This window comes from Callorhinus ursinus, unplaced genomic scaffold (genome assembly GCF_003265705.2).
Source record: "Callorhinus ursinus isolate GAN/ISIS: 27379988/994484 unplaced genomic scaffold, GSC_fseal_2.0 scaffold7, whole genome shotgun sequence".
Classification (NCBI taxonomy): Eukaryota; Metazoa; Chordata; class Mammalia; order Carnivora; family Otariidae; genus Callorhinus; species Callorhinus ursinus.
In genome coordinates, this window is record NW_027397069.1 from 6,926,384 (window position 1) to 6,997,332 (window position 70,949).

Below are 70,949 nucleotides of genomic sequence, written 5' to 3' on the forward strand. Positions count from 1 at the left end.
GCCTGTAATGCTTTATAATTTTAAATGTGTTGTGTGACTTGTGGCATTACGTACCTTAGCTAGTATTTGTAAAAGTATGAGGGACTGATAGCAGAGATTTAAGATATTATTTTTCAAGTCAAACATCAACTAGAACAAAGGCACCGGATGCCCATTTATGACCATACAGCAACTTCTGGGCTGTGCACAAGCTTTGTACCTTCTATGGTGTGATGAACACAGAAAGGTCTATCCTCAGCTACTTCCCCCAAGTGCTCCATTACCTACACGGCACCCTTTAGACGCACTCCTTTCACTTAAAGCACTGATCGTATGCCATAAAACCCAAACTGCAAATGTTAACTAGCGTTACTAATTAAGACTTTAAATACTGGCATTGCTTAAGATAATCAAATCTGCCAAGAGTTGGGACATAGAGAAGGCGGCGTAACTAGGTAAATTCTGCAGCGATGAGAAAAGGAAAAACGACTCGGACATCTTGTGACTGCCCCCCTGTTCACGGCACAGGGGCAAGCGAGGCGAGCGGGCTGGAGCTGCGGCAGCGGACTCCTCAGGCAGGCAGGCAAAGCCACAGAGGAGAGGCCGCATCCCCCACAGCCCTTCCCACCGGTCTGGCCTTCCTCTTCGCTCTCTCCTTCCTTGTCTTTACTCCCTCCTAACTCTTTTCCTTTCATCTTTTTATTTTTCCAATTGCCTCATTTAAGTGTAAAATGTGCTTACTGCAAAGTATAAAGAAAAATAAAAGTTTTAGATTAAAAAATTCTATCAAAACAGTAAGTTGTCTGTTTTCGTCACTAAGCTAATTGTTCAGGGAAGGAAAAATAAAATTTAAGCTTAATCAACAAAACTAGCCTAGTTCTGAATAGTTGTTTTAATAAAACCTTTTATTTAGTCAACCAGCTTATCTCAACTGTAATTTAACAGTATTATATATAAAAAACTAAATATACTTCAAGAGATGTAGAAAATAAATTTGGAAAGAACTTCTCTATCCTAGGTCTCTATGTGAGAAGTTAAAAATAACTAGAGCTCCTTCACGCTTCAAAACCAACAGGTTAGGGGCGCCTGGGTGGCTCAGTCGTTAAGCGTCTGCCTTTGGCTCGTCATGATCCCAGAGTCCTGGGATGGAGCCCCGCATCGGGCTCCCTGCTCGGCGGGAGGCCTGCTTCTCCCTCTCCCACTCCCCCTGCTTGTGTTCTCTCTCTCGCTGTGTCTCTGTCAAATAAATAAAATCTTAAAAAAAACAAAAAAACAAGTTAGTTTTCTTAAAAATGAAAGCAAAATTATTGAGTAGGAGCCCAGCAACCTTACTATCTGATTTGTTCTCTCATAAGCAGCAAGCACCATCCCCCTAAAATACAAGACGAATATTCTTATAGGTGTAAGCAGATTGTTTCTGAAATCATACCAAACTTCTTTTTCCACATAAATGGATTTCAATTAGATGAATGTGAAAGAGAAATAGTTATTTCTTTTTTAAGATTTTATTTATTTGAGAGAGAGCACGAGTGGGAGGGAGCAGGGAGCAGGGAGCCTGACGCGGGGGCGGGGGGTGGCGGGGGGGGGGGCCTCGATCCCAGGACTGTGGCATCATGACCTGAGCTGAAGGCAGATGCTTGACCGACTGAGCCACCCAGGCACCCCAGAAAGTTATTTCTTAACTTTTAAGAAATAAAACTGTGAAATCCAAGTGAAGACAATGTAATCATAAAGAGGGAGATTTGCTAGTCATTGCTAATATATAAACAAATACTGACTTAAAAAAATTAAAAATGGGGCACCTGGATGACTCAGTCGGTTGGGCGTCTGACTCTTGATTTCAGCTCAGGTCATGATCTCAGGGTGTGCATCATGCTCCCCACTGGGCCTGAAGCCTTCTTAAAACTCTCTCTCTCCCTCTCCTTCTGCCTCTCTCCCCCTCAGTCCTCCCTCCCTGCTCATGCTCTCTAAAAAAAAATTAATAATAAAAATGGTTAAGATTTTTATTAAAAAATAAAAAGTACTGTGTTTTTGAAAAACAGGTCAAAAATATAAAATCCTTAATGGCAATGTAGTGAGGCCCATAGTAACTGTTAGACTTACATCATTTATCTGGCTAGATGTGCACAACTAAAATTTCTATTACTGCCTAATAGTGAAAATCTCAGATTTGTCACAAAGCCCAAGAGACTGGAATTTCATTTAGGTCAACCAAGAAAGTGTTACACGAACAAAAATCAGTAAAATCTGATAAAACAGTATACACCATTTTAAAATACCATTAGTAAACAGATTTCTGTTTATAGACTCTCCTTAATGATGCAATGAAGACGTTTTTACAATATTTATTAAGATAACAAATTTATAAATTGAAAGACTCAGAGGCACATAGTTTAAAAGGCCAATACCATGGGAATAATGAAGTCAACACAGAAAAGAAGATATGAACAGTTACAACCAATACAAGATTTTTTTTAAAAGCCACACCCCCCCCAAAAAACACATCATATGAATCATCCTTCAAAATTACCATGATAAAAAGTTATTTCCTTCAAAGAAAAATAATTCTTTCCACCTACCGAGCCTAGAAAATCCTATTTACAATGAACTGTCCTGCATTTCATCAGTACTGTTTCATATGGCCTCCTCTATTCTGCCATTAAAAGTATTGAAAATTTTATAGCTATTGTATTTACAAATGCACATAATATTTAAATTTGCTCTTCATTGAGAACAACTGAATATATACTTAATCAAATCACGATACAAATGTTTTAGTGTTGAAAACACATTTTGTGGAGACAGGTGTACGGGAAGAGGTGTATTTAGAATTATGCTGTTTCTGAAGGATTACTAGGCCAATAAGTCTGATAAAACTCAAGGTAGTCACAAAAACAGGTCTTTGTTGATGAAGAATTTAATTTATTTCTGTTTTAACTGGACACACTGGCTTCTTCAGTCAACCTTCACCACACTGTATATTTTGGTAACAAACCAAAAGCATGCAAAGAAGCCAATTGTTCCTATAAAAGAAAAAACAAAAATAAACACTTTCCAGAGGAAATTTCATAATTTACCAAAAACACAGGCTTAAAATGATTGGTTCCTTTAAAAAAAAGCCACAAAACTATAAACTATTACTTACCAAGAATATACCATAGATCCATAAGCTTTTTTGAAAAATATACAACTACCTCAAACCAAATTTTTTACAGAAATAGGACTTTTTATACTTTAAGATTACTTAAGCTTTCCATAATACATTCTTTTCCTTATTACATGCAAGAAACCTGAAATTAGAAGATGAATAGGATACCAATTTTCCTTTCCTATTTAAGAATGTTTTATCACAAAATGGAAAACTGCTATTAAAATTAATTCAAGGTATGATATGAATAGCTTAAACAGAATATCAGATTCATAAAAAAATCAAATGGGGATATTTTCTAAGTATAGTTATTGGGAATTATCAGTTTCCAAAGAACTACAATAAAACTAGACTCAGAAAGTTTTTCACAAAGTATTAAAAGTGATAAATTAGGAAAATAACAAAGATGCACCCCCACTGAATATGAGAGGTGGTGTGCTGTCCAAGGACAGTGCAGCTCTGTCAAGACTGTGTGTATTATCCTCGGACTAGTCAGCGGAAATCTCCAAGCCCATTTCTGATTAAAACAGAGATAATTTGGGGGCGCCTGGGTGGCTCAGTTAAGCATCTGTCTTTGGCTCGGGTCATGATCTCAGGGTCCTGGGATCCAGCCCCGCATCGGGCTCCCTGCTCAGCGGGGAGCCTGCTTCTCCCTCTCCCTCTGTCCCTCCCCCTGCTTGTGCTCTCTCTCAAATAAGTAAAATCTTTAAAATAAAATAAAATAAAATAAAATAGGGGCGCCTAGGTGACTCAGTTGGTTAAGCAGCTGCCTTCGGCTCAGGTCATGGTCCCAGGGTCCTGGGATCGAGCCCCGCATCTCCCTCTCCTCCCCGCTTGTGCTCTCTCTCGCTATCTCTGTCACTATCTCTCTCTCAAATAAATAAAATCTTTTAAAAAAATGAATAAAATATAATAAAACAGATAATTTTATCTGCCCTATATAGAGTAAATGAGATGATTCATGAAAAAAGATATGCTTTGGTTTTCAAGCACCTTCATCAGTCTAGATTCCAAAAAATCTGAATCCTAGACAGGTGACAAAAATGATGATCAGTTAAGTAAATGTCTAATGGCTACATGGCTGGCTGGTAAGCAGGATCAGAATGCAAATTCACTTTTTCTGACTTCAAGTATAGTGCTATTTTAAACCTTACCATGCTTAGATTTACTAAACATAAATTCAGAGACTCTGTTTTGCAAAGAATATTTACTAAATTGTGAACTGTTTACCATATTTTTAAAAACTGGAATTTTTCCAGAATTACCCCCTGAGAATATAAGTCTAAGTGCTGAAGAACACAGAAGGGGATATACATATCCTCGTGTAAGCTTTATATTTAAAGTTCCAATGTTTTCACCATTGTTTTAAATATAATACAAAGAAAAAGTTTTAAAGGAGATTTTCTAAGTCAAGAGACTATGGGCTGTTATTATGGGATGTTATCATACATGCCCCTAAAATGTGCCAGTCACTGTGTGTGTTTTAGAGGACATAAAAATACACCTTTTGGATATTCAAAAGTAAGGTTTGTGAAGAGGCTGGGGCTATTTTAGAAAAGTAATGGTGAAAACATAAATGTATTTAAACAACCTTATGCCTAGCAAGAACTTCAAGATAATAAGATATTTTAAGACGAGAAAATACATTTATCACCACATTTGGCAACCCCAGGTTTCGTTCTTAACAAAATACTTTTAGTATTTTATTTCATTCTTAATATGGGGTAAATATAATGTACATAATGAAAGTGGCATCTTTCCTTATGTGACAGAAGCATTGTTTCGTTTTGTAAAACAGACTGACTTCAATACCATGGTGGAGTACTGAAGTAAATACGGATACATTCCACTTTGGAAACATGCCAGATACTCAAAGAGCTCACCACTCCCCTCTAGAGAATCTTTCCCATAAAGTAAAATACACCAGAAGTTATTGGTTAAACTGGTTGATTAATTTGAGGTGGATCCCAAATTTGGATTATGAAGTTTTACTCCGAATAAATAAAATATAACACTAAAAATCAAGAACAATAAAGTTTTAGGTGATGGTTAAACTATCATTCTATCACATGCCTGGAAAAAACAAGAGACATTCACTAAGATCACTACTTTTTGTGCGTAGGCAAGGAATAAATTATTCTATATATGCACTTATGGACACACAGATACAGATGCACCAAAAAAGAATAATTCCTTGTTTCATAGGCTACCTCTGTTTTACAGACTACTAATTAAGATTTATGGCTATGGACCTATTTTATCCAACACGTGGTGCCAAGATAACCGCCCCCCCCCCCATACACCTATCCCACTCTGTCTGACCAAGGACCTGGAATATAGAATCAGAGTAAGAGCCTGAAGTTCATTCTATGCTGATATAGCAGCAGGGAATTTCAAACCCTACCTAATACTCTCAAATGTTAACAGATGACTAAAAAATAGAACAGTTCTAATTTATTTTTAATTCACTTTTCCTTTTCAGATCCTATACTTCCTCACAGAGCATGAAACACAATCTAAGATAAAATTTTAGATGCCCTTTTTTTGTGAAAAAGAAAGGTCCACAATTTTCTTTTTTTTTAGTCTGGTTATTCTATAAATGTTTACCAAGCAACTACTCTAAGGGCTCTAAGATGCAGAAAACTTTTATCTAGTGAAGAGATAAGACACACATATGTAACAAATACCAATACAATTTCCCACCTAGGTACCTGGATTTTAAAGTGGAGATATAAACTTAAAACTTCTGGAATAAGGAGTGTTCTATCAGTGTGTTTTCTTGATGACATTTTTCTCAAGCTCATCTTGACTTCACCCCGTCAATTTCTACTTATCCCTAAAATGAGGTAGCTAAAGCTTTTTACCCTACCTCTGAAATGAGCTTGAGAAAGACTGTACCATTAAGAGGTTACCAGGGGAAAACTTTGGCAGGTGTGGGTCCAGGTACCCCTGGGCTGGTAGCACAACAATGGAGCCTGTCTAGCCTTCTTCCTTTAGGTTCAGTCCCCTCACTTTTGGTTTACTGACATCCACCTCACACCGCAGCAGACCAAACAATCTTAGCTGCAAAGACGGCTAAATACAGGAGTGCTGAGTAGTAGAAACCTTCATGGATTTTATAAAAGGAAAATATTTATAAATAATTTGCCTTTTGCCTATAAACTTATTAACTAAAACCAATCATTTTAATTCTTACCTGTAAAAAGAAAGAAGATCAAAACCATTATCATGGTATAGCCAAAGTACAGAATTGTACTTGCTGTTCCTGTGATCTGCAGTTTTGAAAAGAAGTAGTGTATTGCATATATTAAGAAATAAACTGCAGTAAAGCCACTGGTAAGGAATGAACGCCACTGCCAATGATAATCCTAGGTAGACAAGAAGAAAAGAACAAGAATTACTTTCCAGTTAACAGAGAGCGTGTAGCTGAACAGAGTTACAAAGCAAACACAGCTAAGTGAAATAGCCCCCAAACCTAATTACTGCTATCATTCCCAGTCTCTTTCCCCTACTGAACTTTGCCCATTTCCCTCCTCACTAAAGATGCTAAGAACCATCCCCTATTTTTGGGGGAGCTACTTAAAGACTGGCTAAAAACGTGTCGGAAAATCTTTTTTTTTTTTTTTAAGATTTTATTTACTTATTTGACAGAGAGAGAGAAAGCACGTGAGCACAAGCAGGGGGAGCGGCAGGCAGAGGGAGAGGGAGAAGCAGGCTCCCCGCCAAGCAGGGAGCCCAACGCACGGCTCGATCCCAGGGCCCTGGGATCATGACTGGAGCTGAAGGCAGAGGCTTAACTGACTGAGCCACCCAGGCGCCCCTGAAAAATCTTAAATGGTTTATGTACTTTAAAATGTACTCTTCCCAAAGAAAAGCAATGTACAAGAGCTTACTTATATAGTTCAAAATTAATATTACTTATCTTATAGTCTGGTCAACTCTATATCAGGAAGACAATTATCCTATCAAGGCCTGGATGAGTCTATTTTCAGTTACTATTAACAAAATTTAAACAAGGTCGATTTATTTTAAAACAGCTCTGCTTACTTTTACATAAAGTAGCTTATAGCTTAGCAGGAGATCTTAAAAAAAAAATACTTCACTCTTTCCTACCCCTTGGAATATGTGAAAAATAAATATACTTAAAAAGCATACCAGCACAAATGAGAAAATCTTAGGGAATCCACACACAGAAACTACTATAGCAAATGAAATCAGCAAATTGCAGGGTACAAGACTGAAATGAAAATCAGCTATGTTTTTATATACTAACAAGGAACAATCTGAAAAGGAAATTTAAAAAATAATTCTATTTACAACAGCATCCAAAAAAATAAAATACCTAAGAACAAATTCAACCAAGGACACGAAAGACTTACATATTGAAAACTACAAAACATTGGTAAAAAAAAATTGAAGTCGACTGAAATAAATGGAAAGACTTCCCGTGTTCATGGCCTGGAGGACTTAATACTGTTAAGACGGCAATACTCTCCTAAAAATCTCACAGATTCAGTGCATTTCCTATCAGAATTTAACAACCTTTTTTTGTAAGAAAGGAAAAGCTGACCCCAAATTCATATGAAATTTCAAAGGGTCCTGAGTAGCCAAAATAATCTTCACAAAAGAACAAAACTGGAGGGTCTACCCTTCCCAATTCCAGAATTTACTACAAAGCTATGGTAATCAAAACAGTGTGGTACTGTTTTGGCATAAGGCATAAGGACAGCATATACAGCACTGGAATAGAATTGATTGAGAATCCAGATATAAATCCATACATCTATGGCCAATGCATTTTCCACAAGGTTACAAGACCATTCAATGAAGAAAGAATAGTCTCTTTAACAAATGGTACTGGAAAAACTAAATATCCAACATGCAAAGGAATGAGGTGGATTCCTAACTAATTACCATAACCAAAAATTAACTCAAAATGAATCAATGACCCAAATATATAAGCTAAACACTCAGAAAAAAATACAGAGGTAAATTTTCATTGCCTTGGACTTAGCAATGAGTTCTTGGATATGGCAACCAAAAAAATAGATAAATCAGACTTTATCAAAATAAAAACTTTTGCATAAAGGCCATTATCAAGTAAAAAATACAACCTACAATATAAAAATATTTGCAAATATATTCTCTAATTTATCTGATAAGGGTCTCGTATTCAGTATTCGGAAAATATACAGGACTCTTACAACTCAACAAAAAGATAAACTACCCAGTTCATAAATGGGCAAAAGATCTGAATAGACATTTCTCCAAACAAGATACACAGATGGTCAACAAGCACAAAAAAAGATGCTCAACATCATTAGTCACTGGGAAATGAAAATCAAAACCACAATATGTAGATACCACTTCACACCTACTAGGATGGCTAGAGTTAAAAAAAAAAAAAAAAAAAAGGAAAACAGCAAGTGTAGGAAAGGATGTGGAGAATTAGAACCCTTGTGCATTGCTGGTAGGAATACATAACGGTATAGCCACTGTGAAAAAAACAGTTTAGTGGTGGGCGCCTGGGTGGCTCAGTTGGTTAAGTGACTGCCTTGGGCTCAGGTCATGATCCTGGAGTCCCGGGATCGAGTCCCACATTGGGCTCCCTGCTCAGCGGGGAGTCTGCTTCTCCCTCTGACCCTCTTCCCTCTTATGTGCTCTCTCTCTCTCATTCTTGCTCTCTCAAATGAATAAATAAAATCTTAAAAAAAAAAAAAGTTTAGTGGTTCTGCAAAAAGTTAAAAGAATTATCATATGACTCAGCGATTCCACTCCTATGTATATACCCAAAAGAACTGAAAACTGGTACTCAAACAAGTATTTGTACATGAATGCTCATAGCACCACTATTCTCAATAGCCAAAAGGTAGAAACAAACCTAATTTCCATCAACAGATGAATGGATAAAGAAATTGGGATATATCTGTACAACAGAATATTATTCAGCTATAAAAAGGAACAAAGTACTGAATCTTGAAAACATTCTGCTAAAGTAAAAGCAGCCAGACACAAAAGGCCACATATCGTAGGATTCCAGTTTTATGAAATGTCCAGAATAGGTAAATCTGTAGACAGAAAGCAGACTGGTGATTGCCACAGGGTCTTGTAGGGAGAGGAGAATGGGAAGTAAGTGCTTAATAGGTATGAGATTTTATTTAAGGGTGATGAAAATATTTCAGAACTAGAAAGAGGTAGTAATTACACAACACTGTAAATGAATGTAGTAAGTGCCCTGAACTGTTCACTTTGAAATGGTTAATTTTAAGTTATGTGAATTTAACCTTAATTTAAAAAAAAAAAAGCACCTCAATTAATAGTTAGACTTAACCTCCTGTATAGAAAATAACTATAAAAGAATGATTTAATACAACCTAGACCTCTAAAAATTAATTCTACATAAGAATGCCATCATTTTGCCATGAATATAATTCATTATAATGTAATTGCTGAAATGTTTCAATGAATTTTTCCACTTGAAAATGTTTACTAAATTTTCCATCTAGAAATATCTGTATTTCATAAAGAATGTTAATTTTTAATTTAGACATTTAAAAACTCAAAAATGAAAATTCAGCATAATGTGCTATTCTCAGAAAATTAACATTTATAAATTTAAGCTCTAAATAAATATAAATATACTGAACTGAGATACTATCTTAATCCATTTCTAAAGAGGGCTACATTTGATTTAGGAATACAGGTCAATTTCTATCTTAATAAACACATATTTACAGAAATTATTTCAATTAATAGTATTCAAAGTTGCTTTATGCCAAAATTACAAATACTTTCTACAAATTAAGTGAACACTGCTAATACGTACCTCTGCACATAGGTGGAAATAGCAAAGAAGTATAGTTGCTTCTGAACATGTAATCACCAAAATGATAAACACCAGAAATAAGAAGCCAAACATGTAATACATCTGGTGTGACCTATAACAAATACGTCAAGATTAAACTATAAACATTTTCTCTTTGACACAGTAAATGACACAATCTTTTCACAGTCCCTGAACTGGGAAGTGTTTGCTTTTTGTCCCAATTAATCAAAGACAACAAACGCTCATAGGTGTAGACAGTGATGGAGTAGGGGTGGGACAGGGAGAGGAAAGGATACGGCAGTGTCATTGGATTCTGCCTTCTCACTCAAGTAGAACCTGAAACTCTTATTCAAATATGCTTAGTCTAATTGTCTACCGGTGAGTCAGATAAATTCAATAAAAAATTAACGGACAGGCAGAGCCAAAGTAAAAAAGGGTTCCTTTTGGTATTGTTTCTTATTGCGACAGAAACAGATGAATTGTGAAAATGCTCTAACAATCGGGAAGGAAAGATACGTTCTAATCGCTAAAAAGTTCAAATTCAGTTCTGACTTTATGCTACTGCAAACCTTGGTACCTGCTGTAACATGTCAATGTGATCAAATAATGATGCCATACTGCAGTGTATACACCCTAATAATAGACTGTCTCAAAATTAGCACTATGAGTTTCTCCATGCAAATAAGAAATCAGAGAATGAAGGAATCCTGGGATTAGTAAGAACTCTGAAGGTCACCACCCTTCTCCCAGCGCTTGCTCGAATCCCCTTTATACACGGGCTCAGAGTATCTTCTCTCTGAAGCAGTAGGGATCACTTACTGAAGAACACAGGTTTGGAGAGACAGGTTAATTTCCTGTTACACAGTAGCTGTGTGCTACAAATCAAGGACTGAACATCCAAGGCCTCACACCTCTGTCTCTCTAAAACGGGGGTAATACACACCTCATAGAGGTCTGGGAATTAAGAGAATTAATAAGCACTCAATTAATAATAGCTGTTACCACTATTATTCCTTTCCTCACATGGAAAAGATAAAATAACCTTTTGGCTCTTAAGATTTTTGATTACTGGAGAACAGTTTACCTTTATAAGATACAAAGAGTCATCAAGAGAAACAAAAAGAGAAAGCTAATACTACATAATAAGGGTAAAGGGAATAAGACTTCACACTTAGCTTACCAGATACTATTCAGAATGAAGAAAAGCTGTATAAAGATGCAGCCAAAGGGTAAAATCCCTCCCATGATAATACCAGGCAATGGCTTTGTGTAGAAGGACTGCTCAGGAATCTGACGTGGAATCTGATTGGTTCGAACTGGGTGTTCAATGGCCTTCAGCAAAATAAAGAAAGCATTCATAATTATAATCTATTTTAAAAATTCTTTTCTATTATTAGACTATTTGCCTGCTTTTTCCTCAGCTTCCATGCCGACACTATCGGTAATACAAGTCTACTTAAATCATCAAACCGAAATCTGTATTTAGAAGCAATGACCCAAACACTATGAGTACAATATTCAGTCTGTCTACTGGAGCAAGCCACCACTGTTTCCAGCAGCTATCCGCTAATGGCTTTAGATAAAGTAAGAAATACACAGAAGGAGATAACATCGTACTTAAAAATAATAGTTAAGACAAAAGAAAGGTTTTCCCTTTTAATTATATACTTGTAAGAAATCAGCTGGTTCTGAAATTACTGTCAATGTATTTTTATTTGGAGACGGGCAATGTCATCTTTTTAAAAATAGCTCAATTCTACTAAGACTTAAGAACACAAAGGCAAAAATGAATGGCTATATGAAGCTTTATGATCATAAGCTATTGATAATGTTTTCCCTTTTATAACACATGACATGGTAGTATAAAAATAAGTGAAACCTAAAGTACCTAAAACATAGCTGAGGGGAAAAACGGGTACATATGTAGAAATTCATTTTCTTGCAAAAATTGCAAAAACATATTTCTACAGTTTCTGTGATAATACATCAAAAACTTAAAACCTGGTATTCTCATTGAGATGATACTTCTGTGGACTAAATTATTTTACAGATATACATATATATGTGTACAGGTAGAGAACCATCATGTCCTTCTTCAGTGTCTGTATTTTTAATAGGCATATTTTCAGAATTTCAAGTACTTACTTATCTATGTAATCAAAAAAATTTTAGGGGCACCTGGGTGGCTCAGTCTGTTAAGCGTCTGCCTTCAGCTCAGGTCACGATCCCAGGGTCCTGGGATCGAGCCCCACATCAGGCTCCTTGCTCCGCGGGGAGCCCGCTTCTCCGTCTCCTCCCCGCTTGTGCGCTCTCACCATCTCTCCTTCTCTCTCTCTCTCAAATAAATAAATAAAATCTTAAAAAAGATATATATCCTTTTTTTAAAGACACTTTTCTATCTTGTAAGGTAGCATATGCTAATTTCCTTAGCTGAAATTTATTTGAATAAACACCCATAAACTTACATTCTTCTTAAAACCGAAGTATGCACCAATAAATGTTAGAGGCACAGAGATGCAGAACCAAAGAGCCAATATGGCAACCAATGTTCCAAAAGGAATAGCTGCTGAAGATCCTTCTCCCCAGAGAATCAGATTCATTATGAAGAAGTCAGCAAATACAATCCTGAAAGACACAACAGGCTTTTGGGTAAAACTTGAGTCAGAAGCAAATGATAGAGTACCAATCATATGTAATTAATATTATAATTTCTGTGTTATGTATAAAGGAAATGAAATTGCTGAGTAATGGGGTACACGGATTTAAAACTTCACCAGAAACTGCCAAATTGCTTTCCAGATTTTTCTGCCTGACTTAAACTCCCACCAGCAGTTTATGAAAGTTACCTCTTTACATATTTCATCATGCTTCGGACTGTCAAGTTTGTTGTTTTAATCTGCATTTCCTGTTGACAACTGCCGCTGAGCATCTTGTGCTTGTTGGCTTTATAGGTATTATTTCTGTGACCTGCTGGTTACATCTACCGCTCATTTTTCATTTCGGTTGTACATCTTTTCCAAATCATAGATGTGAGTTATTTATGTATTCCAGCTACTAATAATTCCTTGTTAAATATCTCGTTCTCCCAGTTTATAGCTTTCTGTGAACCCAAACAAGTGAACGTGTATTACTAAATTTCCCTTCAGTCCTTCTTCAATGAGTACGTTTTTAAAAACATGGCTGTAATCATACTGTAATTGTTTCTACATTCCCCACACAGTTTTTAATGTGATCAGCCATTAATTTTTCCCTTTGTCCTTTGTGTATTTTAAGAAAAGAAAGTCTTTCCTAACCTGGGATCATTAGGATACTCTTCTATATTTTCTTCTTCTTCTTTTTCTCTATTTTCTTCTAATCGTGACGCCCGTTACATTTAGAGTGCACCTGGAACTGATTGTGTGTGTGACTGGTAAGAAGAGAGTCTCTCCCTTCATTTAGACAATTTCACCAGCATCACCTAACACTTCCTCTCCCTCTGGTCTGGGATGCCACATCTAGTACGCTTCCGTGAGTATCTGGTCTCCTCCTAGGTTTTCTGTGCCAGCAGCCGTGGCACACTGCCCAACTCCTCGGACGCCTGGTACTCTCATCAAGTAACACGGTGAGTTTGGGTCTTACACTAGCTGATTAGCTTTGTAAACTTGTCACCTGGGTGGTGCGCGTTTTGACAAGTTATTTCAGATATTATGAAGGTTTTCTGTGGCTAATACTCCTGTGAATAGAGTCCTCTTCCCATACAACCACAACTACCACTAACACATTTCATTTGCTATCGGTAGTATTCAGGATCTTAGAATATTAGCGGATACCTAGCCATACTGCCAAACTCTTTTAATTCTCTGTTTTATAGTTGAAATTTGTTGATGTTCTCTGTATACAAATTATATCACAGAGATTTTTATTAATATAAGCAAGAATTTCTCCATTAAATTATTTTTAATATGGAAACGTTTAATAATATCAAATGCCATTTTGTTGTGTCTACTGTAATAATTATATGCAGGTGTTCACATAAATTACATGAATTAATTTCATGTCATTAAGTGGTACTTTTTTTATTAAAGATTTTATTTATTTTTATTTATTTATATTTTATTTATTTGGGGGGGAAGGAGGGAGGGAGAGGGAGAGCAGGAGTGGAAGGGGAGGGGCAGAGGGAGAAGCAGACTCCTGAGCAGGGAGGATGCGGGACTCGATCCCAGGACCCTGAGATCATGACCTGAGCCAAAGGCAGACGCTTAACTGACCGAGCCACCCAGGCACCCCATTAAGTGGTACTTTTTTCCTTAGGTGAACACCAATTCTCCCTGCCCCCTTGGGTTCTTGGTGCACTCTTGTGCGCTTTTCTTCTTTCTCCCTCTCTCATTACCTTACCATCCTTCTGGTGAACACTTACTTCTAAGGGGGATGAAGAAGATAAATCAAAGAAGGGCTGATCAGAGATATAAAAGAACTGGCTTAGGATAATTTCTATAAAGCCAAAAAAGAAAGGCGTTTCAAGGAGAAAGTATCCCGATCTTAGATGATAATGTAGAGAGAGAGAGTGAAGACAGAGAAAATGATTTCTAGATTTAGAAATGGGAATATTGTTGGTAACCTTTGAGAAAAGTTTTCACTAAAGTGATGGGGAAGACAGATGACGTGGATTTACACTGTAAATGTATGCTGAGAAAAAAGGAATGTAGAATGTTTTTTCAAGGCAGTTTGCTGGGAACGTAAAAGAAATAAGATAGAGGGAAAAATGCTTATGAAAAGAAGCGCTTTTTAGGGTTTGGGAGGCCTAAGTATATTTGAAGGAAAGGAGATGAAACACATGAACAGAACATACAGAAAGGGAGAAAGAGAAGATGCCAGAGACTGGGAGGAATGTCTGAAAGGCAAGATTCTGAAGGAAATCACAGCTGACTTGTCCTGGGAAGAAGAGACACTTCTTTAGTTGACAAAGGATACAGTTTGAGAGAAGCATCTAAAAATCTGAATACAACACGAATGGCTGAGAAGCATGCCGTTCTTCACTGGAGGTAATTATCTGAGAGAATCTTTATCCCAAACATGTATAAACAATGCAACTATTGTCACTCTTTCATTTCTGGCCTGCAAATGGAATTCCTGGTTTCTAAATTTAACCTTTGGCTTTCATTACTGCTGCTGATTACTCAGAGGCTGGTTCTTGTCCACTCGAAATTGGGAGTTGGGAAGAAAGTGGGTTCTATTTCTAGGACCAGATATCAATCAGATACTTGATATCAAAAGCTATCCTCCAAAGGGTCACAGTTATTTGTTTTTATGTGACTGTTGTTGTTTTTTAAACACTTGCTACATATTACTCTACTTAATGGAATGAACTCTAAATAAAGGGGTAACACTTTAAAATAATTTTTTACCTTTGAATTATAGTTGACATACAATGTTATATTAGTTTCAGGTGTGCAACAGTGATTTGACAATGCTTATCGGTTGCTCAGTGCTCACCAGGATAAACAAAGTCACCATCTGTTACCATTTAATGTTAGTACAATATTATCAATCATGTTCCTTATGCTGTACTCTTCACCTGTTGCTTATTTTACACCTGGACGTTTGTACCTCTTAACCCTCATCTATTTTGCCCATCCCCCTCCCCTCCAGCAACCACCAATTTGTCCTCGCTGTTTATGAGTCTACTTCTGTTTTGTTCATTTATTTCTAGATTTCACATGTAAGTGAAATCTTATGGTATCTGTCTTTCTCTGTCTCACTTCCTTCACTTAGCATAATACCCTCTAGGTTTATCCATGTTGTCACAAATGGCGAGATCGCGTTCTTTTTTTTTTTTTTATAGCTGAGTAATATTCCATTGCATGTGTATATATATTCACACACACCACATCTTCTTTACCCCATTCATCTATCCGCGGACACTTAGGTGGCTTAAAAGCGGCAATACTTTTGATAGAAATCTAAAAATGTTCGCTTGCCTAAACTATGTTCAGGTGAAAACCCCTTCTTGTGATTAGGTCAAAAGCTTTCAATACGGGGCGCCTGGGTGGCTCAGTCGTTAAGCGTCTGCCTTCCGCTTAGGTCACGATCCCGGGGTCCTGGGATCGAGCCCCGCATCGGGCTCCCTGCTCAGCGGGAAGCCTGCTTCTCCCTCTCTCACTCCCCCTGCTTGTGTTCCCTCTCTCGCTATCTGTCAAATAAATAAAAATCTTTAAAGAAAAAAAAAAGCTTTCAATGCAGGCTTACACAACAACATGCCAGACCAACTTACATGGGCTAAGAAACAGACTTTTAAGAAAAGGAATTTAACAGTTTCTCATGTGCAAAGATAGTTTTTCCAGGGACGCCTGGGTGGCTCAGCCGGTTAAGTGTCTGCCTTCAGCTCAGGGCATGATCCCAGGGTCCTGGGATTGAGTGCCGCATCAGGCTCCCTGCTTAGCGGGGAGCCTGCTTCTCCCTCTGCTTGCTGTCCCCCCTTCTTGTGCTCTCTCGCTCTCTGACAAATAAATAAAATCTTAAAAAAAAAGAGAGAGAGATACTTTTTCCAGATATGGCATGTGGTAGTCACTGTGCAAATGTTTATTAAATATTCACTTTTTATCCCTTTTTTAAAAATTAAATTCATTTTCTAGGGTACATGGTTTAGAGACAGAGAAGATTCAAGACTTAAGAGAATGAACATTTGGGCACTAGATTTTATGACTATGTAAGAAAGTTACTACTGAAAAGTTACTATTACTTACCCAGGACAAAGAAATGATGTCAATAAAACGTTTGTTTTCCACTTCTCACCTCCAAAGGCTGTAGAAGAAAACAAAAGTGGGATAACACACAGACTTTTCTTCAACGCAAACCAAATGGCCATATATGTCTAGCATTAAACAAATTTTCAGACAGCACTGGGTGCCCACTCCTAGAAAATCACACTAGCAAATGATGACAGTCCCCTCCACAAGTGATCCAGATCAGGGATGCACATCACAGCACTGCCCTGGATAAGCCCTGCTCTCAAGAGGTTTGCTTCAGCATAATAAATCTAGTATCAAAGGAAGGTCACCAAGACCACTTCTTTTCTAATTTTTTTTTTATTTCAAAATAAAACAAACCCTTAAGCTCTAGGCCAGTTTGAATCCATGGGCCTGGGTAGAGAAAGGGCATACTGGGGATTCTCCTTTATCTTGCAGCCAGTTTCAGAATTTGTTATAAAACTAGGAACCCTCAAGCCTAAAGTGCAGCACATTTAAATTTCCACAGCAGGGCTAATCTTTAGGACTCCTCTGGCACTGCAGTTTCTGGTAGGGGGTGTCAGTGGGGGTGGGGAGGTCAGTGTGTCAGATCAAGTGGCTAAGAAGAGTGAAAGGCTTTTGGACACTTCACAGAATTTGCTTAGGAACCTGTTAATCTCCTTTCACCCTAATTTCTTTTCCCCGCTTAAAAAAAATGTAAAAAGTATATAGAGTAAAAAATGAAAGTACTACCTGCTTCCAGTTTAAAAGTTGGAGATAAAACTGGCTGAGATGTGACAACAGCTTTGATTTTTTAAAAAAGTTTTAATCATTTATAAGCAAGTTTAAGTACCACTTGCCCAACAACAAAATGACAAATTATATGTATATGATTTGAATTCACAGCATTACTGATAAAGAGACTATTGTGAATGTATTAATTCTGGGTTTAATACAATCCCAATCAAAAGTCAAATAATATGTATTGAAACATAAATATTCCATAAAATGAAGTATTTTGTGACTGGGGCCACATGACAGCACCTCTTGGAATGTTCTGCCTGATTCATGTGCAGCTGAGATCTGAAGGACGGAGAGGAGTTAAAGAGGGTCTGGGCTGGGAGGGAGAATGAGCTGGAACTTTCTAGCACAGGGAAGAGCATGGGGCGAAGTCCTCAGGCAGACGTGAAGGTACACAGCCTGACAGAGGAACTGAAAGAAAGCTAGCAGAGCTGAGAAAGCTAGAGTGCTGCATGGGAGGCAGGGGTCCAATCGTAACTCATATGCATTAAAACACACGACACCAATCCTCTGTCCTTTAGTAGAGGATGGAAGGAAAGAAAGAAAGAAAGAAAGAAAAAAAAACCCTGACAAAATCCACCAACAGTAAAACACAGACACACAGACAAATAGGACTTCATGTTTTCAGGAGCATTGTATATGGCAAAGTTGAACTAATACTTCTATTTGGGGTGGGTCTAGCCAACCTCACTGTAAGGATGTGTTTGTACCCCGACTGTGTCCTACCTCAAACCTTATTCACATCAACCTTAGCTCTGTCTCATCTTCCGTCTTTTTTTTTTCTTTGGTGGGCACTTTTTTCCCCCCTAATTTATTACTGAAGTATAACTAACACAATGTGACATTAGTTTCAGGCGTACAACATACTGGTCCCACAATTCCATACATTACTCAATGTTCACCACACAACAGTATTATTGGCTACACTTCCTATGCGGTACTTTTCACCTCCATGACTTACTTAATAACTGCAAGTCTGTACATCTTATTTCCCTTCATCTATTTCGCCCAAATCCCACCCACCTCCTCTCTAGCAATCACCAGTTTGTTCTCTGTATTTAAGAGTCTATTTTTTTGTTTTCTGTTTTTTAGATTCCACATATAAATGAAATCATAGAAAATATTTGTCTTTTACTATGCAAAAGGACAATGATATTTATTTTGGTGTAGTTCCTATTGTTTACTTTTGCTTTTGTTTCCCTTGCCTGAGGAAACCTATCCACAGACGTGTCACTAAGGCTGATGTAAAAGATCACGTACCTGTTGCTCTCTCCTAGGGGCTTATGGTTTCAGGTCTCACATTTAGGTCTTTAATCCATTTTACATTTGTATTTGTATATGGTTTAAGAAAGTGGTCCTGTTTTCCCAGCACCATTTTTTAAAGACACTGTCTTTTCCCCACTATATCTTCTTGCCTCCTTTGTCACAGATTCATTGACCATGTAAGTGTGAGTTTATTTCTGGGCTTTTTATTCTGTTCCATTGATCTATGTGTCTATTTTTGTGACAGTATCACACTGTTTTAATTACTACAGTTTTGTAGTGTTATCTTGAAATCTTGGATTGTGATACCTCCAGTTTTGTTCTTTCTCCAGACTGCTTTGGCTACTCAGGGTCTTTTTTGATTCCATACAAATTTTAGGTTTATTTGTTCTAGTTCTGTGAAAAATACTATTAGTATTTTGATAAGGATTGCACTGAATCAGCAGATTGCTTTGGGTAGCATGGACATTTTAATGGTATTAATTCTTCTAATCCATGAGCATGGTATATCTTTCCATTTGTTTGTGTCTTCAATTTCTTTCATCAATGTCTTACAGTTTTCAGAGCATGAGTTTTTTACCTCCTCCCTGTCCCTGTCACTTTAAATTACAGATTACCTATGAGGTCATCTCAATAGACTTCAGAATTCCACAGCAACCCGGGCATTCACTGACCCTGGCAAAACTGCTTTCCAAGTCATCTAGTCATAGCCCATCCTTACCCTGGGGCCCGGATGCTGTTTTTCACTGAACTTTATTTTACTTTTAGAAAGCAAGAATACAAGAGATTGCAACTAATTAAATTATAAAAGCAAATTAAATTATATCAGGGCTCTTTAGCATGACCTCTTATTTAAGAAAAGGTATTACTATATATATTACTTATTTTAGTTAATAAATCAATGATACTCATAATTATATTATCTTCCTTGATTAGTCTATACACATTTCTATGAATGTAGCAATCTAAGTTGTTCAGCCAAACCTCTTATGTCAAAACTTAAAAGAACAGAGGGAATGATGGATAAGCAGCACCTAAATTTGCTTACCTCACTGTACAAACCTTTTTTAACGAATAAAATCTAGGGATGGTCATCCACATCACAAGCTTCTTTTATATAAAGATATGTACCTATGATACATACTGGTTCGAGAAAAATCACCTACTGGCTCAGGTGCAGTGATGGAACAGATGAGATTCCCGACGTGACAGTCAGGGTGGCTCTTACTTACACTTATAAAATCTGGCAGCGACATAGCCTGCGGGTGTGCCCAGCAGCACCCATAGGACCACAGCACAAGTCATCAGTGCTCCTCTGTTGGCAGGTGACAAAAATCCCAGGCAAGCAAAAACTAAAAAATAAGTGATTTTAAGTTACAAATTTTATTACTGTTTCCTCTCTAAAGTGACAGAAGACAGCTTTCATTTTTTAAACAAGAAACCAAATACAATTTCATGAATATACTGTCTTACCATATGGCCACACTAAATGTTAGTAATATTTTAAGGTACTATATCAACAGGATAATAAAGCAAACTCTACTTTGAATATTTCTTGCCGGGGTCCATAAGACCCCCACCTTTCCTATTATCAGGGAAGGCTGAATGGGTGCTCACGAGTGTTTTCAGCTCTTCTGATTCAAGTACAGCTTCTTCTTTTTTTTTTTAAGATTTATTTTTTTGAGAGAGAGAGGAGGAGGGAGGGGGAGTGGGAGGGAGGGAGAGCATGAGTTGGGGCACAGAAGGAGCCAGGGAAAGAGACGGGTGTGTGTGTGTGTGTGTGTGTGTGTGTGTGTGTGTGTCTCTCTCTCTCTCTCTCTCAAGTAGACCCCGTGCTGAGCACAGAGCTGATGCAGGGCTCTATCCCATGACCCTGAGATCATGATCTGAGTTGAAACCAAGCACTGGATGCTTAACCCGACTGAGCTACCCAAGTGCTCTGTCAAGTACAGCTTTTTAAAATTAATATGAATAAAGATATTCCCACCAAGAAATAGTCCCACTTTTGTTCCCTTTTAAAATAATAATGGGGGGATGGGGGTGGTGCCTGGGTGGCTCAGTCGGTTAAGTGTCTGCCTCTGGCTCAGGTCATGATCCCAGAGTTCCAGGATCAAGCCCCGCATGGGGCTCCCTACTCAGCAGGGAGTCTGCTTCTCCCTCTCCCTCTGCTTGTGCTCGCTCGCTCTCTCTCAAATAAATAAAATCTAAAAATAATAATAATAATAATAATAATAATACTGGGTTACTGGGTCCTCTGGGGTAAAAAAATACCTTACAACATTCAAACACAAAAGATAAGACAGAATCTAATCAATGAATAAAACAAGAGAATAAAGATTTCATAGTACCATTAGCTTTCTGAAGTTACTGAAGTACTTGGTCAGTAACTTGGGGAAATTCTGGCTTCTACCTTTATTTATTTGGTTGGTTGGTTTTATTTGTTCTTCCTTATATAACCCACCTGACTAATAAGAATAAAAATGCTATCTTATATTTGTAGAGATTCCTGGCTTTAAGCTGGGATTCAGAAGTTATGACTTTGCTCAGTAAGAAATCCAAGTGGCTAATCCCAGGAACAAGAAAGTTCCCAGCACTTCCGTGGCGTACAAAATCAAGCACATGCTCACCCAGACCTGATCAGCACCGACTAGGGGCAGGAAACCAACCAGGGTAACTTTAGAAGACCTACCAGAATTTCAACCAAAATGCATCCCCCCCATTCTCCCCAGAACTGAGAAATGGACTGTTCTGAAAGAGAAAGTTCATATTTGAACATTTAAGGAAAATGATGCCTAGGCTCTCTGAAACTTTCCTTTCTCACGAATTCACTTTCTAGCAGACCCCCAACAAGAATGAGATAATGACAGAAGGCAACTCCTAATAAAATTTTCAAGCAGGGGACGCCAGGGTGGCTCAATTGGTTGAGCGCCTGCCTTTGGCTTGGGTCATGATCCCAGGGTCCTGGGATCAAGTCCTGCTTCGGGCTCCTTGCTCGGTGGGGAGCCTGCTTCTCCCTCTGACTGCTGCTCACCCTGCTTGTGCTCTCTCCCTCTGACCGATAAACAAAATCTTAAAAAAAAAATTTTTTCTTTTTTTCCAAGCAGAATTCTGTCCTGAAGCACCCACTCTGCTCTAGCTCTATCCTGGCTCAGTGGGGATCTAATGCCTTCATGCTATCCTCTGGCTGTGTCCAAACCTCTGTCATGATGCCTTCTCCCAACCTACCCTCTTCGGTATAATATACTTAAGAATTCTAGGCCTACTCATCACAGCTGCATCTCCTTACCCAAGTAGATAAAGATACATATTTCTAGTTAATCTTCAGATTAGTCTTCAAAGTAAGCCTAGAGGTGTAAATGAGTGGTTCTCAAGCTTATTCAGGTGCCAGACATTTGGAAGTGAGAATCCTCTTTGTAAAGCATTTATATAGTTCCATCATAAAAACATGGAATAACCTTACTAACATAAAATGACTTTAGTATTACATATTTAATATGCAATCAAACATAAGAACAAATGTTCATTAAAAATTATTAAAAGGTCAGGGATTTCTGAGTTCTTCCAGTAATAATTCATTACTGTTCATCAGTAGAAGGCACCAATAAAGGAAACATAAGGAAAATAAAAGCAAAATTTAGAGGGCACCTGGGTGGTTCAGTTGGTTAAGCGACTGCCTTCAGCTCAGGTCATGATCTTGGAGTCCCTGGATCGAGTCCCGCATCGGGCTCCCTGCTCAGAGGGGAGTCTGCTTCTCCCTCTCACCCTCTCCCCTCTCATGCTCTCTCTCTATCTCATTCTCTCTCTCAAATAAATAAAATCTTTAAAAAAAAAAAGCAAAATTTGGAAAACTCTATTCATAAACCTTTTTTTCTCTTACAATTAGGAAAACTGCAGAAATACTGTATTCCCATACAGCAGCCTCAGAACCACCCCTGTGGCTAATCAATAACTCTACGGGAGGAGGAGGGGCTATTTAAAAAAAAAAAAAAGATTGTCTTAATTGACAAAAATTTAATAACATTTTTCCCTTGCTTCCTAAATCCTTCCAAGATGAGGAAGGTCTACAAAAAGCGTCCAGGGACACCTGGGGGGCTCAGACGATTAAGCGTCTGCCTTCAGCTCAGGTCATGATCCCAGAGTCCTGGGATCGAGTCCCGCATCGGGCTCCCTGCTCAGTGGGGAGCCTGCTTCTCCCTCTGCCTGCTGCTCCCTGTGCTTGTGCTCACTCTTTCTCTCTCTCAAATAAATAAAATCTTAAAATAAAAAGAAAAAAAGCTTCCTGCCCCATTCCCTCTACTCCTTTTTTTTTCTCAGTGGAAGCCAAAAACGTCTTGGAATCCTAATCATACTGCTCCTGGTAGGGTGGCAGGGGCAATCTGCATGACCCGCATTCCGAGCCACTGAGACTCAGACCCAGATGGTGTTCAGGTACCTAGTCATCTTCAGCTCCAACTCCATGACAAAGGCTTGGTCTCTATGCAGCTGTAAGGGAGATAGGAAGTCAGTTTTCCAGCACAGCTAACCTGGCCTCCAAGTAATGTATAGCCAAAGCACACAGATTTAAAAGCCAAAAGGACTCTTAGAACAATCCAGCCTAGCTACACTTAGGAAAACTGGTTTCCGTGCTGTCTTTAAGATTTTATCTATTTATTTTAGAGAGAGAACGTGTGAGTGTGCAAGCAGGGGGAGGGACAGAGGGAAATCATGACCTGCGCTGAAATCAAGAGTTGGATGCTTAACCAACTGAGTCACCCAGGCACCCCGGAAAACTGATTCTCAAATAATTATTTAGAAAAAGTATTTTCTACTTTTTAATTTTCACTGAATACTTACATAGAGTCACAAAAGTCATAATTAAAATCTGTGTCCCCGATCCAAGAAAGACTGATAGCAGCATCCCTTTTCTTGGAGGACGGAATATATCACCATGAACGAGTTTCCAGCCAAATTCTTCCTGGGCATCCTCCTAAAAAGGGAATGAAGTTGTTTAACTGACAATGTGGTATCACCAGGACAGCTAGACAGTTTGTTCACTGGTGAATATGCTGATACAGAAAAATTTTTTTAAACTTACGAATGTTAGTATTTATTCCAATTCCAAAGTTTTATGAAGTTTGACTCCCAGAGCTTTACAGTTTTCTTGAATTGCTTTTAAAGGAATGTTGTATGTTAAGTATATTGAGAAACTTCAAAAAGATATATAAAATAATGTGATAGTCAAGCTTTATGATCCAACTTGATGACTTAATTTTACTCACATTCTATCCTTTTCAATCTACTTTTACCAATCTCCAAAATGAGTGAATGGTATTAGGTTTCACACCTACTTTGCTGGGTATGGTAGACTTAGCTATGAGCATATGAACAAGTTTGCCACCAGCCCTAACTGCTCCCCTGATCTCTAGACACACATGCACAATTTGCCTAATTACAACTCCACTTGGTTGTTTAACAAGCATCCTGAACAGAATTATCCACAACTGAATGGATTCTCTCTCCCCACCTGTACTGTTTCTGCAGCAACAACACTGCCCCAACCCAGTCACCCAGCAGTAACAGCTCCATCTGGCCAACAGTTCAGTCCCCCAAACCTTGGGATCCTCCTTGATTCCTTCCTTTTTTTCACATCTTGAATACAGTCCTTTAATAAATCTTCAGCTCTGCCTCCAAAATATTTCAGCAGAACCCAACACTAGCCCCCGGTTCAAGTCATCACCTCTTACCTGGCTACCGCAACATACACCACACTGACCTCTGTGTTCCTGCCCTTGCCTCTATTCAGTTACTTCTCAATACAGCATCCAGCAGGGTTCTTTAACCAACTGGGTGTTTTGGACCAGAAACATCGGGTCATTTACTGTCTTTCCCTCTTCCACCTTCTCCATAGTTAACCAAACAGTATTCCGTCCTGCCTTCTAAACCCCTTCTGTATCTGTCTGTCCAGCTCCTTTCCCCTTTCCTGCTACCATCCTATCTCTGGGAGTTCCATAAACACCCCTGGACCAGTTTCTGTACCTTCAATCTTGCCCTGCTCTGAATGATGCTCCACATAATATTCAAAGTGATTTTCCTACATCACAAACCTGGCTATGCAGTGCTGTTTAAAATTCTTTAAGAGCTTCCCTGTGACCTTCAAACTGTATTTAATTACAAGTCCTTCAGACTCTGGCCCCCGCTACTTTTTCAGCCTCATTTCTCGACATTTCCTTCAGGATGCATCTCATCTCTACCCCAAATTCCCAAACTTCCACCTTTGTGAGCAGCAGACAATGCTACTGATAATATGTTACATTTACACATATTTTTTAGTAAATATAAATCAACTGGAATTTGAAACATGGAAACTTTTATACAGGTACTAATCCTGCTCTTACAATGGCTAATATAAGGCAATAGTAAAAACCAAAATACTTCCATATACACCATGGAATTATACTCGGTCATTTTTGAAGAATGTACAAATTGAAGTTTTATTAAAAGTATCTGGGTTCTAAATGGATTAAATAAAATTACATTTGGGACTAACTTCAAAATAACTGAAAGGGAGGAACTGGTGGGATTCTATAAAAGACTAAACATGAGCTGAGAACTGTTGGACCAGGGTGACGGGTGTACTCATCTCCGTGCTTCTGTGAATGTTGACGTTAAAAGTATGAGGGAAAAAAGTCCATTAACCTCTTCTTTTAGGTGGGGTAGTATTACAGACGAGGGACCATTTCTGATTACTTTTTTACTGAATAAGCACCAAAAAATTCAGAGGTAAGTGAAAACTAAGTTTTCCATAAAGGGCCAGGTCCCCTTTCTTTGGAGAAGACAAATACGACGAGTTCCTTACTACCCTTGCAGAGATCCTCTGCTTATACATAAGGAAATGTGTGAATACCTTTTCTCATTTTGCATAAATCATAGCATATTATACACATTATTTCACATCTTGCTGTTTTAGTCTAATAATACGGAGATGCCTCCACAGTCGTATATACAGAATTGCCTCATTGTTTTTAATGACTGCATAGTATTCTACTGCAGGGACATTCTGTAATTTATAAAATCAGTCCCCTATTAATGAGTTTTTGAGTTTCTGAAAATCTTTAGTTATTATAAGCAATAATACATTGTTTTTAAAAAATAGCAGTAATAATAAAAACCTCTGCATCCAAGTTAGTTTCTAAGAACTGAATTGTTGGGTCAAACTATCTACATTATAAACTAATATTGCCAAAGTGCCTTTCATAAGTTACACCAATTTACATTCTCATAAACCACGTATCAAAGTGCTCATGTCCTCAATCCACCAACATATTATCAAACATTTTAATTTCTGCCAGTGTGCCAGAGGAGCAAACAATCCTGCACTGCAGTTTTATTTTGCATTTCTCTTATTATGAATGTTATATCTTTTTATATGTTTAAGAACCATTTGTGTTTGTTTTTTAAAGATTTTATTTATTTGTCAGAGAGAGCATGAGAGAGAGTGTACGCACGCACAAGTAGGCAGAGCTGCAGGCAGAGGGAGAAGCCGGCTCTCTGCTGAGCAAGGAGCCCGATGCAGGACTCGATCCTTGATCCCAGGACCCTGGGATCATGACCTAAGCTGAAGGCAGACACTTAACAGACTGAGCCACCCAGGCATCCCTTGTGTTTCTTTTTAATGGACTCTCTTTTCATGTACCATGCCTGATTTCTAACTGGGCTGATGATTGTTTTTGTAATGATTTTAGGATTTCTTTATTTATGAGGAATTAACTTTTTGTTGGTGACGTGTTAAATATTTTCCCATTTGACTTTTATCCTTTTACTTAATGGTATTTCTTCCTATTCAATTTTTTTTTAACATAGTAATCATAGAGCAATCATTTCTTTTATAACTTCTGGCTCTCTGTGATACTTGAAAAATTCTACCCTTCTCCAAGATTTAAAAATCAGTTTCTCATGTGTCGTAGTATTTTATAGTTTCACATTTTCATTTTAACATAAGGAATAAGGTTGGAATCTACCTTATTTTTTAACCAGATGGCCACCCACTTTATCCAATACTATACATCAAATTTGTTTTCCCTGCTGATACACTTTTGTTAATCTCCAAATTTTTAGAATCATTATTATTATAAACAGAAAATGTTTACTTGGAATCTTTTTGTTCACCTATTTTCCTAAATTATCTCTTTGGGATTGGTTTTTATTTATTTTCTGCTAAAGTACTTCTATAGAAATTTCTTCAGGTCTGATCAATCGATGGATTGATTGATTCACTGCTAAAGTTTACTTCTATAGATATTCCTTCAGTGACGGTCTGTGGTCCACTATTTCTGTTCATCTGAAAAAGATATTTCACCTTTATTCTTGAAAGATACCTTCTCTGGGTACATGATTCCATGTAAACAATTTTTCTCACTGATTTAGGATGTTTTGTCTGAGCTTCCATTTCCAATTTAATTGTTTTTCTTTTGCAGATGCTCGAATTTTTTTTCCCCCTCTGGCTGATTCTAAGATCTTTTTTCTCCGGTGTTCTATGGTTTTGTCACAGTTGATCTAGATGTGGATTTCTTTTTATTTCTTCCGCTTGGGACATACTGTGTTTCCTTTATCTAAATGTTCCTCTTATTTTTTCATATACTTTATACTCTGTAATTAAGAGCTGCAGTATCTGAAATCTTCAGGGGGGTTCTAAACATGTTGCTTATTGTAAATTTTTGTGAATTTCTAACAGATCATTTTTTTAGATTTATTTATTTATTTTAGAGAAGGGGAGGGGAGAGGAGCAGAGGGAGAGGAAGAGAGAAAATCCCAAGCAGACTCCCCGCCAAGCATGGAGCCCAGCATGAGGCTCAGTCTCATGACCCTGAGATCATGACCTGAGCTGAAATCAAGAGTCAGATGCTCAACTGATTGGGCCACCCAGGCACCCCCTAGATCATATTTTACTGATCTTAAATTGGGGGAATTCTACAAACCTAAATTTGGGAGAATTTACCCCAAAGGATTTCTACTTGATTCTGCTAAGAATCAGAAGGCACTTGCTAACTTAGAATCATTTTGCTCCCCTTCAAGAATCCATACTTAATACAGGAGGAGACTGAGGTTCAGCTCCCTTGTTAGTGACCCAAAGTTTAGTCTCCCAGTTGGTTAGAGACTTTATATAAGGACTGACTCAAAGGAGTCAGTTCTCAAAGGAGAACTCCATCCTCTTGTGCTTGCATTGTTTCCTGCTCTGGTCTCAGCTCACTTTTGTGGGGGGTAGGGTGGAGTTGGAAGATAGTCCTTGGATACCTTTTTACCTATCATGAGCCCAGCAACGCATCAACAAGGCTAGTACATCAAAGAATGACTCATTCATGCTGTGAATTGTGTAACACTGATGAATCACAGACCTGTACCTCTGGAACAAATAATACATTATATGTTTAAAAAAAAAAAAAAAAGAAGATAGTAGGAAGGGAAAAATGAAGGGGGGGAAATCTGAGGGGGAGATGAACCATGAGAGACTATGGACGCTGAGAAACAAACTGAGGGTTCTAGAGGAGAGCGGGGTGGGGGGATGGATTAGCCTGGAGACAGGTATTAAAGAGGGCACGTTCTGCATGGAGCACTGGGTGTTACACACAAACAATGAATCATGGAACACTACATCAAAAACTAATGATGTGATGTATGCTGATTAACATAATAAAATAAAATTTAAAAAAAGGAAAGAAAAAAAGAGAATGATTCATTCACTCAACAAACATTTACTGAGCACCAACTATAAAAGCACAGCACTGTTTAAAACACCAGAGATACTATAGTGAGTATAACAGAAAAATCCCTCTTGAATACGTGTTCTCATTGGGAAGGCAGACAATTAAAACAAGTGAGTACATTAGATGGTGATAAGTGCTCCAGAGAAAACTTAGAAAGTATGGATGTGTATGGGGCCAGAAAGGTGTAATTTTAATTTGATGGTCAGGAAGGTCTCACTGGGAAGATCCTATTTCAGTAATGACTAAGTAGGTAAGGAAGCTAGCCGTGTAAATATCTGAGGGAGTAAATAACATTTGAGGTAGAGAGAAAAGCAAGTGTAAAGGCCGGAGGTGTGAGAACACGCCTGACATGTCTGAGGAATAGTAAGGAAGCCAGTATGGCTGGAGAAGAGCTCCAAGGGGGCACTGTAAGGCCTACAAACCACTGTAAAGACTCTGGCTTTCACTCTGAGTGAAATGGGAAGCCACTGGACAGTTGTGAGCAGGAGTGAACGATCTGAGTTATGTTTGAACAGCCTTGCTCGGACCACTACAGTAAGGGAGGCAAAAGGAATGAGAGCAAGAGGGGAAGCAGGGGTGCCATGGCCTCCACCCCATGGCACCATGGTACAACTGAAGAAGAAAATACCATTTGAAATTGCCAATTATGAAGAGTATTTTGAAATTATTTTAACAAAATATTTAATAAAATAATCAGTAAAAATAATGGAAAAGAGACTGTAGCGTAGAAATGTTAAAAAGCTTATAAACATTAATATGTTCTTTTTCTAATTAGGACAGAAAAGTTATGGGGAAAAGGCTAAGAATTCAGAGAAAAGAAAGCAATAAAATCTGAGTTTTTTGTATTCATTACAAGTCACTATGATTCTAGTGGAAACTTTTTTTTTTTAAAGATTTTATTTATTTATTCACGAGAGACAGAGAGAGAGAGAGAGAGAGGCAGAGGGAGAAGCAGGCTTCCCGCTGAGCTGGGAGCCTGATGCGGGACCCGATCCCAGGACCCTGGGATCATGACCTGAGCTGAAGGCAGACGCTTAACCATCTGAGCCACCCAGGCGCCCTGATTCTTGTGGAAATTTTATCAAAGAGCTGCTATACAATGAAAAAGTATAAAATGTATAACATTATATAACTTTAAGTGTTTTGAGAATAAATGAGATTGGGACATTAAATTACTTTGAATATGCCAAAAGGCTGAAATGATAAAACTCAGTGAAAATTAATTTTAAAAAAGCTAAACACACACACAAATAAAAACTGCTTGGGAGTTATTCCACTCAACTTTGCTGTTTCACAAGGTGGGTGCAGGCTGGGAATGGAAAATCTGAGTTGACAGCACGTATGTGAGAACGGGGGACAGACCTGGAGCTGTGCACCTACGCTCACTCTGCACCAAACCACTAACACAGATGGGGCTATGAACAGTGCTGCTCTGAATGCTGGAGCGACTACAGTTCTAGAAAATACCAATTCTTAAGGATCACTTTATTTGAAAAGGTGAATTCAGGATAACTTTTAAGAAGAAAGATTCTGTCTAAAGCCATTATTTCAACTTTTTCCAAAGAACTAAATACAGACTATTCTTAGCAGGTCAAATGTTTCACTCACCGTAGAATCCATCTGATTATATCTGGCAATATCTTTATGCAGTGTCCGTAGCATAATCATAGCCACCATTCCAGACAAGAAGAGGACAATGACCAGGGAATTCATGATGCTGTAGAAATAAACACGTCAGGATTAATCTGCAGCTTAATTACCTTTTTAAAAAATTTATTCAATAATGTTAAAACAGTATTCATCAAAATCAAACTTTGACCTAAAATCCAACAGATTCAATGAGCTTTGTTCTATTACGTGTCCTTCTAGTGGATACATAACTTTATATACTTATCATAATAATCTCATCATAATCTGTTGAGAACTAGAATTTTTTTTATGTGTGGTCAACATTATTAAATAAGTACTATGCCCAAATAAATTCAATAAAAGCTGCAGGGATTAACAAAGGTCTGTATCCTCAAGAAATTTATGACAAACAAATTTACTCAGTAAGTTAATGAGTGTCAAAAGGTAGTCTGTTAACAAAGCATAAAAAGTAAAGTGACAACACCACGAACAACTCTCCAGATAAAAATTTTGAGTCATGCTCTGAAGAAAATAATAATAATAATAAATAGTCATAACATGAGCAGTAGCTTCTTCCACTTCAGGTAAGGTGCTCAAATGTTCTGTTTCATTCATTCTCCGTTAATCCTCAGGGACAGTCTCGTGAGGCAGGTATTTCCAGATAAAGAAATGGGACTCTGAATAACTGGGTGACCTCGCCTGACTCACAAACAGTGACCTGGCCAAGGCTGAACACAAGTCTATCCAATTCAAAAGCCCAGACTTCTGGAGAACTAGAGAGGATTAGAGAATGAAGGAGATGTTCAAAGGGACAAAACAAAGAGTAAGCCCAGAGCATAAAGTGGATTAACTCTGTACTCTTACCTAAACCACTGAATGTGGGTATGAGGCATAGATTCCAGAATATAGTCCCATCTGGATGCCCATCTGATGTTTTTATCTTCCTAGGGAGATAAAACAAAAGAAAACAAAACTCTTTAAATAAGCATTTGCTGACAAAATATATTAAGAATCCAAACATTTCCACTCATAGCCTGACCTCCCATTCAATTAACGAATGTAATTTCTCATTATCATAACTTGGATTAGTCATAAGTTTCAGCAGTAAATAACAAATAATAAAAGAGTTCCTAAAAGTACTTAGTTACCTGTATTTTTTTAAAGTCTTGCTTTAAATTTTAACAAAAGTTTATTTTAGATATCAAAATTTAGAGCTGACTTAATAATTTTTTTAGAAAATTGAGTGGTATAACTTATTTTTTATTCTCTTTGATGCCATCTATGCTCATGAGACACTACAGTCATAACTGAGCATCTGGCAGGTGTCACCCACAATGAGCTCTTAATACCTAGAAAGAAATACATAGTGTTCTTTGCCCTAGGTTTGCAAAATTACACACTATATGGGGGAGAGTAAACGTCACAACTATACTTGATCGCCAAGACAGTTTATTAAAAATAGAGGTGGAGGGGTGCCTACGTGGTGCAGTAGGTTAAGTGTTCAATTCCTGGTTTGGGCTCAGGTTGTGATCTCAGGGTGGTGAGATTGAGCACTGCATCGGGCTCCGCACTCAGTGTGAAGTCTGCTTCTCTCCCTCTACCCACCTCCCTCCGACACGCACATGCTCTCTATCTCTCTCTAAAATGAATAATCTTTAAAAAAAAAAAAATAGAGGTGGAATAGTGCCTCAGATTCTCATAAAGTGAACTTTTACTTTCTTCCTAAGAAACTTCTCCATTAATGAAAACACTCCCTTGAATTCCCTAAGAACCTATATAAATCATCTACTATCAGGGAACACTCCATTAAAGTTTATGCTAATTCAGACTTTAAAAGAATGTTGCTTTCCCAAATGCTTGTTACATAAATCTTTGACATTTTCATATCATTATCTAGGCCTATTTTCTACATTTTGTCTTTTATGTATCTCTTATGACTTAACATTTAATCAGGTTCAATTCTGCAATTTACTACCTTCTCATTTAAATGGAGACTTAGTTTTGAGTGTGATTATGTTGCCTGGTGCACTGACAAACTATTCCAAATCAGCTCATTAAAAGCTTATCTATGTGACAAGGTTAATCATTAATATTTTTAATTAGTTTAAGTAGTATGAATTTAAAATCAATTTCTGAGTTATACTAGAGATAAAAACAAACTCACGTGGAAGCTAACAGAGTAAGTATAGGCAATTTTGATCTCCCCGGAAGCCTTGTTACTTATATCCATGGGGGGTCCAGAGCAGTCCGGCTTATCTGTATGGGTATGCTTGAAGCTGTGGAGGAAACATTTTGCAAGATGCTGATAAAGTACAGTTTTTAAAAATGGGGTAAAGACTAGAGACTCTACATATTTTACAATGCTACTATAGTCAAAGGCAAAATTATTCCTGTCACATTTAATAGTACAAATATTTACTTCATATAAATAACGGACTAAGTTATAAGTATGTGTAAGAAATTATTATTCAAAATTAGAAACAAACTTTTGAAAGCACTATACTTGAAGAGCATTAAATATCTTTAAAAAAAGGGGGCACCTGGGTGGCTCAGTTGGTTAAGCGTCCAAGTCTTGATTTCGGCTCAAGTCATGATGTTAAGGTCCTGGGATCAAGCCCTACATCTGGCTCCCTGCTCAGCATGGAGTCTATTTGTCTCCCTCTCCCTCTGCCCCTCCCCCATCTCATGAGAGTGGGCTCTCTCTGAAACAAATCTTCCAAAGTAAGTATCTTAAAAAAAAAAAAAATAAATACTGAGGGAGTTTAAATTAACTGCCATCTTATAATGGCATGCATTTTTTTTTTTTGAGAGTGCACACGTGAGATGGGGGAGGGGCAGAGAGAGGCGGATTTTTTTTTTTAAGATTTTATTTATTTTATTTTGAGAGAGTGTGCACGTGAGAGCAGGATGAGGAGGAGGAGGAGAGAAAGAATCTCAAGCAGACTTAGCGCTGATCATGGAGCCCCACACAAAGCTGGATCCTATGACCCCGAGACCACGACTTGAGCCGAAATCAAGAGTCCCAGGCTCAACCAACTGAACCACGCGGGCACCCTGGCATGCATTTCTTTACCAGTAGTGGCATGGGAAAAAGGCTAATTCAATGGTGAGGTGGGGGGGGTGTGTGTGGGGAAACATGAAAAAAAAATGGAATACTCAATCAAAAAAAATCTCACAAATAACTGACAGGTACTTTCATACTAAAAATACTGACAACTTGAAAAGATGCTCTTTCAGTGACTTCTCACACAATGGCATCTAACAGTGCATGGAGATTTTAGAAATGATAGCACTCATCAGCGCATTTGAGGGGGCACCTGGCTGGCTCAGTCAGAAGAGTGTGGGACTCTTGATCTCAGGGTTCTAAGTTCAAGCCCCACGCTGGGTATAGAGATTACTTAAAAAAAAAAAAAATCAGCTCATTTGGGCCGCTAATGAGAGGTCAAGTTGCAAAATATTAGAGGCAATGCTTTTCTACTATAACAGAAAACCCTGTCCCAACCACTCACATTCTCCACTCCAAGCTGACACAGCAAAAGTGTCAAAACTTTCTGGGACACCTGGGTGGCTCAGTTGGTTAAGTGACTGCCTTCGGCTCAGGTCATGATCCTGGAGTCCCAGGATCGAGTCCCGCATCAGGCTCCCTGCTCAGCAGGGAGTCTGCTTCTCCCTCTGCCCCTCCCCCCTCTCATGTGCTCTCTCTCTCTCTCATTCTCTCTCTCAAATAAATAAATAAAATCTTAAAAAAAAAAAAAAAAGTGTCAAAACTTCCGGATTAAAAAACAAAACAAAAAGGCACTTTGGCTTGACCACTTACCATAACAGAAAAAAAATATCTGTATGATTTCTCTGGACAACCCACAACTCAATAACCAATCACACTAAAGAGAGTTTTAGTAAAATCAATCCTGAAATGCCGGATTATATGTCAGAATACTGATTAAAGAAAAAGTTAACTAGGCCCCAAATATTTATTCTTTGGGAATAATTTCACTTACATTTACTTACTTTTTAATTTCTTTTTCTTTTATTTTTTCAAGTAAGCTGTATGCCCAAAATGGGTCTTGAACTCACAACCCTGAGATCAAGAGTTGCGTGCTCCACTGACAAAGCCAGCCATGCGCCCCCCTTTAAGTAACTTCTACACCCAACGTGGGACTCCAACTCCCAACCTCAAGATCAAGAGCCACATGCTCTTCCGGCTGAACCAGACAGGCACCCCCACATTTATTTACCTGTTTTGTATAGTTACCTTTTTGGTTCAAGTTTGGCAGCCACTAATCTTGCTCCCATGGACCCAGTTTCAACAACATGATAGTATATTTTGATGTCAACGTGGTTGAAGATGTAAAATGTATCTCTTTCATGGAATTCTGACTATGGAACAGAACTTAAAGGTAGAAAACTGGCTATACAAGAGTCAAAACAAAACTTTAAAATGAGGCACAACAAGCAGGAAAATTTGAGCTTAGACAGAGTTTTAATCCTTCCCCATAAAAAAAACCTTTACGTTTTAAGCTTAAACTCTCTATAAGCCACAACTAATTGGCAGAGTACAAATTAGGTTTCTTTAATGCTGTAATTCTTACATAAAAGTAGGTGCCTGTTAAAAAGAACACATCTAATATTTTCTATTTTTCCACTTAAGATAAAACTAACCAAATAAATTTTAAAATATTACATGTTATGAGCATGCTAAATCTTACACATTTCAACACTTTCCCTTCTTGGAAGTTTTATAACCAGACTAAACCAATAACTTAAATTATTTAAGTGTTTCTGGTCAACTCTCCCAAAAGCATTAGCTAATGTAACCAGTTTCAAGATCAAGCTTACGCTAACTTCTACCATCAAGTCATATTAATTAAGAGATTAAACCTGATTGACCTGATTACACAACATTTAATATATATTCCCAATAACTTTAATACTTTCTATTATTAACATCTTCACTTTACTATCATTTTTAAATATAAAAGAATGGCCATAAAGGCATTTACCTTTTTTTTTTTTTTTAAGATTTTTTATTTATTTGACAGGGAAAGACACAGCGAGAGAGGGAACACAAGAAGGGGGAGTGGGAGAGGGAGAAGCAGGCTTCTGCTGAGCAGGGAGCCCGATGCGGGGCTTGATCCCAGGACCCTGGGATCATGACCTGAGCCGAAGGCAGACACTTAACGACTGAGCCACCCAGGCACCCCAAGGCATTTACCTTTTAAAAAAATAGGTGTAATACCAAACTTCTGCAATATAATATTTTATGGACTTAAAATTTGTAATACAAACTTCATGAACTTATAATGAGGTCTTTCTGGTACTCCACTAATCTACTTTTAAAAATATATATGTAAGATTTATGAGTCTAACTTTTAATAGAGTCAGAACATACAAAGTCCCAGCCCTTAGCATAGTGCTTAACATATAACAGACACTTTCAGTGAATACTGAACTAAATCTAAATTATTTTAGTTCTAGAATTAAATTTATACGTTTTTAATCTGGCCTATGTTTAAGGTCTAAGTAGTTGTGCTTCAGAACATCTGAATTGTACTCATCCAATGACTATCTATAACAAATTTTGTCCAGGTAAAGACTGAATCCTTCCATACCAAAAACATTTTTAAAAAAAGTAGCACAGAGTTTTTCATGCACTTACATTAATAACACAGGCATCTTTTGCATGGCCTTTATCTGTAATATAACAGCCAATGGGAAATCCAGGATTACAGAACCTCTGACCATCTTCAACATCATAACACCATGTTACAGGCATATTATCCACAATCCTATGCACAGAAATAAGTCAAGTTAGAAATCGTCGAACATGACTAAGAAATAGTGCCCAAAGCTGTTACCACTTCATAAAATTTAAATGTCTACAAATGCCTTAAGATGTCAAAACTACAATAAAAGAATTTTGATAAGATGTGGTATATTTCATAGGCAACAGCATTATGTCAATATTTGATACACTATAGTGAAGAAAAAAACTTTATAGCTTCTTTGAAACTATAAATGTATATAGGAAAGGGAATTTTATAAATTTACTGCAGTTGCTAACTTAACAACATCATTATCTAGATATGTAACTATAGTTTACCTTTAGCAAAATACTCAAAGCTCTAAGTTAGGTGCAAAGCAATGTATCTAGTTCCTTGGAAAAAAATTTGATGGAACAGTATAGAAGCAAATGTCCTTTATTACTTGGTAATTCAATAAAAAGGAGAGGAACATAACTGCAAGATGGGAAAATATTTAACTTAAGGGCCAGGTGAAAAAAGTGAAAATATAGTATTATCTATTAAAGCTGTGTAAATCCAACTTATGTTTAAAAGAAATGCTGCAATAAAACTAGAGAAACAAAATTTAAAAGTTCTATAGTGAAAACGAACTTAAGGGATAAAAATAAAGAATAAGGTTCTGTGGCATTGTCTAACTACATTAAAGTCCGAGCATGTGGTCCCCTGTGCCAAGAGCACACTACAGGATACAAATTTAAAAAATTACTAAAAATACACTAGCTATATTACAGTCATAAGACAACACTCCAGGGCATGTTTTATTTGTTAATTAATGTATGCCTTAGGAAGTAAAATTATGATTCTATATGCACCCAAGGTATACATTAATGACCTAATAAAACATGTCTCGTCACATTTAAATGCTATTTAATAGTACCCAATATACCAAATTTTAGAATCACCTACACTATTAAGTTGCTTATTATTATAACCAGCAGGCCAGTAGTTCCCATGAAAAAGGCTATAAAATATTAGAAGCATAAAGCAATGCTATATAAAATAAATTAATTTGGATTTTTTGGAGGCTTAAACAATCAGTTAATAGCTTTAATTTTTTAAGAGAATGAAGTTCAATCAAGGAATATATTAATTATAGTATCTTTAAACTATCATAGTAGAGAAAGTAATACATAAAGATTATAGTGCTAGTTACAAAATGAGAAATTAAGAAGCAATTTAGACTTTTTAAAAGCAAGCATCCTAAGCTTATCATTTATATGATGCCTTGACACAATAACCTTTTCCTGGCAATAGGAAGCATTAAAAAACAAAACAAAACAAACAAACAAAAAAACCCCAAACACTTGGAAATAAATGTAAGAAAATTTAAAGAATATAATTTTCAATTACTGCCTTGCTAATAAGTTGAATAAAAATTACATTCTTTAAATTTTGCTAATAAGTTAGCGAGTTAGTTATCTGAATATACAACACCAAAAATACTAAAAATGTTATTTTCTGATACAGTGGGGAAAAAAAGGACTCAAAAGGATAAAGGTTGAATGACTGCCCCCCCCTTTTTTTTTTTACCATCAAGGACTCCTTTCCATTATTTTCCTCTACCTTTCATGGACTCCATCTGAAACACTTCTATTAATGAAACCTCATCTATTTATAACTCATTTCCCCAATAAATTAAATTCCCAGAGTTTCTGATCAGAATGGAATAACCTATGTTACCACAATGCATTCAGAAAATTGTAGCCAAAAGCAAAGAAACTTGGCATTTAAGTTACTCTCTGTAGTTTTAATAAGTGTACATTTACACTGCTAGGATTTTGAATTTTTGAAAACAGCATATCATTCCCCTCCCCTGCTAGCTTGCTGGGATCCAGGATTGGAACTCACTAGACTAAAATATCTTCAAAGACCCCTCTCTGTCCAATAAGCTATGAACCTAAAAAATTTAAATACTGTGATAACTAGCTCTATAATACTACTTTTAAAAATGAAATGTCGCGAACATCTAGAAACTTGGCAAGATGTACAATTACAAACCATGCAGAGTAGAGTTGAAGGGAATTCAAGTGTCTGGCGCTAAGATCAAAACATTAGTCATTCTCAAAAATCAAGAAGTAGCTTAGGTTATTGACAGGGTAAGCCAAGAAGATCCTTAAATTGTATTCTAACATCCCAAATAAGAATTTCAAGTATTCATTAATTTAGATGAGAAAATTAACTATTCTTAATTAACTGTCATTCTAATCATTTGAAAGGTAATACGGTTAAAAATGTCATGGGGAAAACCCCAGCAAGTTTCAAGTTTTTTAGGCAGAATAGTTTCACACCCATCACAAATTACTGAGTCAATTTCATTATCAAATGCTTTCTAACTTCATAAACTATTTTAAATGATTTATTCTTGTTATTATATGCATTTTGGCATCAAAACAGTACTTACATTAATTGTGTCATGAATAGGCTAAAAATATTTCTAAGTACTTTACCTTGAGGAAACTATTGAAGGGGAGGTGTTTCTAGTACCTTTAGGAGCAAGCCTCTAAACAGTATTCTAAGAACAGAGGGTAGAAGCAACAGCTAAAAATAACCTGTAGGCCTGAAGAGCCATTCTTTCATTCCACCAACAAATGAGTAGCTGTTAAGAGTAAATGGGGGTGGATGGGGCTAACATGAAACTATAAGAACTGAGCCTTAGGTATCATTTTGAAGACCGTTAAAGAACAATTGGAAGCAAAGAGAAAGCACCAATTATTTATGAATAAGCAAATGTACCCCAAGTTATACTGATTCAGCAATTACATAGTATTCTCATAGTAGCCTAGAAGAAAAAAGCTCTTGGTTTACTAGAAACCAAAGAAATGAGGAGATTTCAAGTTCCTATTTACACTGAGGGTCACAAGAGGAAGAAGATGACACAAGTGTAATCAGGCAAGTTTCCTTCCTTATTCTAACAGTGCCCTGCTATGAGAAACTTGTTCCTATATGGTTCAGCCGACTGAATCAGATTCTACCCATCTGGCCAATCAGAGTGAATCCCTCTAATCACAGACTAGTTCATGGATGGGTAAGTGACCCAAGGCTGCCCCTCCCTAGGACTTTTTTGTTCTGTGTATATGGAAGGGAGAAGGGACAGAATGATAGGCTCCAAGCACAGTTTCGAACCATAGGATCTGGGCATGTCAAACTGAGATCAATAGTTCCTAACCTCCTTCAGTGTGGGCAAATGAGTCAATCTGAGATACTGATAGGACAAACATTCAAGAGGAAGTACATGAAGACAGTCTTTCTGTTCACTACCTCCAACACCTTACACTTTTTAGAAGAGGCAAAACATTTGTAAGTTAGGACTCCACATAGAATAAAGGCATTTGTCAGCAAAATTATCTGGAAGAATAATAATGATTACACTTGAAAAGTTGGCCCTTTAGACCCTTTTCTAAATATTCCACATTTGAATTCTGTATAGTGACTCAATACTACTTTTATTTTTTTGAGTCACTACTACTTTAGAATCAAAAATAAAATAGGTTTACATGCTTTTTTGATTACAACACAAACTGGCAGAGACCTAGTTAGTGTAACACCATGTGTATAAAATAAAGAACAGGTTACTCAAAATCCAAGTGTTTTATTTGCAATAGATGCTATTTATCAAACATCAAATATAGTTTAAATTTGTTTTCCCATGGTCTTTTTCATGGCCTACAAGTATAAAATAACAGTATTTTTCTAGATGACCAATCCAGGTCCTTCTCTCGAAGCATAAATATGCTCTTGTTAACTACATATGAAAAAGAAGGGTGCCCTAGGTACCAGTCTATGTACCAAAAGAAGTACCAAATATTACAGTAATCTAAGCAGTTAAGAGATGATATTGTAAGCCATCAACCTTAGTAATCCTTGTCAAGTGGAAGTCATACTTCATGCTATTACTAGCAACAAAAAAGGAAAATCAATTGATTTGCTATATTTTATAGAGTTAATGAAGTAATTTATATATTCAATGAAACAGGTGGCATCTAAGAATGGAAAATAACAAAAGTCTAAAATCTCCATGTCTTACCAGTGATGTTGATAATTCAGTAACATGCTTTTTTTCAAGAATTCTAACTTTTGTTTGTCTTCAGCTTTCTCTGTATGGTATGTTTTCGTACAGACAAGCTTGCAGGTCTCCTCCTTATTAAATGTAAACTGTATTAAAATAAAGTGAAAAGCAAATTACAAAATATCTAGGTCCTTCACACCTATGCCATGAGTAAAAATACTAGTCTTGTGAAATTACTTCAATGCACTAATACTGATAATATTTTTTAAATTTCTCATTGCTCAATCACATTTAAATTTTAATCTTACCGTTTCTCTAAAAATTTAAATCAATTTTTCTTTTGATAAGTAATAGTTTTTATTTTTATTTTTGGTTATTTCAATCCACCCACCTTTTAAATGTAACTGAATCCTAGAAGGGGAAAAAAACTACATGCAGAACAAAATGGAACATCAGTCTTTCTAGTAATAAGCAGACAAGTTTCTATGTCCATATAGTCATTTGATGGATATTTGTTAAGTGCCCCCTTGTGCCAGGTAAGAGAGATTCAGCAGTAACAGACCATGATGATACAAGAAAAAGTCAGACTTGGATGTCTAAAAATCAGGGTAAACATGATTCTTTTTACTCACATTTGAAAAGGCTGTGAATTTTCAGGATCTTATTTAATAATAAAATTGAAACAAATAGTAACTGATAATTTAAAAGTTAAAAAACTAAGGATTCCTCCAATTTTGGAGTCTAGGACTTATTTCATGTGTGTAAAAATAATGGTATTCATAATATAAGTTTACTTTATCAGGATCCATTTATGGCTTCATTTTAAAAATGTATTTCCTAGTTTTCTAAAGGCTATAATTTACTTTATAAACTAACTATAGTCCATAATTGTATACCATTCAATACACTCAAACTTTATTACAGGTGGTTAAAAAAAACTTGCATATGTTTCACTTTTAAGTAGTCCATTGTTTTGTACATTATTAAAACACCTAAGCAGGTTTCTGTGCATCAGCTGAGAAACAAATGCTTCAAGTGTAGCCCACTGCTGCCACCTGTCAGCCAAGAGTTTAGTTTTGGTGCATTGCTACTTCTGTAAATGTAGCAATGTCTGTACAATTATTTAATATTCTTAACCTTATATGCATCTTGTAGGTACCTTTTTAAAGAGAGGAAAATGAAAAAAAAGTACACATACTAAGGAATCAGAGGGATAGGTGTCAAATTTAAATTAAGCAGAGATAGACATTACTAGTTATATGGAAAGTGGCAAATCAATCCAATGCTTACTGGGTTTAGGCAAGTCAACTGTGTGTTCAATTGTGAAGGAAAATAGCAAAACTAGAGAGGATGTTTAACATAATAATAAACATTTATTAACTCATGTAATCCTCCCAACTTTGAGGTAGTCTCCTTCGCTGAATCTTCATCTTGTGACCTAGTAACACCAAGTGCCCCAAGGCTCAATCCTTGGAATCCTTCTCTTCATTATCTATACCCACTCCCCCTTGAGGATTTCATCAATTCCTGGCTTTAAATACCATTTACACACTAATGATGATTCTCAAAGGTATAGATCTAGCCTGAACCCCTCCTCCAAATTCCAGACACATATATTCAAGTGTTTATTTCACATCCTTAATTAGATGCCTAATTTCCCATTCCCCCCAAACCTGCTCTTCCCAGGGACTGTCCCATTCTAGAAAACAGAAAGTTCACACCCCACATCCCACATCCTATCCCTCAGCAAATCCTGTTGCGCTTACCCCACCTTCAAAATGTAACCAGTTTCTGAGATTCTGACCACTTCACAACACCTACCTGTCTACCCCATGGTCTGAGCTACTCTCAGGTCATACATATCTCAATGATTTTGAGATCCTCCTAACTGGTCTCCCCTCTTCTCTCCTTGCTCTCTCTCCCATGGTCCAGCCCTAGTTAGTGATCCTATCAAAATCTAAGCCTACTCAAAACCCTTCAGTTCTAACCATCTTGCTCAGATATACAGGCCAAAGTCTTTACAGTGGCCTATGAGTTACTATGTGATTTGGTCCCACTGCTTCTTTGCCCTCATTTCCTGCTATTCTCTATCTTGCTCATTTGCTCAAGTCACACCAACTTTTTTCTGTACCTTGAGCACACCAGGCAAGCTGACACCTTAAGACCATTGCATTTGCTGCTTTCTTCACAGAGAACATTTTCCCAGATATTCACATGGCTCACTCCCTTACTTGCTTCAGGTCTTTTGCTCAAATATCACCTCACAAGACTTTCACTGGCCCATTTAAAATTGCCAATTCTCCATCCACCTTCCCTGATTTATTTTTTGATAGTTTTTCCATCAGCAACTGATACACTATATATTTTAGTAATTCATTCTGTTTCCTTCTCCTCATCAGAATATAAGACCCATGAAGGCAGAGATTTTTGTCTCTGGTCTCTGCTGTATGCCACACCTACCACAATGCCTGGCACAAACATGTTAACTGAGTAAATGAATGAATATGATTGGTTAGATTTGGGACTGAATGTGGCTCCAGCTTCACATAACACACACAACCTGGCACTGCTGTTTTTCTGACCTCAACAGAATTCATAAATAAAAGATAGCAAAGCAGCTTTGGGGTTTTGTTTTGTTTCTGGTTGTTACTGCAGATCTAAAATAAGGAAAAATTCAGTGAAAATAAAGGACAAAGAATCAATACTGAAAAATATGGGTCTGGGCACCTGGGTGGCTCAGTTGGTTAAACGACTGCCTTCGGCTCAGGTCATGATCCTGGAGTCCTGGGATCGAGTCCCACATTGAGCAGGGAGCCTGCTTCTCCCTCTGACCCTCTCCCCTCTCATGCTGTTTCTCACTCTCTCTAATAAATAAAATCTTTAAAAAAAAATGGGTCAATACATTTATGGTTGGCTTGGACAAATCTAATCTCTCAGCCCCATATTTTTCTTTTTTTTTTTAAATTTTTTTAAAGATTTTATTTATTTATTTGAGAGAGAGAGAGACACAGTGAGAGAGGGAACACAAGCAAGGGGAGTGTGAGAGGGAGAAACAGGCTTCCCGTGGAGCAGGGAGCCTGATGTGGGGCTCAATCCCAGGACCTGGGATCATGACCTGAGCCGAAGGCAGACGCTTAACGACTGAGCCACCCAGGTGCCCCTCAGCCCCATATTTCTGTTTACCTATGCCTTGGTCTTAAGAAATGCCTGCTCTGTCACTTTAAGATTGGGACTTAAAGATTTAATCTTGATCCTAAAAAATTCTAGGAAACTCATAGAAAATGTGAGAGGCACATCTTTCTTCATTTTGAAGCATTCCTGTTCTCCTATTTTACCCCAACTCCTGATTCACAATTAAATCTGCAAAGCAGTAGGCCTAAAAGAAGGGTCCTTTGTATAAGCAAGGCTGTCTTTCCCTGTAAATAAATATACCCTGGATGGAAGCCTACCATGGAATAATTTGCCTTTAAATTCTACCCCAAAGGGACAAAACTTCTCCAGGGTTTTGAATATTTTATTGGCCTTCCCTCTGTTTATCTGCTATGGGCTGTCTACTGCAAGAAACTCCTGCTGTCCCTTCAAGTTCACTGAAGATGTTATTGATACTCTTCTCTTCCATCATTTCTCAAGGCGAAGGCATCACTGAACAGAATGATGGGGCTGAGACACCACAGGAATATCTTAAGTTGATTGTATAATTTAATAAATCTGCTTGAAAATCACCCTCTCCAATAAAAGCAATGTAATAACTTCCAAAGTAATCTTTCAAAATATCACATCAGGGAGTGATACACAATTAAGATGAGAGGTAATTAATATGTTTGCCCTGTTTAGTAACACCCATGTCTATACACTGAGTGCATTTTCTCCCCAATAACTTCATCCCATATGCCTTCAAATCGGTCTTTGAAAATTAAAAAAAAAATTAAAGTTTTTATTTATTTGAGTGAGAGCGCGAGAGAGAAAGTGAGCGAGAGAGAGTGAGAGAGCACAAGCAGGGTGAGGGGCAGAGAGAGAAGCAGACTCCCTGCAGGGAGCCCAATGTGGGATCATGACCTAAGCCCAAGGCAAATGCTTAACCGAATGAGCCACCCAGGCACCCCTGTCTTTGAAAAAAATTTTAAATTACTGGTATCATTAGGGTAGAAAATTTTAAATTGCAGTATTTTAAGAGGACTTATGGTTGAAAACTGTAAACTTGTACAATTATGTGGATTAAACTAGCAAACTCTGTGTCTTTTCCCCAGTGCTTCACAGTGCAGTACAGTGCTAAAGGGACTAAGATGGGTAGTGGGACCACTTTAGGTGTGCGGATTTGCTGGACAGATGCTCAGTGCAATGAAGTGCCAAGAAAAATAGATGGCAGTGTTTAGTGAGAAAGCAGAGAAGGCAGCTAACCATAGGGTCTAAGTCATAGAAGACAAGGATGAGACTCTGCAGGAAGAATTAGGCTGGGTAATAAAATTTGGGAGTCAAGTTACAGCGATTGAAACAAATGTGTTCGTGCAGACAGATGCCCAAAGTAGAGAGTTAAGGGAAAAATGCACAGTGCAGAATAATATGTTAAACCATAAACAAGTAAATCTAATTTTATTTACATGTGCTTGTAAGTGCATGGAAAATTTCAGGAAAGATTAACAAAAAACTGTGATGTGAAACTGGGGGAAAGATAGTCCTGCTTTTCACTTTATATTATTCCTTACCATTTAAGTTTTTATATGGCAGTACACTATTATTATAAACAAGTTTAATTTTTGTAAAAGAGAGTGAGTATTATTCTTTGTGTAGCAGGAGAGCAGATATAAAATGAACAGGGGTAGACCTGTAACCCTGAAACAAATAATACATTATATGTTAATAAAAAAAAAAATGAACAGGAGACCGTGCAACGTGGAAGGAAAACAGGCTTAAGTGTTAAGAGATTTAAAAGGTAGAATAATTCTGGGTGATGATGAAGTACATGTATTGAAGAGAATCATATTGTGCTGAATTTGGTTTAACTGATGTCCTAAAAATGTACTGAGAACATTCCAAACATACTTTCAATGGTCAAAAGAGAAAGGTTAGCTTTCCCAAAACTCAATGGGGGAGCCCAAGTAGTGCTGTATTTGCTAAGAGGCAATATGTATAATATGTATGAATACTGTTCCCAAAGCGGGGGGAAGGAAATGAGGAGCTGCTGGGGCCACTTTTCATGACTGAAGGCTGGGTTTCTGGTCCCTCTGAAGGTGAGGTAGGGGGTTGGAGTATTATCCTTATCATTTATAATACTGGTATATGAATGTGTGTTAAGACAAACTTATCCATGACATAACATGAGGAGAGGGATCCTTCCAAACTATGAGTTTAAAAAATTATTTCCAGAGGTAAAAGAAAAAAGAAAGAAAGAAGAAAAAGGAATGAAAGAAAGAGAAAGAAGCAACTGAATAACTTCTATATAACACTGAATACAAACCTTATATGGTGAAGGTTCAATTCTTTCCCCGAATAATACCTGACCAAGATTTTCAGATGGGCGTTTTCCTTCTGATGCTTGGCAAAAATCAAACCTGGGGGGGGGAGGGGGAAGAGTATTTAAGCTTTTACACATAAAAGGAAACAATGAAATATCAAACTCCTAGCCAATCTAGAGGGCAGATTAAGTACTGATCATTCCAGTAGCTCTAGTCAAAGAATAAGAAAGTTACACTCCAAGTCCCATGTACATTTCCCCTGCCAAAAAACCAAAACATCAGAAAATTAGGCCTGAGAATACTTTGATGTCTTACTATCTTTTTGAAGATGTAAATTATAGAATTTAAAAAACTGACATTATTTTTGTTCATTCCAATGATAAAATTATTTACATCCTTATTTTTCAAGTGAATTTTGCTAACTTATCTCCTTTTGTTGTAACTTCCTAATCCAAAGTTTTACATAATAATGACATTTCAGGAAGATGTGTCAAAGTTCCCTGGGTTTCTGCCTCATCTTGATACACTGGCCAACACATCCCAACATTAGAAGCATGGCAAGACAGACCCTAGAGAACATGAACTTGTGGAGAAGCCATCAAGTCAGTTGCAAGCCTCTCTGTAATTCCCTTGTATTATTAACCAGATTTTAATAAAGTTTTCTTTAAACATCACAGCTAAATTTCAGCTTTGCTACAGAAGATTAAAGAACAGTTCCACGTTCATTCTGGGATGATATGAGAGTACGACGGCTACAGATGAGATGACTAAGAGAAAGATGAATCTCAGGTAATAAACTGGGGCTGCGAAATGATCAAATGAAGACTTTCCATGTACTGGATGTAAGAGATCACCGAGTTTTCCCAGGAATAACCACAAAGAATAAGGAGATACATTTATTTCACAAAACAAAAGAAACAAAAACTAGAGCATTTAAGTCTCTAATAGTTACAGAAATGATGGTCCATGAATTCATGAATGTTATACTCTCTTCTTATACATATTTAGGCATATGGATTCTTATAGGACAGTCTTACTTTTTGGTGTGTGCTTTTCTCTACAGAAAACACATTTTCTTTTAAAACTTATAGATACCACAGAAACTTACAAGCCAATTAAAATTTAAGAACTATGCTTTATACTTAATATGGTATATAGTGGTCAAATGAATAAAGCAAATTTATGCAGCATATTTCATATCAAAAAATGAAAACAAACAAACGTTCATAGACAAAGAATTAGTCATATACGACTCTATACAATCTCTACAAAGAAATAATACACAGGGGCACCTGGCTGGCTCAGTTGATAGAGCATGAGACTCTTGATCTCTCCTCAGGGTCATGAGTTCAAGCCCCACAATGGGTGATAGCTTACTTTAAAAAAAAAAAAAAAAAAGAGGGGCACCTGGGTGGCACAGTTGGTTAAGCGTCTGACTCTTGGTTTTGGCTTAGGTCATGGTCTCAGGGTTGTGGGATCAAGCCCCGTGTCAGGCTCCACACTCAGCACAAAGTCTGCTTGGGATTCTCTCTCCCTTTCCCTCTGCCCCTCCCGCTCATGCTCATGCTCTCTCTAAAAGAAATAAATAAATCTTAAAAAAAAAAGAGAAAGAAAAAAGAATAAACTGCTACAAAAAAGACTAAGGTAACTGTAGCTGTGTATTAACATGGAAAGATGCCCACAATAGACCTAGTGAGAAAAAGGTGCAAAACCACTTTTTGTTTAAAACAAAAATGTATAGATGTGGTTAGGTACATTAAAATATGTGGAGGATCAGAAAACAATTGTTTCTGGGGATTATGTGGGATATAAGAATTTTGTTTAAAACTCTTTTTTATTTGATGGGTTTTTTTTTATTTTTTTATTTTTTTTATTATGTGGGGTTTTTTATAATTAAAAAATTTAAAGAAAACACAATGCCTTTTTGTCCACTCAGATAAAAAAGGAAATCCATTGTTTCAGTTGGTGCTTCTACTGTATTGAAAAAAGATCATGTTTCATTTTAACTACCTTGGAAATAAAGGATACCCCTTAAAAAATGTTTCCAGGCCTTGCACATGTTTAAAATACATATGAGGGGCGCCTGGGTGGCTCAGTCGTTAAGCGTCTGCTTTCGGCTCAGGTCATGATCTCAGGGTCCTGGGATCGAGCCCCACATCGGGATCCCTGCTCAGCAGGGAGCCTGCTTCTCCATCTCCCACTCCCCCTGCTTGTGTTCCCTCTCTTGCTGTATCTCTCTCTGTCAAATAAATAAATAAAATCTTTAAAAAATAAATAAATAAATAAAATAAAATACATATGAATTCATCCAAAACTGTGAAGAAAGTATTTAAAAGTATAAAATTCTGATGAGTCAATACAATTTTATAAAAACCAAGTTGAAAAACTTACGCCGTATATTCATAAGGAAGAACAGATTCCACTGAATCAAGCCTGTTCACGAATAGTTCTATTTCAGCCTGAAAATGAAGAAACACAGAATTAGAATATAAACAAATAGAGATCAAAACTTAAGTCATGCTTAGAACTGAAAAAGAATTTGACATGTTTGAAATGTAGAATTTTATGATATTTAAACATTTCTCCTATACAAAATCCATTCACTGAGTAGACTTATATGCAATTAAATTACAACAAAATATTTTTAAGAGTTGCAAATACCCCCAATAATTTTTTTTAAGATTTACTTATTTGAGAGAGAAAGAGAGAGAGAGGAGGTGAGTGTGTGTGAGTGGGGGAGGGGCAGAAGGAGAGAATCTTCAAGCAGACTCTTCACTGAGTGCGGAGCCCCATGCAGGGATCAATCTCACAACCCATGAGATCATTATCTGAGCTGAAACCAAGATTCAGAAGCTTAACTGACTGAGCCACCCAGGGGCCACTCCTTTCCCCTCCAATATTTATTTATTCATTTATTTACTCATTTATTGAGAGAGCAAAAGAGAAAGAAGTGTATGAGGATTAAATGAGTTAACATTTATAAAGAACTTCAGTGACTAAAACAAAAAGTGCTATATATTTGTTAAATGAATAAAAACAAATGAATTTAATGATATTCAGAATAGGGAATGCCTAAACTACACTGCTCATCTGCTAAAATAAATGCTCACCCAATATTCCTGATATACAGTGTAAGATAAGAACCAGCCTCTATATACAGTAATGAGAACAGTATCATGTGCAATCCCTAAAATTGTAAGCAAATGAAATTGCTCAACGGCAACACTGCCTCAAACACATACAAAAAATTAAACTGTCTCCGCGCATAAGCTATTCTTTGTCATTAGTCATTTTAGCTAAAAAGATAACGAGACATGACATTTACGCATTACAGAATGCCTGAATAATTAACACAAATATAAGTAACTGCTGTGAAGGCAAAATTCCCAGTTGATGGCTTACTCTGCCAAAATAATTTTCACTAATTATAAGGGGTCAGCACTGCTATGAGGACACTTCAGAATCTAAACACCCTATTTAATATATCTTCATGAAGACTGAAAGGTTTCTAAAAAGCTAATCCAGTTCACATCTCTAGATTTCTTTCTAGGAAGGAATACAGCTATTATATTCTATGGAACTTTCTAGGTTTTAAGTTTCAAAAATCTGTAAGAGCCACATTTCCACCACAGAAGTTAAATCCCCTGTGCCACAATTAAGCCCATTCCTTACTCTCTCAACCTTGTTCAGTATAAAGTGATCAAGAACAAAGACTTTGAAGCTAGGTTGCCTGAGTTTAAATCCTGACTATGACATTTACTAGCTGTGTGATCTTGGGTAAGTTTCTTCACTCAGTTTTTTTCCTTTGTAGGATGGAATAATAACCCTTGCTTTGAATGGTTTTGAGAAGATTCAAGAGCAGTGCTTGGTACAAAGTACTAAGTATTTACCATTATGCGACAATGTCCAATAGAACTTTAAGCAATGATGGACATATTTTTTTTTTTAAAGATTTTATTTATTTACGTGACAGAGAGAGACACAGCTAGAGTGGGAACACAGCAGGGGGAGTGGGAGAGGGAGAAGCAGGTTTCCCTCTGAGCAGGGAGCCCAATGCGGGGCTCGATCCTGACCTGAGCCGAAGGCAGACGCTTAATGACTGAGCCACCCAGGCGCCCCAATGATGAACATATTCTCATGTGCACTGTCAAATACACATGTGGCCATCTGTCACTTAAAATGTGGTTAGAGCTAGGGGCGCCTGGGTGACTTAGTCAGTTGAGCGACGGCCTCTTGATTTCGGCTCAAGTCATGATCTCAGGGTCCTGGGGATGGAGCCCTGAGCTGGGCTCTGCACTCAGCGGGGAGTCTGCTTCTCCCTCTCTCTCTGCCTATTCCCCCACACATTTTGCCTCTCTCTCTCCTTTAATATCTAATTCCCATTAAATTTACCATATCTGTCAATTATTCCTAATCTGGTGAAGTAGCTTCACATTCTACTCATAATAAAGGTGTGAGTAAACATATGTTTTAGCCTTGCTTTGTGATTTATAAGGATGTCTATATTAGGGGCTGCCCACAAATTTTTCCAAAATAACAAACTCCAAAGAACAATTCTTCTTATAAATCTTTCACCTAAAAACAAAATTAATTTTTACACACAACACATAAACAAGTAGGGAACACAAATTCAGTCTAGAGGCAGCATAGTACCAGATTGCTCAGTTCATTTCAAATCCTAAATTTACTCTTAATAAATATGTGCTTTTGGTCAAGTAGTAATTTTGAATGTGACAAATGTATGAGGTGATAATAAAACAGATAAGAATATAGAAGCTGGTCCATAGTTGGTACACAATAACTATAAGGTAAATGATTAAATAAACATTGCTACTATTACTATTTCAGAGAAAACAGACATTCCTGAATCTGAATATTTATCAGCATAAGGATAACCTTGAGCCCCCCCCCCCCGCCCCGTCCCATAAAAGGACACTAAGGCAACAGCCTTCTGATCTACTGTTTATGCCAATTCATTACTCTTTTCTTAGCTATTAGTCTAGGGAAGGGGGAAGATGATAATTATCAAGTACAATTCTCATAATAACCTTATGAGCTAGGGATTACTTGCTCTACTTTAAGACAAGGAAGTAAGTTCAAAAGCTGGACTGCTAACTCAAAAAAAAGTGAGGAAACTCAAGTGCCACGACCATCACTTCTAATTTCTGCTGCTCTCAGTCCTCTACTTCTCTTCCTTCTTGTCTCTTCTGACGCTTTTCCACACTCACTTTTACAAGAAAGTTAGTCTATCACAAATGTGATCACTAAGTTATGGATTTTTTTCTATTATTCAGTGGACTAATCAAAACACGCCTTGGATATCCCATGCATCCTGGCTATTTCTGTAGCACTTTCATTCTTCCTTTCAATTGTGAGAATCTGAAAATTTAAGAATTATTGTCTCACAAAATGCTAAGAAATGCAAATTACATTTAATGAAATCTTTAACAGAGAATAGAGCAATTTACAACATATTTGTAAAGATGCTACATTTATAATACTCTATATTTTAAATATCAAATCTTATACTGAAACAAGGAAATTTCAATAATATTTTAAGAATGAGATCCTTGTAGGAACACCTGAGTGGCTCAATCGGTTAAGCTTCTGACTCTTGGTTTCAGCTCACTCAGGTCATGATCTCAGGGTTGTGAGATCGAGCCCAGCATCGGGCTCCATGCTGGGCACAGAGCCTGCTTGAGATTTTCTCTCCCTCTCCCTCTGCACCCCCCACCTGCTTGCGCACATGCTCTTTCTCAAAAATAATAAATACATAAATAAATAAAACTGCTTTAATGAACAAAATCCTTGTAATATGGCAGTAGAGAAAAATGTTAAAAATTGGAAGGAGATGAGACTGCTAGTGAGTTCATGTGGTTTCACGAACGGCAAAAGTATGCTACACACATCATGACATTCACCCCTAAAAATATAAACACACACACGTGTAAAACAAATAGGAAAAATATAATCAACTGTTGGCTCTAGAGGTCTAGATGGATATACAGGTGATCATTATACTATTCTGTCAACTTTTTTGAATTTTGAAGACTGTCACAATTAAAAGTTGGAAAAAGAAAAGGCTTTAAAGTTGAGAGTAGACTTTATTCTTCCTATGAAGCAACAAAAGCCAAATCAGAGCAGTAAGAAATAAAGACAAAAGAGTAAAATTTAGCATGGAAAGCTGTTCTAGACTAGGAAAGATGACTTCAAAATAAGTATTAAATAAGAGGAAACAGAATAGGCAATGTACATGAAAACTGAAGAATATTCCCAAGAACAAAAGATCCTGAACAACCATGAGAAAGTCATTCACTTGACACATTTATTTAGTGGCCACAATACTAGACATCATGAGTGATATAATAATACAAAAGACATGAACACTTGCCTTTGAAGAATTTCTAATCCAGGTGAAGAGACAAAACAGACATTCAAGAAAGTAAAAGAAAAAAATGACAAAGCTATTTATAAGTTCTTGGGGTAGTTACTGAAACCCAAGGGATTGATTGACTGATATCATTAAAATAGCAATATGCTACGAAAGGACAGTATTTGGTTAATTTTATGGTCACTTTCCACTCTAAATATCTTTATTTCCCATCCAAAAGTTAATTAAGTGCATCTCCTTCTGGAAATTTGCCTTAAATAGAGTCAGCCAACTCTAAAATATCTCTGACATAACCAGAAAGAGCTTTAAAGGTTACTTACTTCACATTCCTGCTTTCAAAGTATCCCAAACTGAGTTATTACAAGCATGGAAAGTTGTGACAACATTAAACTTTTTAAGGAAGTTACAGATAAATCCTAAAGCAAGACTTAGACAAAGGAAGACTAATTAAATCCCACCCTAAGAAATTTTTTATGGAAATGGTTTATTTAATTTAGAGTGCTATGGCCTCCCTTCTAAATCCTTCTCCTCCCAAATGTACAATTTTTTTCTGGTCCTAACGAACCCGTTCTACATCTGATCCCAGCTTCGGTCACAACTACACTTTGTTTTATTGCTTTAAGCCATGTGTGCCATGCCACAGGGCTGCATTTTTTTTTCCTATTTCCTTGTTCCTTTGGTTTTGCTTTTATTCCACTTTACCTTCCATCACATCGGTCCCAACCCCATCTACAACTGGTTTTCAAGGTAGAAAGAAATATTCTGAGAAGAAATGTGATTCTGAACAAGAATCAAAGCAAGTGACTAGTCACAAAAAGCTCTGAGATACCAAGGCACAGCCACAGAAAAGGAAAACTATGGACAAATGCTTAATATTGGAGGAGTCCACTGCAGGAAAAATTTTGAAGAAAGGAAATCTTAACTCAGACCCAATAAAACAATCCCAATGGAAATGCTGGAACACATAAATGGATGCTCATGAACTTTGAGTTATCTGACCAGCAATGCCCAGAAGCTGATCTCCTAGATACTAAGGTTCTTCCTTCTATCCCCATCTCACTGAAAAATAGAATTTCAACTTTAGATTGTATCAAATAAAAGAATAAATACAAAATCTGACTACTTAAAAATTGGTCACACAGGTTAAAACTGCATCAATTGAGGAAGTCAAGGATAATTAGCAGCCAGGGATCTCCAGGGCGAGGCAGAAGAGGTAGAGAGTATTCAGCATGGAAGAAACAGCAGTACCCCAACGTGGTGTGAAGAGCTCAACCTTCAGAATCAGAAACTCTAGGAGCTGCATCTTTGCTTCACCACTTACTAGGTATATACATTTGAGAGAGTTAATCTTATTCAGCTTCAGTTTCCCCATTTACAAATCACAGGATTGTTCTGAGGATTAACTAAGGCATCCACAAAGTACACAAACTGCAGTCTTTATCGTTGTTATTATTAGCATAGGTGAGAAATAGGTTTGAAAATTGAGAATAAGAGCAAAGAAAATATATTTCACAAGTTTCCTCCAAAGCCTTTCATCAATACTTAGTTAATTTTAATGGCAACAGAGAAAGACCTTGTAACTTTGTAGAGCACATTTAAAGTAGCTACAATTAACTACAACACTTACTGAGAGGACACTGATGAAAAAAGTGCAAGGAAGAGTAAGTAAGAGCTTCAAGAACCGGGCTCTAAGGTCCACAGAGCACAGACCAGCTTCTAGAATTTATGTGTGTGGGGTGGGGGGTACAAAGCACATGTCTGTGGCTTTGTTTCAGATGTTCAAAAATACACCTTTCGAAGGGCTTCCCTTTGTGGAGAGCCAAAAGCAGCAGGACAGTATTTTATCCATATCGACCTTGCTTGCTTTCCCAATCATAGCTCTCAGATCCACTATAATGAACAATCTCAGTTTTACAATAATTTTATTCAAAAAATTTAATTTCTGAACGCAAACTTTCTAAGCTCCACGTACTTTTTCCACAGAAAAGAAAAACAGCTGTTGGAATGCGAATTTATCATAATCAAAGTCATTCCACGCCAAATTTCATATTTGAAACATTATCAAGTAACCCACATACACTGATTAGTTTCCAGAAGCTAAGAATCAATCTCTTATTCCAGAGAAAACTCTGATAATGTGAAACTAAATACCAATAAATAAATATTTATCAATTTTATCAATAAGTTCAAATGTAATTGTATTTTTTAAGATATTTTAAAATCTTCAAACTATATCTACGGTCAAATTAAAACAAGTAAAATACACAGTATGTCTGTTCAAAGCAACATTTAGAACGGCTTTTTTCAATTTTACTTATTCCATATTTAGAGGCAACTGCTCCCAAAATAACAGACACACAATTTATTAAACATTTCTAAACATAACTACCAAGAAAGAACATTTAAAAGTCTAATTCTGGTAAAACTGTCACTATAACAGATGACGTGATACTATACCTAAAACCTTAGGGACTCCACCAAAAAACTATCATAAGTAATAAATGAATTCAGTAAAGTTGCAGGACACAATATACAGAAATCTGTCACGGTTCTATTCACTAATGAAGTAGCAGAAAGGGAAATTAAGAAAACAATGCCATTTACAATTACCCCCAACAGAATAAAATACCTAGAAATAACCTTAACAAAGCACATGAAAGACCTGTACTCTGAAAACTATAGAGCACTGATAAAAGAAACTGAAGATGACACAAATGGAAAGATATATCATGCTCATGGACTAGAAAAATATTGTTAACATGTTGTATGTAAGTGTTGAATCACTAATTTGTACACCTGAAACTAATAGTACACTGTATGTTAACTAGCTGGAATTTGAATAAAAATTTAAAAGAAAATTAAAAAAAAAAGAAAAATATTGTTAAAATGTCCATACTACCTAAAGCAATCTATAGATTCAATGTAATCCCTGTCAAAATACCAGTAGTATTTTTCACAGAACTAGAACAAATAAACCTAAAATTCATATGGAACCACAAAAGACCCTGAATAGCCAAAGTAATCTGGAGAAGAACAAAGCTAAAGGATTCAGCAATCTCAGATTTCAAGACATACTACGAAGCTACAGTAATCAAAACAGTATGATCCTGGCACAAAAACACACAGATCAATGCAACAGGATAAAGACCCCAGAAATAAACCCACACTTACATGGTCAATTAATCTATGACAAAGGAGGCAGGAATTTACAACAGGGAAAAGACAGTCTCTTCAATAAGTGGTGCTTGGAAGACTGGACCACTTTCTTATACCATACACAAAAAGAAACTCAAAATAGATTAAAGATCTAAATGTGAGACCTGAAATCACAAAACTAGAAGAAAACATAGGCAGTAATCTCTTTGACATCAGCCTTAGCAACATATTTACAGATATGTTTCCCTAGGCAAGGGAAACAAAAGCAAAAATAAACTGTTGGGACTACACCGAACTACAAAACTTTTGCACAGCAAAGGAAACCATCAACAAAATGAAAAGAAAACCTACTGAGTGGGAGAAGATATATCCAATAAAAGATATATCTGTTAATATCCAAAATATTATATAAAGACCTTGTAGGGCACCCGTGTGGCTCAGTCAGTTAAGCGTCGCCTTCGGCTCAGGTCATGATCCCAGGGTCCTGGGATCGAGCCTCGCATCAAGCTCCCTGCTCAGCCGGGAGTGTACTTCTCCCTCTGTCCTCCCCTCTCCTCCTGGCTCGTGCTCACTCTCTCTTTCTCTCTCTCAAAAATAAATAAATAAAATCTTTTAAAAAGAAAAAAGGACCTTGTACAATGTAATACTAAAAAACAAAATAACCTAATTAAAAAATGGGCAAATGACCTGAATAGACATTTTTCCAAAGACATCCATATGGCCAACTGACACATGAAAAGATGCTCAACATCACTCACCATCAGGGAAATGCAATCAAAACCACAATGAGATATCACCTCACACCTGTCAGAATGGCTAAAATCAAGAAGACAAGAAACAAGGTTGGCAAGGATGTGGAGAAAAAGGAACCCTTGTGCACTGTTGGTGGGAATATAAACTGCTGCAGCCACCGTGGAACACAGGATGGAGGTTCCTCAAAATATTAAAAATAGAAACACCATACAATCCAGTAATTCCACTACTGGGCATTTACCCAAAGAAAACGAAAATGCTACTGTGAAAATATATATGCACGCTATGTTTATTGCAGCATTTTTTATAACAGCCAAGATATGGAAGCAACCTAAGCGTCCACTGATAAAGAAAATGTGGTATACACACAGAGAAATATTACTCAGCCATAAAAAAGAGTAAGATCTTGCCATTTGCAACATTATAGACAACTTACATGGTCTGATACTAAGTGAAATAAGTCAGACAAAGACAAATACTGTATGATTTCATTCATATGTGTAATCTAAAAAGCAAAACAAAGGAATAAACAACAACAAAAAAAGCAGAAACAGATCCATAAATACAAAGAACATACTGGTGGTAGCCAGAGGGGAAAAGGAGGTGGTGTTGGGCAAAATGGATGAAGGGGAGTGGAAGAGACAGGCTTCCAGTTATGGAATGAATAAGTTGCAGGGATGAAAGGTACAGCACAGGGAATATAATCAATGGTACTGTAATAGTGTTGTATGAGAGTGTAGAGCTGTCCAATTACTACGGTGCACACCTAAAACTTATGTAACTGTGTCAACAACAATTTTTAAAAAAGTATGATTCTGATTGTTTCCTTTTTATTAAAAAATTGTTAAACCTTCATTTAAACATTTTTTTTTTAAACACCAAGGGGTATATTTGGTCATTTTTCCTTACTGGACAGGAAAGAAATTCTTAATCTTTCATCTAAGAACACAATCTATACATCAAACAGTAAAAAAGTGGCAGATGTTCCGGAGAGTTTAATTGATGGTCTGAATTCATGTTGACAAGCCAACAATTAATTGAAAGTTAAATGCAGCAACAGTATGCGGCTCACTAATCAGCTATTCGCCATCAGAATGCCACTCAGCACACTGAAGACCAATCTAAAGCTAAACAGCATGCAGCAGCTAACTGAAATGATCAAAACTTTTACAAGGAAGACTAGAACTGCACATTTTACTCTGTGAAGCTCTATTAACTTCTGATCAGGGTTTTGTTCTATTTATTGCAGTCAACACGTTGTCCCTTGGTTTTAAGGAAGTAAAATGAATTCTAGAGGAAAAGAACACCACAGTTCAATCCTTTTATTACTATGGTTTCAAAAACTAACACAAGACCAATAAAAGAAAAAAATTAAAAGAGAAACCTTAATAGCAATGAAAGTAATACACCGTTAATGTTTTCCATACCATCACACTGCTACTAAGATAAATAAAAATTATAAAATATTCTGGAGACATAGGGAATCATTTAGCTAAAGGCATTATAAATCAAATCTATCTTTTTTGAAAGAAACCTGGCAGTATTAAATAGAACTACAAAATTGCTTCTTGCCTTTGACCTAGTAATTTTATATTTGGGAATATGTAATTCCTGCTAAATATATTCTAGCAAAGTTATTTATAACAGAAAAAAACTGGGACCCATCGCAATGCCCTATTGGCAAGAAATGGTTAAACAAACCACAGTACAGTAATAGGATAAAATACTATATGGCCAATAAAAACCAGTAAGAATGTGCACTATGTTGATATTCAAATGTATGTACATGTAGTGACAGTAAGTTAAAAAAAAAAAAAAGGAATCCACAGAACACAGTCACAGTATTTATGAAGGCTAATAAAGATCATAAATCAGAAGTTATAGCAATATAAACAGAATTTTGTGTTCATTGGACTCCTATTTCTCTGCCAGTAATTTGAACATAAAATAATTTTGGGAGGAGAAAATGACCAAATCCTCAGGGTTCTTTTGATTGTCTCAATAATATACATAGTGAGCCAAATGCAAGACACTGTACATGCAATGACTACACTACAAAAATTACACATGCTGAAGATATTCTTGTTTCATCTCTATACTTATGTTTTATAATATCACAACTAATAATATTGTGCTTTTTCGCTAACAAATGCAAAACACTTTTCAAGGGGAAGAGATAATAAGCAAATATGATCATCCCTACCTTACAGATGGAAAAACTGATGTAAACAGTATCAGTGTCCTACCCAATTCATCCAACTCCTGATTTCCCATGCTAACAGCATCTTCTGGAAATAATTTTTCCCACTCACAATATTTTACTTTTCATTATTTATTTTAAAAATAATTCCCTTCAGCTTTTCTGAAGAGTATATACATGACTGTCCTCCTTAAGTATGAAATATGAGGAAAAAATCAATACCCTGATGGAAGTAACGAAAATTTGAACTATTTACTGTTTTTCTCCTCTGAGAGGCAACAAGAAGATATATTAAAGTTTACTTCAAATTTTCAATCCTAGTTAGTCAAATGTAGGAAAAAACTGCTAAAGGTCCATCTTTCTGCTCTTCTAACAACTGTTTCCACTGACTGTGACAGCAGCTGGTAACAAAGATGAAATCCAAACATTTCAGAAAAAAAAAGTTTTGCCTTGCCTGTTTTATCCCTATAGCTTTGAAAATTAAAAATCCCAAAGTCGTCCCCCAAATTAACAAAAGTTAACTTAAAAGTAGCTACTTAAAGGCCCTGTTGAGAAACCAAATATCATCTTAGAGGCAGACCACCTGTAAATTTCACTCTTAATTCATTTTCTAAAGTCCATCTCAAATGTCACTTTTTCTGCAGCTTTCCGCTAAAGACACCAATCCACAGATGTTTCCTCATTTGTGTTTTAAAGCACTTTGGACATACATCTTTTATAACATATCAGATTTCAATAATCGGTTCATAAGCTTATGTCCTTTACTTTGAAGTCCCTAGAAGACAGGGATACATTTTTTGTCTCTAAGGCGCGAGGATCACAATAGAGGACTGCCGTTAAATTTAAATTTAAAGACCAAACACTGGGTTTTAAAGGTTACTAAAATATTTAACAGTAAAACCAGTGTGCTTTCAAGACTAGCTCTCTCTTCCACTTGCAAGCACATACATTCTTTCAGTCATAACTCTCATAGAGTGAAAGCTTCTTGCACTGCAGGGTATGAAAGTTAAACTATTCAAGTAGTAACTGTTGACTTGAGTAAACCTTAAAGATCTTTAGACATTTTTAGAGATCCAAGATTTTAAAAACGAACTGTAAAATGCTATGGAAAATTTAATATCTTATTTAATGCCCTAAAATAAGCTTGAAATTCATTGCTACAGTAAAGCTAGCAGTAATAAAATAAACACCAGCTTTTAAAAATAAAATCAAACTTAGTAAATAAACCTATTTATAGACCGTAAAAGTTTGCCGAACGATTACTTGAATTGTTAAAATTATTAATGGTTTCAAAGAGATGCTCATGCCCCAATGGTAGGTGTTAGCAACTTAAAAATAATTGTTATGTGCACCGTGATGCTCTACACCGAATAACCTAAAGTCAAGTTACCTATGCCTCTTCACTAGCAGTTAGTTTACCTTGAATGTAAAGATCGTAAGAGATCAAAGTTTTCAAAATTTGCCCTAGGAAGAAAACGCGTTTCTCCTGTCATCTGCTCCTTTTAAGTGTTTAAAACACTCTCAGAGAAAACTAACTGGTGGGATCTTATAAATTTTTTGCATGTTAAAAAAATTTTTTTAACTTAAAAGGTAGAAATTAACGGTCTCAACCATTACAGCAACTTTTTATTAATGCAGTTTATTTGGTTCTGGGTGTTATAATTCACAAATAAGCAACAAACTGCTAAGCGTGAAGTTAATATACCAATGTCCTAGAAAGAAACAAGCTCTCAAAACCAACAACGAGTTCCAAGAAAGGAGAGTAAGACGGGAAGCAATGAAATAAAAAGTATTTGGAAGACCTGGCGTCCACTTCTTGGCGTGCGTGACACAGGGCTGTGAGCGAACACTCACCCGTGGAATGCTTGTTGACCTGCATGCACCCAACTCCAACAGAGCGCCATACATAGAGTCCCTCCCTGTTTCCTGGCAAAATGAATACAGCTGCTCGTGCTACCTGGACCTCTAGACGGGAGGCGAGCCTGAGGCCCACAGAGTCCCGCAGAATTTACCCCCAAAGGCCGTTCCAGAACCTCCGCTCTACGGCCGGGCCGAACCCAAACACTTCTTGGGACACTGGATCCATCCCGGCTACGCCCCCTTCCCCTTCCCTTCGGACCTCAGCTCCCTGAGTAAGGGGAGGCTCCCCGTCGGTCAGAGCACTCAAGGTTCGCCAGGCCTCACCCACCTTACACTCGTCACTCTTTTTTTCTTCTTCGCAGAAGTTGACGGGCGCCAGGCCGGGCAGGTAGAAGGCGGCGCCCGGGCGCGGGCCTGGGGCCGCCTCCAGCAGGAGCAGCACCAGCAGCAGCGGCCCCGGCCACCGAGGTTGAGACAACGCCGGCAGCCTCGCGCTCATGACGGCTGTTTCGGGGAAAGGACAGCCGAGCCGAGGGGGTGAAGAGGGAAGGAGGGACGGGAAGCCCTGGACACGACCACAAGACCGCGGGAGCTGAGCAAGGACCGCTCCACAACGGACAGTTCCGGTTGCGCTAGTAGACACCGCGGGTCCCGCAACAGAAACCGAACCGAAGCTCCACAGAGCATGCGCAACGCCGCCTGCACATGCTCAGTGAGAGGGGCCGCAAGCCCCGGGAGGAGTTTCCGGGAGGGAGCGTGGAGGAAATCCACTTTCCAGGTTTTCAGCAGGCCGACTAGGTGGTTGCCTGCTTCCGCGTTCACGGTCCCATTCCAAATTCTGTTTTAGAGTTCCCTTGGGGCGTCGGGGAGCGCCTCACTGTCGGGCTCGTGCCCCCAGCTTGCGGCTTTGGTTCAGTTTCCCATAACAATCACGAGCTTTCCTCCCCCACACTTCCCGCAGCACATCAACCCCTGTTACAGGCTTGGTGCTCCAGAAAGTACCTGCGGATGGAGGCGGTGTTGGCGGCGGGAAGAAGTACGGAAGAAACCTGGTTGGAAGCAGGATATGGAAACAAATGGGGAAGAACTAGCCAGAAAGTCTCAAATACTCACTCAGGTGTTTGCAAGGACAGGTTCCAAGTATTGGATGCCTTGGGGCATCCTTGCGTGAGACAGTGATTGCACAGAATAAACAAGATCTCCAAGGATGAGTGGAAATGAGGTGGGGAGAAAAACGAGTAGGCGAACAGAAGATAGTGTTGACATTTCTTCGCAAAGAAAGACAGGGAAGAGTTAAGTGACGAAAGTAGTTCTAGTGAAATAGCAATCTGTATCACCTTTGAGCAAATTTCTGTCATTTTCCTTATTGAAATGACGCGATGACCATGTTTGTATAGGCACTTAGCATTTGTGTTTGTGTGTGAATTTTCTTGAGTATTTTTCAAGGAGTAACTTGCTTTTGGTGACATAAAATCAATTCAGTTGAGCTTTAGAAAGAACACCTTGTAAGAATGCATCCACTTAGACTATATAGCAAGGAATCAAAACTCGGAGTACCTCCAGCTCAAGAATGGGCAAATTTGCTAAATGGGTAATTCAGGAAAGTGGATCCCCATGCGATTCTATCTAAATTCTTGTGGGTGTTTCCACGTTTCCTCCCCCTGGAAAGTTTACAACGTTCATTAAATTTTCAAAGGGATCTATGACTCTACAAAAAAGGTTAAGAACCACTGCTCTATACTGTGGAGTAATCAGAACAATGAAAGATAAAATGCTTGCAACTACTATCTAGTCAATGTGACCTCCAGCAACTTAATTAATCCAGTCCCGGGTAGTAGAACTGGAAAAAAGAGAGAAAAGAATGTCCATCTTCTTAAAGTTGTTGTGAAGATTAAATGAAAAAAAAAAAAAAGTGTATGCTAAACGCTGAGCACACTGCTTAGCATAGAGAAATCGCAGCCATTTTTATAACAAAAGCCAAGCTAGCAGGAGCCCGAGCGTGGCCATTCTTCCTCTCTGCACCCTCTTCCTCCAGCAATTTAATGAACATATCTGTTGAACATCCACTTTGACCTAGGGGAAAGGGTTTATTCTGTACTTGAAGTTAGAGAGATTTCCAACGTAAGAGGAAGCAGATGTTTTCCATTTAGAAAGGAGAGGGAAGGAAAAGTAACATTTTTGTTCACTCTTATTTTTCCTTGACCTTCACTGTCTCACTGCCCACCCCCAACCCTTCTTCGCCCAGTTTTCCCCATCTCAGGAAATGGCACCGCTGCCCCTTGCTCAAGAACCCAAACCTGGGAGATAACCTAAATGTCTCATTCCCTCACTCTCAACATACAGTCCAACAAGTTATGCTCGCTGGGCGCTAAACAAGACTTAAATCCTTTCCATGTCGGCAGCCACACCCTAGTCCAGGCCAAAATCTTAGATCCCCTGAACTACTTCCTGCCTTTCAATTTCCACTCTTGCCAAGAGCGATCTTATAAAATCTTTAAGTCCCTCAAAACCATTCGGCTTCTGCTTAAACCCGACACTTCACGCTGATTGTCACTATCTGGAATTGACGTGGTTATGTTTACAGTCTCACTCCCCGTTTTTATGTAAATCTGTGGGAATAAGGACTTTGTCTCTACTTCCCACATCTCTACATCCCCAGAGCCTAGAGCAGCGTGTGTCACATGAAGGAGACGAGGAGCAAGTAAACTGGAAAGCACTACAGGACTACAACTGGCCGGACCACAGAAATTCTAAATCTGAATTTACGATCGCAGACTTTCAGAGCTGAAATAAACCTCAGGTTTTCCAGATACATTTAACCTTTTATAGAACAAAGGGGAGTGACAGGCCGCAGCCAATCAGCTACTACTCATTGAGGCTGAGACCGCAGTAGTCTGGGGGTTCAAGGCGGTCCCCAACCTTCTTTCCTCCAAACCCCGAGGCCTCTTTAACCCCCGTAACTCAGCATCACCAAAAACCCGGAGAAGTGGAGTCCTCCTCAATAAACGGCCTCCGGACTCCAGTCTCAAACCTGGCTGACCAGAGCACGGACAGCGCATGCGCAGGGCCAGCATGCGGGCCCTCCCCTCCTACCCCAGCGACCTGCTCCCGGCTTCCGCCTCCAGAGTTCAGACACGTCATCCCTCGAGGCCCGGCCCGGTGGGAGGACAGGGGGCGGGGTCCGGCCGCGGGGCGGAGCGGACCCTCATTTCCGGCTCCGGCCTCTCCCGGAAACGCCTTCCCCGAGGTTCCCTTGGTTACCTGGCTCCAGTGTCTGCGCGGTGCCCAGGGCGTGGCTTAGGGAGATCGCCCCACCCCCTCGTCCGGGCTACAAAATGGAGTCCCTAGTTTGAGTGGGCTCCTTCCTTGAGCTCTGTCATGCAGAAGCCTGAGTGGCCCTTCCAATTACAAACTAGAAAGAAATTAAGTTTTCCTACCATCCTCCCTTTGTGATGCTCCCTTTCTCGAAGTACTAGTACTTCAGATTCGGCTGTAAAACTCGAAGAATATGATTTTCTCCTTTCCTCTGAGACAGCATTTGATGACTCCCGTTTTAGGCTCTTAATAATCTGGCATTTGGTTCTTCCACTCCTCCCTGCCAAAGTAATTTAGACAGCCTGTTTTTCTGCGTTCCCCACGGCTTCTATGTATACTCGCAAATAAAAGTACAGGATGCCTAGTTAAATTTTAACTTCAGATTAAGCAATGAACAGTTTTTTTAGTGCTTGTACATCCCAAATATTCCATGGAACATGCATGCATTTTATCTGGCAATCCCACGTCTGTGTCAAGTTACAGGAAGGGCAGTTGTAGTCTGCTAATTATATGCCTGTAAAAGAATGAGCTTTCAGGATTTTCTAGAAGATAAAAAATCACCTCATTGTTCTTTAATTTCTGGTGTAAAACTATGATAGTCCAAGGGACAAAAAGTGAATCATCCATGGTCCCCTTCCCCAGTCTAAATACTGCAACTAGGAAATAAAACTGGCCTTGAACAATAGGCTCTAAATGCAACCCACAGTAGTTCAGAGCCAAGGTATAAGAAATCTTAAAATTTAAGATGAAAGAATGGTTCCCAGAACAAGACTTGATTTATAAGCTAAAATGGGAGTTGCAATCAGAAGAGGGATTATTCAGCCAGAAGAACCTGGGAAAATGAAAGCCCCAGAGGCAAACACCACCAAAAGGTAACTCTGGGAAGACAGTAATGGCCTGGCCCAAAGCCTCCACATCTGCAACATGGGTGGTAGTGTGTCTGTGATACACAGGAACATATTCTAATCATGTAGCTAAATCTACTTTGTATGCCCAGCAACCAACTTTCTGCTTACAGTGTAGTTTGCCATGTAGTTTGCTTACAGAGAGAGAATGTTTGCTGGATTCAAGTAGCTGTTCTGTGGGATTACTGTTGTTTTAACAACTTTATTTAGGTATAATTTATATATCATGCAATTCACTCAGTTTAAGTGTACAATTCAATGATTTTTAGCAAATTTACTGAGTCATGCCATCATCACCATAATACAGATTTAGACCAGCTCTCAACAAGATGACCTTTAACATTTAATCTCCCTTTCCACACACAGCTTTAGGCAACCACAAGTCTACTTTGTATCTCCATAAATTTTTCTGTCTCCTCTGGGTTTTTTAAAAAATAAATTAATAATTTTATTTATCCATCCATTTCTGTGTCTGTGGCTAATGTAAATTTGCTCCATAGATAGGTGTATTTTTAGTGTCCTGACAAGTTACCTGTCTCAGGCTGCTAGGTTGTCCTGAAATCCCCAGTGTCAATGCCCTCCATCCAAAGGCCATCAGGAACACACCAGTGGTTGGGTTCATTACTAGTCAGATTTATTATTCAATACAGGGAGGGAGGATGCACATCATGGAGAACCATGGGACATCTCAGTAGGAGAGTATTAGAAAGGGACTCATTATAGGATCAGAGCTTTTGTTGGATGATTTGGGGGAGAGTTTACAGAAGTGAAGCTTTGCTCTGGATTGGATGTTGCCAAGAAGCAGGGGTAATTCTTAAGAATGGATATCTTAATGAGCTTATCTAGAAGGTTAGCAGGCTAGACTGAGGCTAACGCTGAAATTGGTAAAGAAACAGAAGTCACTATTCTTAGCCAGAGTAGGGGGAATGTTTGGTCATTTTGTGGTTTGGCCAATGTTCAGGTTTTGTCTGTTCTTTAGACATAATTACAGAGGGGTTGTGTTTTGTCTTGATCATAGTCAAGAGTGGCCTTGTCTGAAGTTCATGTTCTGTGAAACTGTTTATACTCAAGGCCTAGCTGTAAGTACCAGGCCAGATCCTCATGACAGGGACTGTTCTTCTCACCAAAATAATGCCATCCACTTGTCTGGGTAACTAGCCAGCTATTCACTCCTCTGTATCACTAGATACACTTGCCTTTTTCTTGAAATTTCTGCAAAAATATTAGACACTGGATAAGCTCCAACCCTCAAATTCGGATTGTGATCATTTTTTTGGATTTTAAAATGGTTCACCCTTCATCTTATAAGTGAGGCAGTGAACAACAATATTAGTACTTTATATTTATTCACTTTCTTTCAGGACCCTGCATCTTTCAAATGCAGTTTAGCCACATTTGCTGTGCATAAAACCCACAAAGGGTTCCTATCCACAATACAAGAATTCTTATAAATCAATTTTTTCAAAGACAAATAAGTAGAAAAGTGGGCAAGAGATAGAACATCACAAGAGTAGATAGTCAGTGGTCAACAAAAATGAAAACATGTTTGACCTCATTACTTATGAGGAAATTGCAAATTAAAACTTCAATGAGTTACAGCTACACAGCAGAAGAGCTAAAATTTAAAAGACTGACAACATCAAGTGTTGACAAGGATGTGGGACAACTGGAAGGCACATACACTGTCAGTGGGAGTATAAATTGGTGGGAAATTATTTGACACACATATTCTATAGCCCAAAAATTTCACTTCTAGACCTAACTGCCTACTTACATTCCACCAAAAGATATGTTCATCAAAACAGAGCTCTAATGTTTATCTACAGTAGTATGGATAAATATGATATAGTTCTACCATAGAGTACTATACAGCAATGAAAACAAATTACTATTAAAAACAATAATATGTATTAATCTCTCAAACATATTAAGGAAAACAAAGAGAATGAGAACACTTGCAGGATTCCCTTTATATAAAGTTCAAAATCAGGCAAAAGTAATCTATAATGTTAGAGATCAGGATAGTGGTTACCTTTTAAAAGCTATAAAGAGGTGGTGATTAGGGCATCTGGGTGGCTCAGTCGTTAAGCGTCTGACTTTGGCTCAGGTCATGGTCCCAGGGTCCTGGGATCGAGTCCCACATCGGGCTCCCTGCTCAGCAGGAAGCCTGCTTCTCCCTCTCCCACTCCCCCTGCTTGTGTTCCTGCTCTCACTGTCTCTCTCTGTCAAAAAGATAAATAAAATCTTTAAAAAAAAAGCTATAAAGAGGTGGTGATTAGGGCACCTGGGCGGCTCAGTCATTAAGCGTCTGCCTTTGGCTCAGGTCATGGTCCCAGGGTCCTGGGATGGAGTCCTGCATCGGGCTCCCTGCTCAGTGGAGAGCCTGCTTCTCCCTCTCTCTCTGCCTGCCGCTCTGCCTACATGTGCTATCTCTCTGCCAAATAAAAAAAAAAAAAAAAAAAAAAAAAAAAGAGGGGGTGATTAGGAGGCCATCTGGTGGGGGCTGTTGTAGTGCTGGTAATGTTCTGTATCTTAATCTGGGTGGTAGTTACCTGGGTGCAGGAACTTTGTAATAATTCATAGAGCTGTACACCTATGATCTGTGCACTTTTTTGTATGTATGTTGCACTTCCAAAAAAGCTAATTAAAATATATATCATTATTGTGAAAAAGCTGGTAATCATTGAAGTTGGGTATTGGGTACAGGAGGGTGATTATACCATTTTCTCCACTTTTATGCATTTGAAATTTTCCACAATAAAAAGTTCAAATATATATATACACACATATGTTTGCATGTATATATATTTATATGTGTACATATATATTTATGTATGTGTATTTTTGTATGTATATTTATTTATAAATGTTTGAGTTGCACCTGGACTGGCCAATCTATTCAGAAGTAAACATGATTTCCCAGCAACCACAGCAAATGACTAGAGCTATGTGATTCCTTTATAATATGTTGGATTGGAAATTAGCATATAAGGAGAAAATTCATGGGCTTAGATGGTATTAGCCAACAAAAGCAATGTACCTAATATGTAAAACAACAATCTGAGTGAGCCTTTGTATATATTTGAATATATAGAAATATATTGAATATGTATTATATGTATATTATAGAAATAGATATAAATATATGGAAGAGAATGCAGATAATATGACAGAACCTTTTATTACAGGCCAAATCCTATTAAAAATGAACTTAGGCTAGGATTACACATTTTTTATTTCATGAGAATGTTTCAGATATGCCAGAAATACATGAGATTTGAATGTCATTCATGAATTATTTGGGAAAAATGAATATATCTTTCTATACATTTTGCTTTGGACTCCTGGCTAATGATTGATTTGAAATTTTGAGTATCAGTAGGTATATTTCATTAAGATAAAATGTTGCACAAAGTTTTTAGAAAAACATCCATAAAAAGAAATAAAGACAAAGGGTGCCTAAAACAGCACACGATTGCATAACAGATGGTATAAGGCCCATCACCGTGCTTACCCTTAAGTAGCTGCTGAATGGGCCAAAATATACATGTTTCCCCAGAAGAAAAATATTTGAGTAATTTGGGATCAGAAAGTTTATTGAAAATACAGTTTGGACTGAGGGAGTTGGGGAGCATGGACTGAAGGGTAACTGTATAAAAATAATTTGATGGAGTCACAGCCTGGTCATGTTTTCCTTGAGAGCTAACTTTAGAACATAATTCTCATGTGAGATGAACTTCGCTACTATATCTGAAGTACAACTACCAATAAATACTTGTTTAAACATTTTAGAAACTGATATAAACCAGAAAAAGCTTGTAGGCAAACAGAAACACTTTAACTTCCTCACCTTTTTCCTCCCATACCTATTTACACGGAATGAAGTGGTATGAATGACCAGACATCTGCCCCGGAACTTTCCTTCTGTTCTGAGAAGATCTCAACTTCACTGAGCATAAGAATTACCGGGGGGGGGGGGGGGGGGGCGCCTGGGTGCCTTTAGTAAGTTAAGTCCGACTCTTGATTTAGGCTCAGGTCATGATCTCGGGGTCGTGAGATGGAGCCCAGTGTTGGGCTCCTGTGCTCAGCACTGAGATTCTCTCTCCCTCTCCCTCTGCCCCTCCCCCGACTCACACTCTAAATAAATAAATAAATGAATGAATTACCATATAAGGTAGCAGAACTCCAAACATACTGATCTTCAAAAGCTTCTTAAAAGACTTTTATTTTTTGTTTTATTTTTAGGATTTTATTTATTTATTCGAGAAAGAGCATGAGCAGGGGGAGGGGCGCAGGGAGAAGCGGACTCCCCTGCTGAGCAGGAAGTGGATGCAGGGCTCCTGGGATCATGACCTGAGCCAAAGGCAGATGCTTAACCTACTGAGCCACTCAGGTGTCCCTTTAAAGGACTTTTAAAGGCACTTTTGGCCTTACACAATTTTCACCAAATGTGCTGAGTTTAGAACCGAACTCCCAATTCAGCCATACCTCCCTGCAGCTGTGACTCTTGTCTGGGTTGCTAGATAAGATACAGGATTCCAGTTACATTTACATTTCAGATAAATAATAATTTGGGGGGCATAATTATTAAGAACTATTTGTTGTTTGTTTGTTTATTCATTTATTTACTTATTTATTCATTTATTAAGTAAGGTCCACACACAGCATAAAGCCCAATGTGGGACTTAAACTCACAACCCTGAAATCAAGACCGGAGGTCAAGAGTCAGATGTTTAGGGGATGCCTGGGTGGCTCAGTTGGTTTAGCATCGGCCTTCAGCTCAGGTCATGATCTCAGGGTCCTGGGATAGAGCCCCACATCAGGCTCTTCCTGCTCAGTGGGGAGTCTGCTTCTCCCTCTCCCTCTGTCCCTCCCCCCTGCTTGTGCAAGTTCTCTTAAATAAATAAAATCTTAAAAAAAAAAAAGAGTCAGATGCTTAACCGACTGAGCCACACAGGCACCCTTATTTGTTGTTTATTTTTATTTGCTAAATCTGGCAACCCTCACACTAATGGATCCTTCACTTACAAGGATTTGAACGAGGCCTCAAGAAGGGCCTGCACAATTAAGGAACATTGAAATGAAATGCTGGAGGAAAACATTTGCAATAAAAGAGTTATCATAGAATAATAAAAAGATGAAGCTTCCCTATATAAAAATGCACAAAGATCCTTGAAATAGAAACAAGGAAGGTGCTCAAAAATGCACAAGGGGGAGCCCAATCCGAGTCTTCAGAGGCGCGGTGGCCGCAATGGCGATTTTTAGTGTGTATGTGGTGAACAAAGCTGGCGGCCTCATCTACCAGTTGGACAGCTACGCGCCCCGGGCCGAGGCAGAGAAAACTTTCAGTTACCCCCTTGATCTCCTGCTCAAGCTGCACGACGAGCGTGTGCTGGTTGCCTTCGGCCAGCGCGACGGCATCCGGGTGGGACACGCCGTGCTGGCCATCAATGGCGTGGACGTGAACGGCAAGTACACGGCCGATGGGAAAGAGGTGCTGGAGTACTTGGGCAACCCTGCCAATTACCCGGTGTCCATTCGATTCGGCCGACCTCGCCTCACCTCCAATGAGAAGCTCATGTTGGCCTCCATGTTCCACTCGCTGTTCGCAATCGGTTCCCAGCTGTCTCCAGAACAGGGCAGCTCAGGCATTGAAATGCTGGAGACCGACACGTTCAAACTGCACTGCTTCCAGACACTGACAGGGATCAAGTTTGTGGTGCTGGCAGATCCTAGGCAAGCTGGAATAGATTCTCTTCTCCGAAAGATTTATGAGATCTACTCAGACTTTGCCCTCAAGAATCCATTCTATTCCCTGGAAATGCCCATCAGGTGTGAGCTGTTTGACCAGAATCTGAAGTTAGCCCTGGAGGTGGCAGAGAAGGCTGGAACTTTTGGACCTGGGTCATAGGCTGAGCCCGCAATGGATCCCCCAAGTTTTGAGAGATCCTACAGCAGGGATCCTGCTGTATCCACTCCAGTGGAGATCCCCGCAGCCTCGTTAGTGCACTTGAAAATGGGAGGGTGCCGAGCCTGATGACATGTACCGATCCCCGAGCCTTAAAGCCATGCTCTCTGCCCTCCTGTATCCACCGTGAGCCTACTTCCCAACTCTGTACAGGTTTATTTATGGAGGGAGTAGGCCCATAAATGCTTAATAAACATTCCTTTGATCTGAAAAAAAAAATGCACAAGGGACACAAAGAGATAATTCACACACACACACAAATATACAAATGGCAAAAAGCACTTAAATAAATATTCAGCCTTACTTGTAATGAAAGAATGGCATTTTTTTAAAAGATTTATTTATTTTTAGAGAGAGAGAGAGCAGGAGCAGGAAAGGTAGAGGGAGAGGGGGAGAGAATCTCAAGCCGACCCCACGCTGAGCACAGAGTCTGTTGTGGGGTTTGATCTCACCATCCCAAGATCAGGACCCAAGCACTTAACTGACTGCACCACCCAGGCACCCCAAGAATGGTTTATTTTTAAAAAATCAATGAGATACTTTTTTTAAGCTAACAAGGAAGCAAAGTTAAAAAGCAACAATAGTACCCAGTGTTATTTCATACCCTGACGATTTGACTTACATAGACTTTCTGGAGGACAGTTTGGCATTACGTATTTTTTTTTTAAAGCCTTGAAAATGTGTATAATCTGAAAGAACAATTCCACTTCTCAGTATCTGTCCTAGGAAAATATTTAGAATGTGTGAAAAGATTTAGCTCTAAGGATGTTTTTAACAGTAAAAAATAGAAAACAGGGGTGCCTGGGTGGCTCAGTCAGTTGGGTGTCTGCCTTCGGCTTGGGTCATGACCTCAGGGTCCTGGGATCGAGCCTGAAATCGGGCTCCCTGATCAGCAGAGAGTCTGCTTCTCCCTCTCTCTCTGGGCCTCCTCACCACTTGTTCTCTCTCTCTCTTTCTCTCTGAAAATAAAAAAAGAGAGAGAGAGAAGAAAGAATGGAAGGAAAGAAGGAAGGAAGGAAGGAAGGAAGGAAGGAAGGAAGGAAGGAAGGAA

General features: G+C 38.0%; 2 protein-coding genes across 2 annotated transcripts; one reads left to right on the forward strand and one right to left on the reverse strand.

The window, feature by feature from the left end:
* Window positions 1-2,308: 2,308 nt before the first annotated feature.
* Window positions 2,309-60,390, reverse strand: TM9SF2 (transmembrane 9 superfamily member 2). The gene is made up of 17 exons (XM_025874644.2): window positions 60,039-60,390; window positions 47,742-47,809; window positions 45,353-45,446; window positions 39,916-40,043; window positions 35,747-35,876; window positions 34,343-34,467; window positions 32,255-32,366; window positions 30,955-31,034; window positions 30,070-30,178; window positions 23,555-23,687; window positions 19,954-20,073; window positions 16,676-16,733; window positions 12,419-12,578; window positions 11,134-11,285; window positions 9,954-10,065; window positions 6,324-6,495; window positions 2,309-3,002 (listed from the first exon to the last, which is right to left on the reverse strand). Exons 1-17 carry the CDS (start codon window positions 60,207-60,209, stop codon window positions 2,935-2,937), a joined length of 1,992 nt encoding a protein of 663 aa, XP_025730429.1. The 5' UTR covers window positions 60,210-60,390; the 3' UTR covers window positions 2,309-2,934.
* Window positions 60,391-69,151: 8,761 nt separating this feature from the next.
* LOC112826915 (trafficking protein particle complex subunit 4) lies at window positions 69,152-70,117 on the forward strand. The gene has a single exon (XM_025875281.2). The coding sequence runs from the start codon at window positions 69,182-69,184 to the stop codon at window positions 69,839-69,841; it is 660 nt and encodes a 219-aa protein (XP_025731066.1). The 5' UTR covers window positions 69,152-69,181; the 3' UTR covers window positions 69,842-70,117.
* Window positions 70,118-70,949: the final 832 nt, after the last annotated feature.

Excerpts from the sequence above, each read along its gene's own strand:
- TM9SF2 (XM_025874644.2), bottom strand. The coding sequence starts at position 60,209 with ATGAGCGCGAGGCTGCCGGCGTTGTCTCAACCTCGGTGGCCGGGGCCG. Across the intron at positions 11,286-12,418 it reads ACTTCGGTTTTAAGAAGAAT|GCCATTGAACACCCAGTTCG; the intron begins GTAAGTTTATGG and ends ATTTTGCTGAAG. Across the intron at positions 3,003-6,323 it reads GATCTTCTTTCTTTTTACAG|GAACAATTGGCTTCTTTGCA; the intron begins GTAAGAATTAAA and ends TTTCTTTTATAG.
- LOC112826915 (XM_025875281.2), top strand. The coding sequence starts at position 69,182 with ATGGCGATTTTTAGTGTGTATGTGGTGAACAAAGCTGGCGGCCTCATC.